Source organism: Poromitra crassiceps (assembly GCF_964638095.1).
Source record: "Poromitra crassiceps genome assembly, chromosome: 5".
Taxonomy (NCBI): Eukaryota; Metazoa; Chordata; class Actinopteri; order Beryciformes; family Melamphaidae; genus Poromitra; species Poromitra crassiceps.
Window position 1 is genome coordinate 38,558,332 of NC_139642.1, and position 72,089 is coordinate 38,630,420.

Consider the following 72,089-nt stretch of genomic DNA (forward strand, 5'->3'; position numbering starts at 1 on the left):
AGATATGGAATTCACTCCCCACCCACCTTGTTGAACTCTCTCCTCAGTCATTTAAAAAATATACAAAAAATATGTTGCTATATAAATAGCCCAACATTATTTGCCACTTGCATTTCTGTCTTTTTTTGTTCTGTTTTTTTGTTAACATTTTTTACTTATTTTGTTTGTTCTAATCTCTGTACTCTGATGTCCTTGTGTGTGTGTGTGTGTGTGTGTGTGTGTGTGTGTGTGTGTGTGTGTGTGTGTGTGTGTGTGTGTGCGTGTTCTGATTTATGTTTTTTATGCTATGCTTTTTTGTGCCTTTAAGATATTTTGGGGGATGCCGCTTTGTCAAGCCCCTTGAGGCCTTTTTGGAATCTCCTTGCATGTTTTCTTTTATTTAAATTGCATTTGATGGTGTCTTTGTATGCCGATTATTTTAATATGTGCTAAATAAATACAAATACAAATACAAAAATACTGTCATTTTAGTCGCAGTTTTTTTTGTCTTTTTATAATGAGGAATTTTTTTATTTTCCCAGTGGCCTCTTGGCCACTGTGCATAGTGGCATCTTTTTTACTCATATGTCATATGCCTTTGAATTTCCTGCATTACGTTAGCCACTTGCTAAAGCTAGTGCGGGTAACGTCATGAATCATTCATTGTCATTATGCCTTTGCATTTCCTGCATTACGTTACCCACACGCTAGCTGACAGAGTAAAAAGATGAGGCCGTTGGGAATATCATAATTTTCCATATTATAAAATGACTAGAAAAAACTCTAAACTAAAATTAAGATGGCATCCACCGAAAAATGAACTTCCATGGCCTCCACCATTTCTGAAAACGTCAACGAAACGTCCCAACTCGTGATCTCTGAGCTTGCTGTAAACACGACCCCATTTGAAGGCAGCATTAGCCTACTTACACATGCTTACTTACTTATTTACATAGTGTGGTATATTGGCCAATGGGGGCCGTGATATTAAACTGCTATTTGGGGTCTGGATTCTATATGACCTCCCTGACCCTGGAGTCCGTTCCTCTGCGTTTGTTTATTACCCATGGGGAGATGGTGACTGTTTATAGGGGCAGTTTGGTCCCTGTGTCAAGGGACACAGTAAAGAGAGAGAGAGAGACACACACAGAAAGACAGAGAGAGAGAGAAAGGAAGAGCGAGACAGAAAGAGAGAGGAAGAGAGAGAGAGAGGAAGAGAGACTGTGCAGAGAGGGAAGGAAATGAAGGGGCGGTACCATGAGCAGGAGCCAGTCCGGAGATGTAATTGGTACCTTTCCTTTTTTAGAAAACATTTCTTACTTACCGAGTTCCAGCAAATGAGTCAAGGCCCAGCATGCTTTACAACTCACTCAGGCACTCTTACAAGGGGTTTTATCATACTCTCCCTTTGTAGTTCTCACTTTGAAGCAGGTTTAAGTTTCTCTTGTGTCTTTGATCCATTTGTGTGTTAATCTATGATGTTGGCTACTGGTTACAAGCATGACAAGCCACAGACATGGGAGATTCTGAGCTGCAAATATTTCCGAGATCATTTGATTTGTCTTTTGTATACGTCTCTGCGAAAACATTTTAAGTGCCTTGTGAGGGGGCGTGTGTGGTCCTTTGTTCCCCTTTCTATCACTCTTTTCTCTCATTTACTCACCTATCCATCTGTTTTCATCCCCTATCACACTTTGTTTAGCTTATAGGTGATAATAACTCAAGAACACCAGGGAGCGCCTTCAAAGAGATGCCCAGTTTGGGAGGGCTTAAAAATAGAGATGAGAGAGGAGGAGAGAGAAAAGAGAAGACAGAAGAAGAGATATGGTCGGCCGACTCAGATGGTGATAACCATCTTGACGGTGATAACCATCTTGGTTCGAACTGCAGGTGTGAAGCGATAGGGACGGCTGTGCAGGCCAGACAGGTGACGAGGGGAAACCTGTCACTTCTCTGCTTCACTTTAGCCCTCCTACAGCGTTGTTACTGCTTTTTCCTGTCCTGTATCAGCATCTTTTGGTCATTGAAAAGCACTTTATAAGTTACATGAATTATTATTATTACATTATTACAGTATAGTGTGGTGAAATCTCTGAGCTAGTCACTTCTATTTCTGGACTTGCATGGCAATCAAAGTTTAATTTACATGGATGTCACACCTAATATGTAAGTCAAATATTTAGGATATTTGTGTGTGAGTGTGTAATAAAGGTCTAACAACATTTCAGCAGCATTATTTTCTACTGTGTGCAACAAATACCTGTTTGGTGTCTTGTTATATTATAATTATTATAGGATATTCTAGTAATCTAAGTAAATTTAAAACATTAAGTAACTAAACTAAAAAACTAATAACCGTAGATATAGTACATAAATTAATAAATAAATAAACAATAAATAAACAAACAAATCAATCAATCAATCAATCAATCAATCAATAAATCAGTGAATCAATAAATCAATAAATCAATCAAATTAAGTATGCAACACCAACTAAAGCTACATTATACCCTCTGCTTCTGGTTCTAAAACAAATAAAATAGGCTAAATCAGTCATTCCTGAGAAATCGCCTCACTCCAAATATCTATCAATTTATTATATATATGGGTAATCTTCCACCAACCTCTACACATCATAATCAACACAAAATATTGTCAAAATATTACAGGAAAACAGTTAAAATGCTATTTTTAAGAAACAAAAACAAACCAACAAATCCTGACATAAAACAACCTCTAATTGAAATGAAATTGAGACTGAAATCACAACGGAAAATAAATCGTAGTAAAACAAAAGCCACAAGCCCAAAACTACTATAACAGGGGGATGTCAGGAAGTCATGTTTGTTGTGTGTGTGTGTGTGTGTGTGTGTGTGTGTGTGTGTGTGTGTGTGTGTGTGTGTGTGTGTGCGTGCGTGCGTGCGTGCGTGCGTGCGTGCGTGCGTGCGTGCGTGTGCATGTGCGTGCGTGCGTGCATGCATGCACAGCACCTGGAGCAACAATGGCTTTGAGCAGCTGTGTGTTTGTGAAGCAGAGCTAACAGCAGCAGGACACCAGGCTGTGTTATTAAGGTCAAAGTCAGCCCCGGCTGATTCCACAGGAATTACACCCGGCCACTTTAACGCTCCACTTTTAACGAGCAGTTGTGGCGAAAGATCAGGGGACGTATAATTGCAAATGTCATAGATGTTCTAATAAGACGGAACCCAAAGTACTATTTCAAGGCAATTAAGTGGCACGATGACCCAACTCGCATTTAACATGATCACTTTTCATTGTTGTCTTGTAAAACTGCAACAAAGACAAAAAGTGTCAGGCAACATGACTCTCAATGGAGCCGCCTTGAAGTGTTTTTACAAAACAGAAGACGAAAAACCAGCACATGGATGCAATTAAAATACCAATTAATGTCAAAATTAAATGACTTATTCTCTCCAATGAAGTGCAACAACAGGACAATTTTCTGGTTACTCATGCCATCGTATAAAACTGGCACGTGCGTTGCGTTAGTGGTAAAACCACACCTGCTTGACCCCGGACTGCAGCGGGCCCTCCGGGTCTTCTCCTCTCCTCTCTTGTGTAACATTCATATGACGATAGTTTGATGGATTTGAACGCGCTTTTTATTCCCTCTGCGATCCTCTCATGGAGAAATATGAGCCGTATCGAAAGAGCGAGCCCGTGTGGACGGAGTGTGTTCGGGGACGGGCCTCTCTCTGCGGCGGCAGGAGGTGTCAGCAGTTTGTTGCAGGCCTATAAAGTGCCCCGAGGGCCCAGGAGGAAGCAGCTGCTGAGAAATGAACATCGGTAAGAAGGACGAGTCTGACTTCCCTCTGGGACCCTGCCATTAACACCGTGATAGATTTATGAGGCCCTTGACATTCACAGCCCTTTGTTTGCTCATTATAGGGAAAGTAAAACAGGTGGAAGTGCTGGCATTGTGAGAAAATGTCACAATCTTGTCTCCTCCAACAAAACTTGTGCTTTGCGTGTTTGGTTTTGATAATGAATTCAGTTTTCTCTCATTCTGCACTTTTAACATCCCCATTACATGGTGGGCCCTGCCAAGGCAACACAGCACATATTGTGCTGCGGCATGGTTCAAAGTCAGGGCTTGGCAGCATATCACTCTGAATGATTTGGAGAGGTGAGAGAACGCGGGATTCAATTATGTCGATCATGTTTCATTTGAATTTGTTTATCGTCTTTCGGAGGGCACTTTGCATACAAGCCCCCCTCTATATGTCGGCTCACCGGGGGGAAATTCCAAAAAGCCCAGCGTAACACGACCAGCTTTGGAACAAGATAGCACAGATCACTGTCACCTTGTTAGCAGGCCTCACGCCTCCCCCCACGCCGCTGCGCGAGCATGCGGCTTATGTAATGCATTTGACGTTGATCTGCTTGAGCCACGGCTGTGTGTCAGTGGGTTCAGTGTTTGCATGTGCATGTGTACAGTATGTGAGTTTAATTTTCCATGTAGTCACTGCCCTTAAGTCTGGGACTTACCAACGGGTCTGGACCTGTTCTGCTCATTCCCAATGCAGCCTCGTGGGCTGCCAGTAATCCCCTGAGTACTGAGGGAGAGGGGTGGGGCTGGGGTTGGGTGGGGGGGTATAGAGATAGTAAAAACAAAAAAACAAGTGCATCCCAACAGGTAGAGGCAGTGCCAGGAATGGGACCGTGCGTCCGGGAATCCTGGAGGTGGCTCACCCAGCTCGGCTTGCTGCTCTTCTCCAGTCGGGCCAGAGTCGTCCAGAGTAAACAGCTATCCGGTGTTTGCCCAGCTATAGACCACACACACCTGGCAAACGCCGCGCTTTTCCACTGCTAGATCACTCGCCTGACACTGGACCGCCATCACTGCCTCCACAACCTGGTCTCACAAGATTTCATGAAATGAGTTGTATGATGTTTTAGAATGCGAAAAACAGTAGGCCCTACATGAAAAGTGAGATAAATAATCGCCAAAGGATTATGAAGGAGACATGATGAGAAACAGGCAGAGGTTTGACATTGAACGAGCATGGAGGTGATGGATAGATGTACGTACATCTGCCTTCAACTCCGGTGGCCTAGGTTCCAAACTCATGCGGCTCTTATTTAAACATGGCTAAAACCTTCACCACAGTTTTAGCTGGCTAACATTAACCCTATGCTAACCTTTTCATGTGATGAACACATGAAAATGGTGTGTCCAGCTTGTGGTTCCGGCATGCAATGGTGGAGGAACATACCCCAGTTCATGAAACTTCACAAGACTGTGCTGACTCCAGCTGACTTAATAAAAACACATACACATGCAAGGATGCACAGACAAGTGTGTGTGCGCACACACACACACACACACACACACACACACACACACACACACACACACACACACACACTCTCTCACACACACACTACACACACACCTCAGACAAGTAGAAACATTCTATGTGGTTGTATTTTACTCACAATAAGTCTTCCACACTCATGTGATAATTTAACATCAATGTTTATTTCAAGTTCTTAAAATATTTACAAAGAGAAGGAGAATTTTCTAAAATAAGTGCAATATGGTATTCCGGGGGGGGGGGGGGGGTACTTGTTGCTTTATTGGTAAAGTTGAAATCATAGAAGCTGAATTAACTCCTTAGAGAGAGCTGAATTGTGCAAAGAGAGCATCACACTACAGACAAAGGTAAAAATGTGCCCTTAGATAAAAGGCAATAAATTGTCACTAATTTACTGAGGCAATACAAACCAGCAAATGTGTGCACAGAGTCTGAATGGTACTCCCCTAAAACCAACACCACAACCACATCCCCTAACCCTAGCCCTCTAAAGACAACAAGCTGGCTGTCAACCCAGGGGGGAGATAAACATGGTGTCACCACTCTTACAACCGCTGATATTACTCATCATGGCTTTGACAGCATGGGAGACTTCATAAGGATAAGCTCAGCTGACATTCACGGACAGAACATTGTAGACATCAGATGGGGGAAACAAAAGTCAACAGAATGCATGTCAACTGATGAACGGTTCAGGGGAAACATGGAGCTACGGTAGCACGGTTGGCCAGCGACAGCAGGCTCTCAGTCTGTGGGAGTTTCCCCTGCTGGCGGCGTGGCCGTCTGCTGTCCTTTATGGCAGAGCTCATCCAGAAAACACCTGGTCCAACCAGGAAAACCCCACCAACGACCTTTTCCCAGACCTGCGCATCATCAGCACCTTTGAGCATGACCTCTTGAGGAAGACGATGTGAGAAACAAAAAATGTCCTGAACGACTGTCAGTTTGGTCCCTCCTGTCCTTTGGCATCCTTTTTGTTTGTTCATAAGAAAACAGTTTTACACTTCTTTACAGATCTGTCCTATAACAAATAAATTAATTCATTTCAAGACAGACATTTCCTGGCTAACACTAGAAAAAAAAGTATATATACAGTACACATAGAAAATATCATCTATATATCTATAAAAAGAAGTCCATGTTCTGGTGGGCTTCATGGCAACATGGAAACCCAGATAAGGGCAGGGCTTGCAGGAGGAAGGGATGTCAGGGCTGGACCATGAAGATACTGATGCTTGTTTCCTCTCCTACATTGCTCTCTTCTGATCTCTCTCACACGCTCCTCTCTGTGGGCTCAGACGCGACTTCTTCCATGCCTGTATATGTCCATAATATGTTTGAGGGGAGGGGACAGGAGCCCCAGAGAGTCGTAGGCCACGTTGTATCCTTAGCTACACTTGCAGGACTTCACGATCATGTTGGACAACTGCTCCACCTGAAAGCAGAAAGATCAACCGTTTCAACCGTCCCTAACTGCTGCCGTCACACAGAATGTCCCGTAAACACTTCACCTCAATATGAATATGACTCTGCTGTGGTGTAGCTACCTTGTGTTGCCTGCCCACATAGTAGAGGATTGGCAGCGGCTCCAAGGTCTGGGGCACGCAGCAGGGCTGAGCAGAGGCTCCTGGGTTGTGGTGCTTGTACAGGGCCAAGATCTGTAAATGATTATTGGAGAGAGAGAGAGAGAGAGAGAGAGAGGAGAGAGAGAGAGAGAGAGAGAGAGTGGAGAGAGAGAGTGGAGAGAGAGAGAGAGAGAGAGAGTCAACTACAGGAACGACCAACAACACTGAATTCCTTCTGTACTAGATACTAGACCCTGTGGGGGAGGCAAATACAGGGAACTCAGAACTTCGAATTTCATCACCGGCATGACTTCTGCCAATTGTAACAGGCAGGGGCTAAATTGCAGAGGGCTAACATGTCTGTTGGCTACGAGAAAGAGAGAGAGAGAAAGGGGATCCAGGTCATGACATGGGTCCTGTTGACTTGCACCGTGCTCTAACAGTGCCACCTAGTAGGGGCATGAATCAGTTGATCAATAAACAAGGAGGATATTTGACTTTTATTAAATATCAAATATCGGCTATTCAGTGACAGTCTCGAGAACACCTGCAACTGAGTGTTATTTTCTTTGCACGTTTATTTTTTATTTGTTATAGTTTCCGCTACTACTGAATAGGTGCAGAGGAGAGTTTTAGAGTCTCAAGGTCTAAATGGCTTTTCCACCCTGCCAAGAATAAAGAATATGAGATTTCTTTTTAAATACTTGTACATTTTGCCATGGAAATGGTCAAATTTAAAGATACTAGCAAAAAATTTGCAATTATGCTGATGCGATATTGGTTGAACCCCAAGAACCAACTAAAAGAGGACACGTTCTCATTCTTTGAGAAGTAACTACTGTAATGGACCATCATTCAATGAATAAACAGTATAATAAAAGAAGGGAGGACACAGCACAGGGGAGCAGGTCAAAACAGCCATTTTGTAAATGGAACAAATTTCTAGTTGCACAGCTGTCCAACTGGCCAAATCACCATACTTATTATGCTTTTATCCTGTTTTACCTGTATCGTATGTGCTTTCCCTTCTTTTTTTCTCAACTACATGTATGATGTTAACTATTGCTGGTTTTATTATCCTAGGATGCCGATCTACACCGGGCAAAGGGACTCCCGATGAAAATTTGCCTTCTGGCTAACTCGGGTACATTGCTAAATGTTGATAAATGTACATTGTCCCTTTACAAATAAATTGATTGATTGATTGATTGATTGATTGATTGATTGATTGATTGATTGATTGATTCAACCATGTATCAAGATGAGGGCTGTGCACCACAGAGAGGCGTGGCACTGTACCTGGGAATATTTGTTTTCAGCATTCCAGATGTAGGTGCAGGACCCCATGCAGTAGTTGGCATGGTAACCCTTTGGTTTGTGTATCCACTTCCAGCCCAGATCTTTCCTGAAGTCGATGTACAGCTTCCGTACGCAGCAACTCTCTGTGCTGCTGCATGGGAGAAAAGGGGAAAGTGTGCTTTAACTGGATGTTTTGAGGAGTGAAATGCCAAAGAAATCTTTCAGCGCATAGCCAATGTTGCAGCAAATACATTATTAAGACCAGTGATCACAATGGAAATAAGTCAGACTTTGTTTTACTCTTCATAACTTAGAGATATGCATGTAGGTTTTAAATCTGGGATATAAAGCTGCATTAGGCAGGATGCTTATGTAAAAATACACTAATCTTAGCCTAAATCTCACAAAGTGTCGCTGCAAGACAGTGAAATCTAAACTGTCTCCTAAACAGTAGAGTTGGTGTGCAGAACTAAGAACTAGGCAACAACGCCCGACTGTTGCGTCGCCCCACGGCGCCCGTGTCGGGGCCAAAAAGTTGTACTTTAAAGACTCAGCCGACGGTCAACTAGCACGTATGTTCTGCACCTGTGTGAGACCTACTGCGGATATACAAACCAGATACATGAAACAAAGCAGCGTTTGCCTACTATTTTCACAACACTCTCGCTACTTCTAATCGAGAATATGTTTGATAAAAAGTTACAAATGGCACTGGCAGTGCCAGCCCTTGCCTGGTCTTTTGCTTGTGGAAGAAGAAAGGAATAGAAAAAGTAAGAAGAAAGAAAAGAAAACAAATCAGGATGATGTGTGATGATACATACAGCGACACTGGGCGACAGGCTCAAGTGGCTTTCCCGAAGGCCATGTCGTAAATATTTGTGTATTGGAATGATCAGATGATGTAAATGAGAAAGATTAGAAAGTTTTGTGACCTCTCTTCTTGTGCACTGCCTCACTTAACCAGTTGACCAGCCAATCAGAGTTATTTCTCTCACCGATGGCCCGACGATGATTACATGTCCAATCAGCCAAAAAAGCTGCCGATGAGGCCACACAGCAAAGACTAGGGCCACAGATGCTCACCGACAGCCCAGACATTGCCGACCGCCGGTTATCGGCTTGGTGTGTCTGGGTTTTTACATGATTTCTCTGTATTGAAATTTAAAAAAATTCAGACAGTTGCTTGCTGCCTTTTGGAGCTGCCAATGTGCAAACTTGGCTAGTGCAGCTTTAAAAAGTCTCCATGAAATGAAACGTGAGATAATAAAGGAGTGCTTACTCTGTGCAGGCCTCCTCTGTTCCCGTGGAGCGTTTCTTGCGCGAGGTGAGATGGCTGCTGTTGTTCTGAGGGATGGACATGGTCAGGATGTAGGGCTTCTGGGCTTTCTTAGACAGGGCCTCTGTGTCTCCCCGCCCAGGCTGCAGCCCAGAGATGCTGAAACTGAACTGACTGTCCACAGTCGACAGGCCGCATTCACAGAACAGCTTGATCTGGAAACCCTGCTCTTCCTCTGGTCAACACAGACACATTCACAAACACAACAGTGAGTAATGTAAGACTGCATCCACGTGAGTATTTGTTTGGAGGTTGCACATGACATTGCACATGAGCATGTCATACAGCTTCTACAGGTCACAGCAATACTAGATAATGTAAAAAAAAACATTGTGTTTTGTATAAGAGTGGTGCTAATTGGCAGTCTATTTAATATGACTTGCCTGTGTAGCTGCCTTTGTTGACTTACTTATTTCAAAAATAAAAGTCCTGTTTTCATGTGGTGTTTCTCTTATTTTTTCCACCCCCTGTATACAATAGTGTAATACTATCAATGCAGTATAGAATACTAATACTAGTATACAATTATATATTATGCTACTAGGCTGTAGGACTATTCCATACACTATGCTATGTTATGCTATGCTAAGCCATTCTATACTATAGTATACTACTGTACAGTACTGTACGTGTACAGTACTATACTATACTAGACTAGACTAGAGGAGACTAGACTAGGCTAGGCTAGACTATAGTTTAGTACTGTATTTGTATATTCTATGCCATAAATATGCTATACTGGTACTAATGCATTGTAATAGATAGATAGATAGATAGATAGATAGATAGATAGATAGATAGATAGATCGAATATTTAATATAACAAAATAGATATTGAAAATAGCCATCAGATCTTCTGTAAGATGATCCTTGTTAGGTCAGAAGATGAGAGTAACTCACCGGTCCCTTTGATCCAGTTCTGCAGGGTCTCTGTCACATCGAAGGACAGCGTTTTGTCTCTCCACTCGTTGGTGATGAAGCGGGAGGCGAGGTAGCGGGACGAGCTGCCCAGGCCCTCGTACAGCTCCACCCGCTGCTCCGTGGCTATCGCCGGGGCCTTGATGACCATCCGCAGCTCAGCACTGGTCAGCAGGTGGTAGTCCCCCACTTTCGCCCGCATATCCGTGATGTTGAACAGCATCTGATGATACTGCTTGGTGCTGTTACCTGCATTACAGAAAAATGGGCAAAGATTTATTTTGAGATTTGGAACTTTTTCAGGCAACTATTTTGGAGTTCAGTCAAGAAAGGAAATTGACGAATGAGGCTCAACCCAGAGGATGACTGAGGTTCTGGATAGTAAGCAGAGCACAATATGCAGGAAGAGAGAAATGTGTAAAATTGTATGTTTGCGCTCATTGTCAATCTTCTCATCTCTGTCAGTTCAATGTCAAGTCTATACATTCCTTCAACTTCCAAGGCTCACTTAATGTCCAAAAGTAATCTGTCTCATTTTAATATTCCTACTTTCCTCTTCTCCCTCACTGCCACATGTCTCATATCAGAAATAGAGACAAGAGAAGGAAGGGAAGACTTACAGATTTAAAAAATATATATATTTTCACATCTTCTGCATCATTTGTAAAACTGTCAGCTGATCATGGTCTCATGCCAATCATGCCTTTTCTGTGTATTAAATTACAAGTTCTGAATAAGTGAACCTTAAACATGCAGATTTATTTCTGTGAATAGAACAGAATACTTTATTATGCCACACGGAATTGTTTTTGCGGTAGGAGGCATTGGCATACACATACTGTATGTATACAACATGACACGGATCAAGACACGGACATTCAAGACATGACATGTACATTGGTTATGAGTCCTGTTTAGAAAGTTGATGCTGGATGGGATAATTGATTTTTGGCATGTATTACACAGAATACGTTTGAACCTTCAGCCAGACGGTAACAGTATACAGAATAGATGCATTTGTGAAGGGATAATCTGAAAAGCACAATGTGAAACATGTGTGCCTGTATCTACTTAGAGCATGGACCTAGTATCTATCTGGACGGCACGGTGGCTCAGTGGTTAACACTGTTGCCTCACAGCAAGAAGGTCCCGGGTTCGAACCCCGGTCCGTCCCAGGTCCTTTCTGTGTGGAGTTTGCATGTTCTCCCCGTGTCCGTGTGGGTTTTCTCCGGGTGCTCCGGTTTCCTCCCACCATCAAGAAAGACATGTATGTTAGGGTTAATACTCCTGTCAGTGCCCCTGACCAAGGTACTGGCAAAAGAACTGGAGTTGGTCCCCGGGCGCTGCACAGTGGCTGCCCACTGCTCCTAGTTCTAGGAAGGTTCCTAGTAGAGGATGGGTCAAATGCAGAGGATGAATTTCCCCAAGGGGATAAATAAAGGATAACTTAACTTAACTTAACTTAACTTAACTTAACTTACTTTATTATCTCTGGGCACAAGAGAGGATCACTTCTGAACTAATGGGAACAATTCGAGGAGAATCTAAGACTAAGTTGTTCTGATTCTGGTCCTGATCCTTTTATTTTAAACCTCAGCCTCAGAGCAAATTCAGTGTGCTCAAAAGCATAAAAGTAGCTTCCTGACTGAAAATAATACATATAACCAGCAACTGGCTGACTATATATTTTATTATACAGCTTTTCTATATTGTACAATCTTAAATAGGTATCAAATAATACATAGGGTCCGACTCCTAAATGGTACAGACGATGTAGGGTTATTTATTTGCAATTACTGATATCACTTTACATTGGCCTCATGCATGTGTATTAAACAAAGAAAAAGTTACATGAAATATAATCTCTATAATAAGTAATGAACTTGGAATGAACAATGTGAACAAACTTAGTACAAACTTCTGCTAGTAGCTACTGATAATAACTACTAACCTAACTACTAACTAGGACTCATGCCTACATATCTGAACATGCATTGTTGCATGCTCAGGTTGTGGCATTTTGACTAGGTGGGTGTTAAATATTCATTATTCAAGTACTGGAACTCTTTTATAAGTCCTTATTTTAGCACAATATACTTTGTGCATAAAGTGTGTTGTTGCACCATGGAACATACGATGTATTACAATGTCCATTACTACTTAGAAAACATTATTGTGCAATTACAATATTGTTTCATTGCTTAATCCACACATATATCAGAGACTGGAGTACGCCCATAAAGTGTTGCACAATTACCTTAACTGAAGCCAAACATCCATTCCAGCTGTTGTAAAGTTCAGCAGAGAGAATGTTTTGTTGTGTTACTGTATTACTGCCCATATTTTCAACATTTATTGTCGAGGCTGCTCATAACATGACAGGAGGAGAGAAAACAGAGCCAAGCTATTGACGACTTGAACGCCGTAAATTTAGCAGCGTTCCATTACCAAGGATGAAGTCCCACAGAGACATGCAGCGATAAGAGCAGCCAGGCAGATAAAGAATGACGCATCATATAGAAAGAGAGAGTGAGAGGCGCTTACTGGGGGTGGGAGGTGGGGGGCGGTGTAACAAGAGACAAGAAAAATGCAAAAAAGAAGAAGAATGCACTGGTACAAGTATAAGACACAGACATGTGAATAGTTTTAGGAGTATGACAGGGAGGTGTGTGTGTGTGTGTGTGTGTGTGTGTGTGTGTGTGTGTGTGTGTGTGTGTGTGTGTGTGTGTGTGTGTGGAGGGGGTTGGCAGGGAAACTGGAGATGTGTGTGTGTGTACCAATGGAGCCTGGGGTCTGGCCCGAGCCCAAACCTCCTACTCTGCCCCAGCCTGCCAAAGCTGGGATCCTCGCCTCTGCTCCGGTAATTACTCTCTGACAGCAGCCGGGCCAGAACCAGGCCTCACATGCTTCTACTGAGTACCTGCTCCGTCCGGGCCGTACCAGGCTCCTCCAGATACGTCATGACTGCCTGTGAATCATTTACTAACATCGCCATCCACGGCCCGCGTTTCACTCCTTATAATAACACCAAACTGAAACTGAAAAGAGCTGGTGTGGAGTGTAAAGGGAAATGAGATGACATTTTGCTGGACCCGCCCAGAGAGCAGACATGAAATGTTTGGTTGAAGGTGCATGAATGGAAATATAGAGAGTGTGTATAGTGTACAGTGAGTGTCAAAGTAGCCTATATGGATTGCCGGGGCCTGGCAGTGATGTACCGCGCAACACCAAGCTCGGAAAAGTCCGCGGCTCGGGCGAGCTAGAGCAAACAAAGGTAAATGTGTTAAGGGTTAGAGAAGTGTTTACGAAACAGGAAATTAAGTCACTTCCCCCAGAGTCGTATTGGTTGCTGTGCAGTCATTACGGTGCTTTTATCATCACTTCTACTTTCCAATTAACACAGCAGGGCAGTGTTCCTGCAGGCAGATGCTTTAGCAGCTCGTGTGATCAAAATACAGCACTTCAGGGTACAAAGTGTGAAACATCTTCTGCACGCTCGGCTGAGTGTGGCTGAAAACAGGCCTTCAAGATAGTGGGGGGAAGATAGCACCCTATAACCCTGCGTGCTATGGGTGTGGGGGGATTTGTGTGTTGAATCAGGGCCTATCCCCAGGTAAGCCGGGGACAGCTGTTGTGACAGGTAGGGAGACAGCTCTGTAATTACCAGTGGGAGGAACCAGATTCCAGCAACAGGCTAAATACCTGCCTCCTCCGTACGCTCGGCTCCACCCTCCCGCGGCGGCCCACTCCTTTTCCCCACCTCACCCTGCATCTCACAGCCTCCGACCCCATCACCTCTCTGCCACATCGTAGCATGGTGGCAGCAGGGTTCATTAAAGGAATACTTCACCCAAAAATGACAATTCGATCATCTACTCACCCTCATGCCAGTTGAAAGTAACACAGGTGATGATTGTCCATATACTCTAACATGCATGGAGGCGGCCAGCACAACTCCATAGTAGCCTAAACCAAAACAACTAAAGTCAGTGGGGGTCAGTTCTTCAGAGTTCCAAAAAGACCTATAACTATAACTGATTGATCTGCAACAAATAATGGTGTACTGTATAGGTCTTTCTATTCACACTGTGATTGTTTGCCTGTTTTTGTTTTGCAACTCATAAGAACAGGTCGCCATCAACTTCAGTTGTTTTGGAGAAGGCTGCAACAAAGTTGTGCTGGCAACCTCTTTGTGTGGTATATGGACTAACACATTTCATCTGTGTTTCATTTGGTATGAGGATGAGTAGATGATCATGATATCATTTTCATTTTTGGGTGAACTACTCTAATCTGCAAGAAAATAAAATCATAACCGATGCTGCACAGAGGCACGGACCTCCCGTTATCTCCTCCACTGGCTCGATTCAAGAGGAGAAAATAGTTCCCTCTGTACAAATGCTGAATTACTTTTGGACCGATCCCATGTTAACTGGCTGGAGGAATTTGGCCTCATCCACAGCACAATTGCGATAATGGAGGCTAAAACTATGAAGTTATAAAATGCTGTGCACACAAATATGCATCCCTGTAGGCTTATCAGGAAAGTGTGAGTCGTCCAATAAAAAGGAACCACAATCTCAAATGACGCTGCTGATGAATTCTAATGAAAACAGAAGCCATCACATTCTGTTCTGAGACTTTGTTCAAACAGAGCTCTTCAGTCTTTCACATTCTGTTTTAATGACTTTGTTCAAACAGAGCTCTTCAGTCTTTCACATTCTGTTTTAATGACTTTGTTCAAACAGAGCTCTTCAGTCTTTCACATTCTGTTTTAATGACTTTGTTCAAACAGAGCTCTTCAGTCTTTCTCAGTGAAGAGCAGGACTCTGGCTGCCTCCCACATTTTTTTTAAATAATTGCAAAACATTTTTCTTTCCTGCCTTGTGTACACATTGGGCTACACACACACACATGCACACACAGACACGTACACACACACACGTACACATACACGTACACACACACGTACTACACACATACACACACACACACACACACACACACACACACACCCACACCCACACACACGTACACACGTACACACGTACACACACACACACACACACACACACACACACACACACACACACACACACACACACATACACACACACACACACACAGACACACACACACACACACACACACACACACACACACACACACACACACGTACACTCATACACTTGGTGTTCCCCCTTTCCATGCGTGTGGGAGATGAGTGTGTTTTAAAGGAACAGTTCGCCCCAAAATGAAAATGATATCATCTAGTCAACCTTATGTCAGTGGAAACACAGGTGAAATGTGTCATATAACAGTCACCGGTGACTTCGGTATGGTCCAACTGAAGTCAATGGTGACTAGCTTTCTTTGGAGTTGTGCTGGCAACCTCCCTGTGTGTTATAATGGATAAATGCATGTGTTGATCGACTGGTATCAGGGTGAGTGGATGATGACATATTTTAAATGTTTGTGTGAAGTGTTGCTTTAAAGAGCCAGGCTGAGGGTTAAGGCAGTGGACGGTGTTCTCTGGCCTTCCACACAAGTAGGAAACACAGGCTCCCCATGGGCACCGCTTGCACCGGACCTGAGTCACTCACCATCTCAGTGGCTATCAGCCTGCCTTCCTTCCTGCCAAGCTGCCCTGTCACAAACACACTGCACACACAGTGATAATAAGCTCAGGAAGCTCACCAGAGAGAGAGAGAGAGGGAGAGGGAGGGGAGAGAGAGGGGGGGGGAGAGAGAGAGGGGGGGGAGAGAGAAAGACAGAGCGGGAAGAGAGAGACAGAGACAGCCAGGGAAGAGCGAGAGGGACGAGAGAGAAAGAGTTGGACAGAGACCCGCAGAGAGAGAGCGTTGGACAGAGACCCACAGAGAAACAGAGAGAGCGTTGGACAGAGACCCACAGAGACAGAGAGTGTTGGACAGAGACCCACAGAGACAGAGAGCATTGGACAGAGACCCACAGAGAGAGAGCGTTGGACAGAGACCCACAGAGAAACAGAGAGAGCGTTGGACAGAGACCCACAGAGAAACAGAGAGAGCGTTGGACAGAGACCCACAGAGACAGAGAGTGTTGGACAGAGACCCACAGAGACAGAGAGCGTTGGACAGAGACCCACAGAGAAACAGAGAGAGCATTGGACAGAGACCCACAGAGACAGAGAGTGTTGGACAGAGACCCACAGAGAAACAGAGAGAGCGTTGGACAGAGACCCACAGAGACAGAGAGTGTTGGACAGAGACCCACAGAGAAACAGAGAGAGCGTTGGACAGAGACCCACAGAGAAACAGAGAGAGAGTGTTGGACAGAGACCCACAGAGACAGAGAGCGTTGGACAGAGACCCACAGAGAAACAGAGAGAGCGTTGGACAGAGACCCACAGAGAAACAGAGAGAGAGTGTTGGACAGAGACCCACAGAGACAGAGAGCGTTGGACAGAGACCCACAGAGACAGAGAGTGTTGGACAGAGACCCACAGAGACAGAGAGCGTTGGACAGTCAGAGACCCACAGAGAAACAGAGAGAGCGTTGGACAGAGACCCACAGAGAAACAGAGAGAGAGTGTTGGACAGAGACCCACAGAGACAGAGAGCATTGGACAGAGACCCACAGAGACAGAGAGCGTTGGACAGAGACCCACAGAGACAGAGAGTGTTGGACAGAGACCCACAGAGAAACAGAGAGAGCGTTGGACAGAGACCCACAGAGACAGAGAGTGTTGGACAGAGACCCACAGAGACAGAGAGTGTTGGACAGAGACCCACAGAGACAGAGAGTGTTGGACAGAGACCCACAGAGACAGAGAGTGTTGGACAGAGACCCACAGAGACAGAGAGTGTTGGACAGAGACCCACAGAGACAGAGAGTGTTGGACAGAGACCCACAGAGACAGAGAGTGTTGGACAGAGACCCACAGAGACAGAGAGTGTTGGACAGAGACCCACAGAGACAGAGAGTGTTGGACAGAGACCCACAGAGACAGAGAGTGTTGGACAGAGACCCACAGAGACAGAGAGTGTTGGACAGAGACCCACAGAGACAGAGAGCGTTGGACAGAGACCCACAGAGAAACAGAGAGAGAGACAGAATGTGGTCAGAGAAAAAGAAAGAGATATGAGGGAGAACAAGTGTCAGGGTAATGCAGGGAGAACCCAATACTCAAGTTACAGGAAAGCCCCAATCCCCAAGGACAGAAGGGGGGGGGGGATGAGGGAATGAGACAGGGTGAGGGTGAAGGAGTGCACTGCATGTCTTCTCTTATCCCATATTCTCTCCATTCCCTCCTGTTCTTTGGCTCCCATCTAAGCAGAACATAAGCAGGTTTCTTTGTTCTCTCTTTGTGTGCAGGCTCCTGAACACGGTCCATCCACTCAAGTCTTTCCTTTGAAGTGGTGGATACAAGGAGGGAGAGATAGTGAGGATGCCTGAAAGAGTGAGCAGAATACTATGGACCTGTACAGAACAGGAGGGAGTGATAGTGAGCATGCCTGAAAGAGTGAGCAGAATGCTATGGGCCTGTACAGAACAGGAGGGAGTGATAGTGAGCATGCCTGAAAGAGTGAGCAGAATACTATGGGCCTGTACAGAACAGGAGGGAGTGATAGTGAGGATGCATGAAAGAGTGAGCAGAATACTATGGGCCTGTACAGAACAGGAGGGAGTGATAGTGAGCATGCCTGAAAGAGTGAGCAGAATACTATGGACCTGTACAGAACAGGAGGGAGTGATAGTGAGGATGCCTGAAAGAGTGAGCAGAATGCTATGGACCTGTACAGAACAGGAGGGAGTGATAGTGAGGAGGGAGTGATAGTGAGGGTGCCTGAAAGAGTGAGCAGAATACTATGGACCTGTACAGAACAGGAGGGAGTGATAGTGAGGATGCCTGAAAGAGTGAGCAGAATACTATGGGCCTGTACAGAACAGGAGAGAGAGATAGTGAGCATGCCTGAAAGAGTGAGCAGAATACTATGGACATGTACAGAACAGGAGGGAGTGATAGTGAGGATGCCTGAAAGAGTGAGCAGAATACTATGGGCCTGTACAGAACAGGAGGGAGTGATAGTGAGGATGCCTGAAAGAGTGAGCAGAATACTATGGACCTGTACAGAACAGGAGGGAGTGATAGTGAGGATGCCTGAAAGAGTGAGCAGAATACTATGGGCCTGTACAGAACAGGAGGGAGTGATAGTGAGGATGCCTGAAAGAGTGAGCAGAATACTATGGACCTGTACAGAACAGGAGGGAGTGATAGTGAGGATGCCTGAAAGAGTGAGCAGAATACTGTGGGCCTGTACAGAACAGGAGGGAGTGATAGTGAGGATGCATGAAAGAGTGAGCAGAATACTGCGCACCTGTACAGAACAGGAGGGAGTGATAGTGAGCATGCCTGAAAGAGTGAGCAGAATACTATGGACCTGTACAGAACAGGAGGGAGTGATAGTGAGGATGCCTGAAAGAGTGAGAATACTGTGGGCCTGTACAGAACAGGAGGGAGTGATAGTGAGGATGCCTGAAAGAGTGAGAATACTGTGGGCCTGTACAGAACAGGAGGGAGTGATAGTGAGGATGCCTAGAAGAGTGAGCAGAATACTGTGGGCCTGTACAGAACAGGAGGGAGTGATAGTGATGATGCCTAGAAGAGTGAGCAGAATACTGTGGGCCTGTACAGAACAGGAGGGAGAGATAGTGAGGATGCCTAGAAGAGTGAGCAGAATACTATGGGCCTGTACAGAACAGGAGGGAGTGATAGTGAGGATGCCTAGAAGAGTGAGCAGAATACTGTGGGCCTGTACAGAACAGGAGGGAGTGATAGTGAGGGTGCCTAGAAGAGTGAGCAGAATACTGTGGGCCTGTACAGAACAGGAGGGAGTGATAGTGAGGGTGCCTAGAAGAGTGAGCAGAATACTGTGGGCCTGTACAGAACAGGAGGGAGTGATAGTGAGGGTGCCTAGAAGAGTGAGCAGAATACTGTGGGCCTGTACAGAACAGGAGGGAGAGATAGTGAGGATGCCTAGAAGAGTGAGCAGAATACTGTGGGCCTGTACAGAACAGGAGGGAGTGATAGTGAGGATGCCTAGAAGAGTGAGCAGAATACTGTGGGCCTGTACAGAACAGGAGGGAGTGATAGTGAGGGTGCCTAGAAGAGTGAGCAGAATACTGTGGGCCTGTACAGAACAGGAGGGAGTGATAGTGAGGGTGCCTAGAAGAGTGAGCAGAATACTGTGGGCCTGTACAGAACAGGAGGGAGAGATAGTGAGGATGCCTGAAAGAGTGAGCAGAATACTGTGGGCCTGTACAGAACAGGAGGGAGAGATAGTGAGGATGCCTAGAAGAGTGAGCAGAATACTGTGGGCCTGTACAGAACAGGAGGGAGTGATAGTGAGGATGCCTAGAAGAGTGAGCAGAATACTGTGGGCCTGTACAGAACAGGAGGGAGTGATAGTGAGCATGCCTGAAAGAGTGAGCAGAATACTATGGGCCTGTACAGAACAATGGAGCAAAGAAACAAAACCCCAAAAATATGTTGATCATAATAGCTTGTTGGGAGTCATTGCGCAATTGCAGCCAAAGAGCACTTGGCTAAACAAACAACAAATGCAAGCTGGCCAAACAAACAGTGGAGCAGTAAAAATGCCATGGATACCATGAGAGCAACGCAGAGCATCAGAACAGATGCAACACAGAGTGCAGTAACGTCTTACGCCTGTGATCTGTGAGCCTCTCAGCTGCCTGAAGATGTTGGGTGGAGATCAGAAGGGCTTTCACATGTTGAGTGAATTTGTGTCAGGAATTGGAGTTGACTCCAGCCATTGGGCAAATGCTGGTTAATTTTGTCTGTAGCCGGTAAGTCGGTCTCCCCTACAAGGTAACCAACCGTCATAAAGAGGTACTTATGAGTTTGCACCCTCTTTGGTTTGGAATACATTCTTGTTCCCATTCAGAAAAGCACCTGTTGATTACTTTCTACCATTTTCTGTTGCCAAGTAGCACTCCTTTGATTGCCCTCCATTAGGAGGCCTTGTTCTATTCTAAAAAGCGAGCTGGCTGCTGAAATAGCAGGCTGGTGAATTGTGTGGTTGTTTGTGGGTGGCCAGTGGACAAGAAAGTTAGTGTGCTGCACTGATTTATCACCAACATAATGCTTTCAGGAGCAATCAGTCAATGTCGTAGTGACACTGTTTTGCATCACCGGTGGACTTCCGGCAACTGTGAATACAAGGACTGAACCATCACCAGGTTTTTCCTTGTGGAAAACAGTTTGATTTATTTTAAAATGGAAACGACTCCAGGATTGCGTGTGTGTGCAATATGCTGTGTGTGGCCCTTGAGCAGTGAGCCTTAACATACATTGGAAATGTGGGGTGATAAATCATCAAGTCACAGTCTTAGTACAGTAGTTAAACCATCAGCAGTTGCCTCCATTCTTGACTACGTGGGCCCAAGCCCATGTCCACCGATTAGAGGTCTGCTACCCGGCGGGCCTGAGACCCGATGTTGGGTATAATTGGCCGTGTAGGGCCTGGTTTTTAAGTAAACAATTTAGGGCACGGATCGGGTAGGGCTTGGTTGTCTCGGGCCTGGGCCGGGCTGCAGACCTCTAGGACCGATGCATATGTTTTTATGAGTGATTAGTCCTGAGCTATTTGGTACTCACCACCTTCCTTCATTGTGAACTTGATGGGCTCCTTGCCGAAGTACTCCTCCTGCTCCTGCTGTGTGGAAGCGGGCTGATGCTGTGCTTGCTGCTCATTCAGCATCTCCTCAGTGCTGTTGTAGAGGGACAGCAGGCTGACGGGGATCTTCTCCCCCTCTCCGGCCTGCTCTGGCTCCGGCTCCTTGGGCAGCCGCAGCTTGCTGAGGATCTGCCCCCTGATGGCCTCGATTCGCTTCTTCTTCACCAGCTCCAAGTCCACCGTCTTACACGTAGACATGGTGCTCACGCTGCCGACCACCACGCACGCAGCCAGCATCGCCAAGCACGCCAGCCTCATGTCGCCGACCTGAATGCCTTCTGCCGCTCTTCTGCACTCGATTTCTCAAGCGAGTCTCCCCTGACCCCTTCCCTCCCCGCCCGCCCGCCTCCGACCCGGGATGCTTAGGGAACAGTGAATCACGCCGTGGAGAGGTGCGACTGACGCAACGTGTTTACGGGACGGCAGAACAATTACAGCAGTGTGGAGAGTCCCGGAGGTTCGGTCGCTCCGAGAGTCTGCCGGTGCCGCTGCTGTCGCCGCTGCTGCTGCGAAAAGCACCTAACACCTCTGCCTTCTTAGCGTAGAAGCAGGAGGGGAGAATCCCAGCAGGCAGACAGATGGAGTGATGAGCCAGCCTCTGACTCAGCCGCAGGTAACACAATGACGTCCCAGACGCTGAAGCGAGCCCAGAACGGAGCTGTCAAATGCAAATACCCCAGAGAACATGCACACACAGACAGCGCCCCCAAGACTCAGAAGAGCATTACAGCAGTCGGTCCAAAACAATCTACCGCAACCCAAAAACCACCTCACAGAGCCGGCGTTACTCAGAGACAAATGTGCTTTCGATGTTATTTCAACCCCCGGTCTAGCAATATGAATTCAATCCTGTGTCCCTGCAGGCATATATATACAGTTCCACGTGTCAGCTCACTGCTGTGTAGTTTCACTTGACAGGACTCCAGAGAGCAGCAGAGTGAGTGTGAAGGGGAACTGCCTGTGGAACACTCGACAAAATGAAGAGTGATGTCGGCAGAGCCCAAGTCACCGCTTCCTTTCCCCCTTGACCCACAAGGTCTCTTTTTTAGATCACCAAGGAATTATTGCTGTCTCTGATTTGGCTAAGTCCTGTCCTGTATGCACATGTGCTGTCCAGTGTCCTCTTCTCAAAGTGTCTTCCTACAGTATATCTCTGCCTCTGAAGTTTGATCAGATGACCTCCGGCTTCCTTCACAGGCCAGATAAATCTCTCGGGGGACTTGGTCCGCTCAGAGTGAATCAGATATCCGTGGTGCAGCGAGAGAAAATACACTATTTCAGACTCTCACTAGCCTTTACACACTCTACAATAGTGTCCAAAACAACAGCAGTCAAGCCAGTAAGCAGAAAGTCTCTACACAAAAAACACATCAGACAAACACTTTTTGGTTCCCTGCTCAGACTACCTCTTTTTTTTTTTTTTAGCAATAACAGCATGTGATCTGTGTAAAGCAGCAGTTCACGTGAAAATGCTGTCAACACCTCAAAATGATACTTACTCTACACACAAAGCAGCTATCCCTATGTAACTATGTCTGTCCTCCGTTAGCACAATGTTTAGCAGCGTTTAGCAGAGCGATGCTGAAAACGAGTGTAGCAAGCAGACCTCAGGTTGACACAGCAGCAGTAACAACAGCAGTAGCAGGAGTAACAGTCCCTCTGAGCTCTTGTGGATCGGACTGCAGTCTCGTCTCTATGCTCTCCTCCCTCTCTCCATCGCATCGGTATCTTCTCCTCCTGGAAGCCCCTGTGCAGTTCCTTCACACCTTTCCTCTTGTGTCTCGTCCCTTCTTCACACTCTCCCTCTATTTAACTCCCTGTCTGCCTCCCTTTCTCTCTCTACCAGCTCCCTCTCTCCTGGTGCTTGTCAGAGCTTGCTAGTGACAAAGTGATTTGTGGGAGCTCTGCACTCAGCTAACTTTTCTCTCTCTCTGTGTTTTTGCACTCCCTCCTCTGTCTCTTTCTCTCCCCCCCCCCCCCTTACTCTTCTTTTTTCTGGTTCCTGTTACTCGTCTAATAGAGCGAGGAGCTCTCCGCCCAGGAAATGAGGGTAACGGCCGCAGTGTAAAACATCTGCTGTTTAACAGAGCTCTGCTGCCTGTTCTCTGTCCACATCAGGAAGCCAGGAGCAGAACACGCTGAATGACTGACTTTAGAGGCAGCGGCTCCCTCACACTCTCTGGCCTGTCTGCCCCAGCGATGACTGACAAGTCAACAAGCCTTGCATGGCACTAGTGTCTCGCCAACTGACCGCCGCATTCACCCGGTGCCAGTGCAGGTGAACGGCTGCCAGGCTAGAGAGCTGAGCCACTGGGGACCGGCTGGTCTAAAAGTAGAACGCTGAATCTCACAGGATGGAGAGCCAACAGGGCTGTGCTCTGCCGGCCCAGGTCTGGGGTTGTATATTTTTCAAAGGGGAGAGTCAAAGCTAAACTCAAACAAACCAGCGAATGTGATAGCTTCGATCACTGTGTCTCTGTCTGAGGGATGACTCTACAAGGAAGTATAGATACTAAAGTGAGGTTTACATCCCCTTAGTACATTTTTAGAAAAGAAGAATGTAGTGAAGAATAAGCTATTCATCAGACACTGACATCAAATCGCTGTGGTTATAAGGAAAGTACAAGACATTTAGAAGACTGAGAAGGAAACACATGACAAAATCCCCTAAAATAACCAGTGCGGATATAAAAGCAGGAAACAATAGGCGCTCAAACAATGACACCATAGGCAGTTGTCCCACAGTGTCAAGTGCTGTTTATGTGATTGCCGTGCATGATAGGAGGGTGATGCAGTGAGGATGTGGCTATCAAATATCAACAACTGTTTAGTTGTTGTCCTGTCATGTAGGCTTGTGAGAGCTTTAATGGGTATGCGATGCCTCCTGGTGGGGAAAAATGGCAAATAATTGACTAGAGCTCAAATGTGTTACTGTAATCATATCCATTACAATGTTTAGTCAAAGTTTGGGGTTGTCATGTCTGTCATTGGCCTCAAGCCATATATTTAAATGTTGTGAACTAATTTCTCTGCTCACCATTTGGTCGTTTTTAACATACTGTATGTGTAATAATTTTTACGATATTGATATAGCCTATATCACAACATGGCTCACACAAAAATCACATGTTAATAATAATCAAATTAATGACATCACGTTGAACTGAATGATAATGTAAAGGTGTGATGTCAAACAAAACTGACATTTTCAAATAGTATTCCTAACATACCTCATTTTTGTCAGTGATTTTAAATAGAATTAGCTTGTTATCTTCAACTGAGACCTCAAAATTGTGTGTCATATCCCCAAATCACCATAACACCACGATATGATTCCACTGAAAGGCGATAAATTATAATATTAAATTAACACCCAGCCCTACAACCATCATGTCTTACCAGTCTGTGATACATACCCTTCACCACAAGGCCTCTGTCTGTCTGTGAGGGCGAGAGTGCAACAGTGTCTGCTTTCCCATCATTTCCTGTGAAGTAACCTGTGTCTCCGCCAGTGATTCTGCAGTGGGTGTCATGCAGGGTCCGAGGGAGCTGTGGTAAAGTCCTGGAGCCAGACGAGCAGGGAGAGCCCTGAGAGAAAAAACTAATTCACAGTCAACCGAGAGAACAAATAGGTTATAAATCATGTCACCGGCTCACCGCTAACAGAGAGGGTCCTCCAAACAGCATACATTTCATAGACAGTCTGTGTCTCGTCATAGACGCTGGGGTAGTTGGCTGGGGGCGTGGTCAGGCTGAGGGTAATAGGGCATTCCTTTATAACAGGGAAATAAGAATCTGAAGGTCCAAAGGTCATGAGCTCGAGCGGTGATGTCGTATTTTCACTCAAAACTCGTAGGCACCTCAGCAGCACCAACCTCAAAAATCCAAGATGACTGCTCGGCGCACCAACAGTAAAATCGTAGTAAATACTGTTTATTAGCACTTCTGTCATGTTTGTGTCTCATTAAATCAGCTCTACACACAGCACTGTCTAACTTCTATCTGTGTGGACATGTTGCTGCAGTGTTTGGGCAAAATGCCACAAAATGCCTTGTAAACAACTGTTATTGCTAACGATGGTTAGCCTGGCTACAAGTTCGCCTGGCACTGAGTCGTTTAAACGGATGTGACGCAATTCAACAGTGAACTTCCCAGATCGTTTCTGCAAATGGAGCGCTAACAAAACGGATGTGATGTCATTCAACCACCACATCCCAGTTTGTTTGCGATAAAGGAACGGGCCATAAATCCCCATTCTATCCATTCAGCATAGCATTTAGCTGCTATCCCAGCCCAGGCAGACAGAATCGGGGATTTAATCCCTGCAGTAGGCTATACGCATATCTGAACAGACGTCTATACCTGCGCTAGAATCCCCAATCCTGTAGTGTAGAACCGAAGCACCGTCCTTTGGTGAGCCCATATGGGGATTTTACTACTATCAATGGATTTTACCCATTGTTTTACCCCACTCACGCCAGCCGTAACATTTTGTGGGCGTTCCCACACAGACCGACTGTCTCTTCTACCTGCCATTGCTGTAGCTTCTCTCAGCAGTCTATTGTGTGGTCCCTTACCCCGAAGTCTCACTCGGACTCCTAACTTTTGGCGAAACTTGGCAGCTCTGGATTATGAAATGCCTAATAGCCTAACCTACAAACTTTTATTATAAAAAAAAATATATATAGGCTACCAACATGACAAATTACTCGGACCCATAAAAATTCATCCTCACCTGACCTCAATATTTTGTGTCTTCAAAACGTCCTCCAGATAGAAAGATCACGAGACCATCACGCCAAATGTTGTTGATATCAACCATATGTAGGCTACCTGATGAAACAGCGCCCTCTAGTTTCGCTGTAGCTGTGACAACCAACCCGTGAGACAACAAGACTGAGAGACAACCAACCTCGGCCACATTATGTTACTCTGGGCCTGGTAAACTAACTTAACATACACTTTCCACCACACCTAAACGCCGATGAAGAAGGGGTCAATCATCATCATCATCATCATCATCACGACCACCACCACCAGGTAGGTAACCAGCCAGCCAGCCCTCAACAGCGTACCGTGTGCGTGACTGCGTGTTTTACGTAGCCTACTTTGTGAATTGGCCGTTTCGATTTGTTTGCCTTTTCCGCGCTGTTTCCAGGTCGACGTCGTAGTAACTGACCAGTAGTTTCGTTTCCCCCACAATTTCTCGGGCATCATTTTAATAGCAACATGGCTACATCATGCAAACCTATCTACAATGATTTAGCGATGGATTATGCTGAACGGTAATGACCAGGGAGGGTAACCAAGGCACCGGCGACGCACAGGACGACGACGACATCAGAAAGAGAGAGAAAGGCACAGAGAGGGGAGAGGGAGAGAGAGAGAGGGAGGGAGGGAGGGAGAGAGAGAGCGAGAGAGAGCTAACGAGACCTCTGAAATCTTGACTGCACGAATAGCCCATTGATGCAAAACATGAATTTGCAGCACAGAGAAGCAGAGGTAGATTAGCCTACCTGTCAGTGCAGAGACATGGCTGCGCAGACAGAGATGTAGCTTTTCGAACTTTTTATGGACATTAAAAAATCATCGGCAGGCAGACTGCTGACTTGTCGATGAAGATCCTCTCAAAGATTAGGAAGTGGTAAGTTTTTCCTCTGAGTTCTTGGTTGTGACACTTTGGGTGGGTTACAAAAACGACTTCCCTTGACCCTGCAGCTGCAACTTCGTCAGGTCTCTACACACTTTACTTTTACAAATAAGTAATCCTTCAATAGCTACATTTGATAAGGCTGGCTTTACACGGTGAAACTTTCACGCAACTTTAGTTGGTTGAAACTGAGGTGAAACTTGCAAATGATTTGCATGGTATTTTGCAATGCACTTGAAACGTATCTTAACTCAGCTGCAACAGTTGCAAAACTCTTAACTTTGTGGAACTATTTTCATGCAACAGCCAATCGCTGATAAGTAGGCTATGAATGCACTGATATGGCTCTCTTGGACAGCCATAATGAAAGAAAGTAGCCAGTGGCCGAAGAAAACCAACACCCTGATACAACACACCCGAATTGATATTATCCAGCTAGAATAATGAGATACAAAGATGTAAGTTATAATGACACTCCCCACTTGATACAGTATAATCCACTGTAGCGATGGAGAGAAAGTAAAAACAATATGACAGATGAAACATTACCAATATAGACCATATAGTGTATGAGACTTGATTATTTTCGAATTGCTTTGTGTAAATGTCAAGTTGCATGACAATTATGTTAATCCAAATTGCAACCTGCAATTATAGTTGCTGTCTAAAGCCAGCCTAAGAATAATATACAAATTATGACAGGATAAACTGTAAGTCTTGATTGGTATTATAGGAGTAGTCAATGATTTTAGCTTGGGAATTATAAAAGATAAAATGATTACATCCATGTGAAGTTGTAGTGAGATGCTGAATTGTTTGTGAAAACTTAACAGCATTTCTCATCTGACAGGTGACAGCTATTAGGCTACCTGCCCAATGGAGAAATATGAAAAGCTGGCTAAAATTGGAGAGGGATCCTATGGCGTAGTATTCAAATGTAGACACAGAGATACTGGCCAGATAGTTGCCATCAAGAAGTTTGTGGAATCTGAAGATGACCCGGTCATTAAGAAGATAGCCTTGAGAGAAATACGGATGCTGAAGGTGAGAAGAGATTAGTATCACCTTAGTGTACTTTAGTCCCAGCAGTATCAAGTTTACTCACATTTAACACCACACACAGACACGTGCACAGACACAGAAGACACGCACGAGTGAGCGCACACGCACACACACACACACACACACACACACACACACACACACACACACACACACACACACACACACACACACACACACACACACACACACACACACACACACACACACACACACACACACACACAGGTGTAATGCAGGTGCAATGCAGTCACACATAAAGACCAAAACACACAATGTAGACTAGAGTGAAAAGACACATTGTAATATTTAGTCTTTGCAACTTGTTAAGAAAACGGCATACAAGCAGAGATATTATTTTGCAGTAGTAGCAGCCTAGTAGTAGTAGTAGTAGTTGCTGTAGTAGTAATAATAGCAGTATTAGTACTGTAGTAGCACTGGTAATAGTAGTAGCAGCAATAGTAGTAGGCCGAGCTATGATTAGTCGATCACAGAAAATTAATTGTGAACTATTTTCCAGTATTTATAATTGATTAATTGTTTAAACTCATTTTTAAGACAAATACTACAATTATCTAGTTCCTGCTTCTTAAATATGAATATTTTCTGGTTTCTTTAGTCTTATATGACAGTAAACTGATTGTCTTTGGTTGTGAACTGTTGGTCAGGATAAAAGACATTTGAGGATGTCATATTTGGGTTTTAAGGGGAAAGTGATCCTCATTTTTTCACCATTTTGTGACATTTTATAGACCAAACGACTAATCGATTCGTCAAGAAAAGAACAGATTAATCGATAATGAAAATAATGTTAGTTGCACCCCCAAATAGTAGTTGCCTAGCATTAGTGGTAGTTTAATCAAGCAAACATTTGACAGAGTGGGGCAGCAGAGCACTGACACCGTGTCCATGTCCTCTTGGTCCTGCAGCAGCTGAAGCATGTGAACCTGGTCAACCTGCTGGAGGTGTTCAGGAGGAAAAGACGGCTGCACCTGGTGTTTGAGTTCTGTGAGCAGACGGTCCTCAACGAGCTGGACAAACATCCTCGGGGGTAGGTCAGGGGCAACACTGTGGTTCTCAACCTTTATACACCAAGTACCACCTCAGAAATGACCACCATTATGAAAGTATGAGAGGGAGGAAGCCCCGCGTACCACCAGTGGTATCCGTACCACAGGTTGAGAACCACTGGTTTCGGGGTTTCAGAGAATGTCTTGTAACTGAAACGTATACTGTAGGTTTGATCCCAAAGCAACCTTTGTTTTTACCAGCTGTGACAGCGGGGCTGGTATTATTTTCACCTTGTGAGTCGATGTGTGTGTGTGTGTGTGTGTGTGTGTGTGTGTGTGTGTGTGTGTGTGTGTGTGTGTGTGTGTGTGTGTGTGTGTGTGTGTGCGTGCGCGCGTGTGTGCGTGCGTGTGTGTGTGTGTGCATGTGTGTGCGTGTGTCTGTCATTGAAAAATGTGGTGCTGGAGACACCTAGCGGGAACTACCACAGAAGCTGTTTTGAGTACTTTGCCAGCTGTCTGTCTGTCTGTTTGTTTGTCAGCACGATGGCATCAAAACCATGAAAGATGCAGTCACAAAACTTTACAGGTGTGTAGTTGACATCACAATGGAGGTCAAATTCGAAAATGGTTGTGATCTGAGCTGCCCCTCCCCCCACACACACATTGCCCCTCCCATTTTACGCCTCTGGTTCACATTCACTTTAATCCGGTGTGGTGTGATCCCATCGCTTGATGGTCACTAGTTTTTTTGCGTACCATTGATTTGTGGTAGACAGACACTGAAGGGCCGCATGCTTACCTGTATTTTGTAAGTTAAAGTAAAAAAAAAGGTGATGTTAGTCCTTCACTGTCCATCTTCTCATCTGTAGTGAGTCGCTATATTGCTGGTCAACAATTTACAGGTCTTTTTTGAGGACTCATCCGTTTTGCACAGAGATTGCCATGTAATCCGATCATAACGTATATATTTTGTATATTTGTCAGACTGCTGGTTAAGACAGTAGGGCAGCAGAGGGCAAACAGGTGAACTACACAGAGGGTGGCAAGACTCTCTGTTTCCAAGAGACTTACAAGAGAGAATGTTGGCAGCGTGAGAGTGAGGGAGGCATGTATCAAAGAAAAGCTTGTCAAAGTCTTAAGGGAATGACAGCATTCTCTGTAGTCCATGCTCCCTCGTATAATCTGTGGCCACAAGACAAAGGAGAGTTTGGTTTGCGTTGTGTGAAATTGCACAGCTAGCGTAGGCCACAATGGCTAGTTGCTGCCTGACTACATGTCCCTTTCCCACAAGGCAGTGCAGCAGAAACTCTAGCTGCTCCTGAAAACAAAGGCGCCGGTTGCCGTTGGAGACAGGCACACGGTTACCCGGGTGATGGGGGCTGTGTAAAGCACCACTCCTTTTTGAAATAGCCAGAATAATAGATGTGAAAACGTGACTATTAAATGGCTTGTGTTTTGTTCCACTTACAACAATCACTATTGCTTTGTCTCTTGTTCCCTGTAGGGTCCCCGAGGCGCAGCTGAAGAGTATAGTTTGGCAAACTCTCCAGGCTGTTAACTTCTGCCACAAACACAATGTCAGTATATCCTTCAAGTATATTTCTGCTGGCAAGAACAGGCTTAATTTAGTAGACTTAAAGGGACAATCCACCGAAAAACAAGGCTGAGTTTGACAGTTATTGAGAGTTGATTTGAGTTAATGTGTGGACCACTGATGTCATTTGTGCATGAATGACATCACTGGTCCACAACTTCACTCAAATCAACTCAATAATTGTCAAACTAAATGAATGCCTGCAAAACTGTTTACAGTTCTCAGATATGTGTGAGATTATGTGCAGAATAAATACGCTTTTTCTTTTTTAACTTGTATGCTGTAGCCACTCCTCATATTGTTTGAAATATGTCTTGTTGCCTCACTAATCTCATGTATAATTGCCTCATTAATATGTCTCGGCATTTGTTCTTCCACTATTGTTCATCCACTTACCTTCTTAAATCTCCATTATTGCCTGCGTTAATGAGATAGACAGTCTCATAATGACACAGACCAGGCTCACCGTCTGTCTGTGTCATGTGTGTTGCAGTGCATCCACCGTGACGTGAAGCCGGAGAACATCCTCCTCACCAAGACCGGCGTCATCAAGCTCTGTGACTTCGGCTTTGCCCGCATTCTGAGTAGGTCATCCAGAGAGCCAGCAATTATGTGCATTTAGTGGCAATGTGCCTCTAATGACTTATTCAACAAGGAACCTATATCAGCTGATGTCTCGGGCCTCCTCACTTTCAATGTTATGTGAAAGCATTGCATAGGAGGAGCAGTCAGCCGGTCAGTGTGTCAGTGTCTCTGTTTACCAGGCCTGCCTTTGGTTTCGGTGTTTTGTTACCATAGATTAACATGTAGTCACTCAGCGCTCCTTGTAATCCCCTTCCCTGTAATGTACTGTACATGCGATTCAGTGTTCAATATTCAGTGTGTGTCCTCCCTTTCCTTACTCTACCCCGTCACTTCATTTGCATCTCTGTCTGTGTCTGTCTGCTTGTATACCTCTCAGCGGGTCCAGGAGATGACTACACAGACTATGTGGCGACGCGGTGGTACCGCTCCCCTGAACTGCTGGTGGGGGATACTCAGTATGGCCCCCCTGTGGACATTTGGGCACTGGGTTGTGTGTTTGCAGAGCTGCTCCACGGGAACCCGCTCTGGCCTGGGAGGTCGGACGTGGACCAGCTCTACCTCATCCGGAAAACGCTAGGTATATTGAGAAGAGCTGAGAAGGGCACTCAAAGCCCCTGGAAACCAAAAATACATATGTTTTGAGCTTGTCACACCACAGAAAAATATGTTATTAACCACCCATCCAAATTTGAAAGACAAAAAACGTCACCAAGTATATAAAAATAGGTTTCGAAATCATGAAAAACTAAGCAATATTCTCTGCTCTGAAACTGTGGAGGCGTGTCTGCTGAAGTGCTCCCAGTGCTCCGCCCCTCCCCCTACAGTGCTGCACCACCTGATACATTCTGATGCCCCTCCCCCTACAGTGCTGCACAACCTGATACATTCTGATGCCCCTCCCCCTACAGTGCTGCACCACCTGATACATTATGATGCCCCTCCCCCTACAGTGCTGCACCACCTGATACATTCTGATGCCCCTCCCCCTACAGTGCTGCACAACCTGATACATTCTGATGCCCCTCCCCCTGCAGTGCTGCACAACCTGATACATTCTGATGCCCCTCCCCCTACAGTGCTGCATAACCTGACACATTCTGATGCCCCTCCCCCTACAGTGCTGCACCACCTGATACATTCTGATGCCCCTCCCCCTACAGTGCTGCACCACCTGATACATTCTGATGCCCCTCCCCCTACAGTGCTGCACCACCTGATACATTCTGATGCCCCTCCCCCTACAGTGCTGCACAACCTGATACATTCTGATGCCCCTCCCCCTACAGTGCTGCACCACCTGATACATTCTGATGCCCCTCCCCTTACAGTGCTGCACCACCTGATACATTCTGATGCCCCTCCCCTTACAGTGCTGCACCACCTGATACATTCTGATGCCCCTCCCCTTACAGTGCTGCACCACCTGATACATTCTGATGCATCTTTTTAATTTGCAGATTCGAGGCACTTCAGCCTGATTGCTTTGCGGAGCTTATTATATAATAAGTCTGGAGCATATTGCACGCCCACTTCAAACCCAACATCAGGAACAGTACAAAAACTTAAATGGCAATATTTAGGATTTGGATTCAAAGTAATGTCTTCAACTTTCAGAGGCTTACTATTATGCACATAAGACCCTAAATTACATAGAATGTTATTGTAGATTTGGGTTTCCAGGGCTTTAAAAGAAAAATCATATTATTAAATTTTTTGGTGTCAGTGACAGAATGCAATCCTTTGATCTGAAACATTTTAATTCCATATCACTGACCTTCAGAAATGCTCAACACAGTGGACAGAATGAAGCGTAAAAACACCTTATTGCTGCTAAATTATGACTCCCCCCCCCCTTTGTGGTTTGTATAAGCAAATCGTATGAGTGACGATTTGGACGACATCTCTCCAGCCACCTTGTTGATCTGTGTTATCTTCCTTTGTGCATGAATGTGAGGCGAGTGGCTACAGCGTTAGAAACTTTCAAACTGCAAGGTTATTGGTTGCGATTGAAGGAGAGATTTTTACACTCAAACACAGTAAAAAAGTGGCAAGTAATGATGTCACTGCAGTTCTGGTCTCGGCTGGTCTTGAAATAAAATCCTGAGTCTGGCTTGCCCGAGACAAGACCGAGGCCGATGAGGGGCGAGTCCGAGACGAGACAGAGACCATCAAAATGTGGTCTTGAGACCGGTCTCGAGACCAAGACCGGTCTCGAGTATTCCAACACTAGTAGCCACTGCCTTGTTACGATATGATACGATATACTTTATTGTCAGTTTACACTGAAATTTGTCTTGCTTTATACTTTCGTTAGTGATCTCCTGCATTCTGTGTGTGAACACACAAACATACGTGCACAGCACTCACACATGCATGCACAAAAAACACTTATTGGAATATTATTTTGGCATTTGTTTTGCCTTTATTTAAATTAAAATTTTAAAAATTAAATTGAGAGAGGGGCATGATATGCGACAAAGGTCCCAGGCCGAACTCAAACCCAGGATGTTTTAGTCATGATATTATTGTGTCTTTAACGTCACCTTGTAACAAATAGTTAACTTCACACACAGGATTTGATGCTCACCTCCAAAAGAATATGCTCTGCATTAAAAGCAATGTTGCTTTTGACCAGCAGATGTCGCAGTGAGGCACAGTGCCTCACTGTTCAATATGACTTTGGTCTCAATGAAAACAAAATAGTATAAGGGAGTTTGAGATTTTTGGGGGGGGTTTACAGTCAACAGGGTGATCTTTTATAAAGACAGCAGATGCTTGTTAAGCTTTGCGGGAAACCCTGAATCTATCTATCTATCTATCTATCTATCTATCTATCTATCTATCTATCTATCTATCTATCTATCTATCTATCTATCTATCTATCTATCTTATCTATAAAATTGAGTATGTGGGCAATGTTTGTTTGTTTGTTTGCTTCAAGTTCTGAGTTCGGCCACAGCTATGCCGTTTTATGTGCGATCGGGCTGAAACCTTCAGGGTGTGTAAAGGGCACCCGTGTGGATTTTTTAATTATTGCAGATGAATTGCCCTAAGGCTGATTGCCCTAATGCTGAGGCTATAGTTCAGTGATGATGTCACGATGGGCTGTACAGGTGACCTGACGGAGCCGGATTTCTTAATTAGGTGATTGCCCAAATTACGATGTCATAGAGCAGGCGAGGCCGCAACACGCAGTGGTCATCAGTGATGTCATAAGAGCAAGTGAGCTACGGGTGAGGCCTAGTCTATTTATTTAAACGAGGCATCTCGTGTGGCCTTCCCTGCAGCTCGGCTGCTGTGTGGCCTTGCCTGCCCTATTGGCGCTCTCCCCCCCATCATCACTGATGATGTCATCAGTGGGATTTATGACATCATTGATGATGTCATCAGTGGGATTTATGACATCACTGATACATCATCAGTGACATCATCACTGAACTATAGCCTTGTGTGTGTGTGTGTGTGTGTGTGTGTGTGTGTGTGTGTGTGTGTATAACATATAAATAGCTTAAAAGTATGATCATTCAGCTCAGCTGTGGGGTATATATGTCTATTATCACGCCCCTTACTCAAAACACATCATGCCATGTTGTATTGCATTCCAGTCTATTGAAATTAGTCTAGAAAGAGGTAACGTTATGGCTGAGTCACTATGCTTATCTCACAATATTCATACAAAACAATAATTTGCGATATGCGGTTCACAATTAGATTCAGCCACAATACCATGTATCAACAAAGTCTGACTGGGCAGAATTATCTTTATTTCAGAACCTCAAATCTTTCTAGCAATGGCATTGTCTTGCTATAATGTAAACAACAATGAAAACATGTCATTACAAAGTGCAGATAATATACGGTAATTTGGATGTAGAGCTTGTGAAATTATGATGGGCAAACCATCTCATTTGTGATTACTACTCCAGCAGAATAAAATGCACACACACACAGTATTTCCACCAATACACACACTGATTGAAATTTTGACACCCAGTGAAGAGTCTGATGATCTTAATTTTGACCTCAGGTGACCTGATCCCTCGTCACCAGCAGGTGTTCCGCTCCAATGTCTTCTTCAGTGGAGTCAATATCCCCGAACCTGACACCACGGTATGAATCCTGTTGCCATGGCGATGTCATATGTACTTAATGGACATGTGATCAAGTGTGGATTATGTTATATTATTCTATTTATCACTTTACCTCTAGGAGCCATTGGAGAAGCGCTTCCATGGAGTGTCTCCTCATGCTCTCCAGGTTATGAAGGTATGTAGAGTATGTTTGTGTGTCCTTGCCTGTGATCAACCCCCAATCGGCTAATATAAACAAAACGGAAAATGAGTGACTGAAGGGCCTTTTTTAAAATAGTTTTAAACAAAGTAATTTTCAAAGTAAAACTCCTATTATCTATTCAATCTACATCGACATCTTATGGACAATTATCTATTTTCTGATTTTGAAGTAGGTTGACCCAATCCCTTAGATGTATGACCACCTGACATATGATGTGAGTTATGCTCGATATTTTGAAAAGCCAACTGTGGATGGCTGTCTGTGTGTGAGCAGTCATGCCTGGTGATGGACCCTTCCCTCAGGCTGTCCTGTGAAGAGCTGCTGGAGCTGCCTTACTTCCAGGAGGAAGGAGGAGCCAACTGGGGGCGCGAGGGCGAGCGCCCCGGAAGACGACATGACAAAGGCTCCAGACGCAGACAACCAGGGGTATGTTATGTATGCAACACGGTGGCCTGATGCTTACAGAAACTGTGCCTATGTGTCCTGTCAATGTGTCCCAGAGTTGGCCACTGTACCCCTAGTCTCGCTTGACCAGACTATCTCCACACCTCCTTTAGCGCTGTACCAGCACTGGAGAGCCTGGCTCAACCCTCTATCATTCTGGTATAGGGAGAGAAAAAAATGCTCTGCCTTGTTTGCATCTCTTTAAACCAATCAGAATCGTCTTGGGCAGCACTAAGCCCAGCGACGGACTTGTTTTGGTGGAACCAAATCGCTAAATCCCTGCAAAAGAAAACGCCACATAAAACAGTAAAAAACGTATGCCAAGCATGTAAAACCTGCCTGCCTCGCAGGTGGTTGTTGTTTCACGTAGTGCCATAGACTTTGAAAACACGGCGATAGCGGAAGTCTGAAACGGACGCCACCATTGGCAGAGCTTACTGTATACCCACAGCCTACTTCCGTTGAGTCAGACGACTCCCTACCCAATAGGGGGTAGAGGGTCTAGTAGATCTAGTGCTACGTCTAGTAGTAGTATCTTTGGTAGTTCCTGTAGTTGACTCTATCTCTCTCTCTCTGTCTCTCTCTCTCTAGCCGCAGTATCTGCCTCAGCTACCAAGCAGCAACATCTCGCCGGCACCAGATGTCAAGAATAAGGTGAAGCATAAATATGACCATCACCTGCCCAACATTTGACTGAGCACGGTTTGGAAGTCTATGTGGAGCAAGTTGAGCAACAGCTCGATGTACAAGATGGACATGTACTGTATTGTGCTTTCTGCTACATTTGGATACATACCAATTTGAAGGTACAAAAATTGTTGGTGTGAGAGTGAGAAAGTGTATTTTTACTGTATGATCAAACAGATATCAACTTTCACTAGCCCACAGACAGAATTGCTTAGATTCATATACAACATGATCCCTAGTAGAGGTGAAATATTTACAGTAGCGCATGTTAGGTAATATCAACATATCATTTTAAAAGAATATCAAGTACATTCTATGATATTAATGTTGAAGAGACACCAAACCAAATGCAATAGATACTGTGTACAGCGCTTTAAAAATATTTCTTGTGAAAATCACTGGTGTGCCATCATCACTTGGATAAAAACCTCTATGGCTTCCTTGTTTTCTGGTGCGACAACAATAAAAAACATTTCCCTGTTCAGGTAAATGCAGACTCTGTAGTATACACATTGCACATTGAGGCTAAAGATATTATTTTATAAGACAACATTGTGTTGTTTTTAAACAATTTATTTTTCAGACATTATATTACAAAAAATATCCAGCCCAATTAAATCATAGGGTAGATATTTTTTGTATTACTGTAGAAGCATAATTTGACTCCTAAATAACAAATCATGAAAAACGTCTTATTAAGATTTAATAAAACTTGCAATTGAAAGCTGATACTCTCCCAATGTAATTTGAGGGTCCTCTAGCATACTGTAGCCTCAGTCTTTGACAGCGATCTCCGAAGTCTAACATGTACATTTACTCTCTTGCTGAGACCCAAAGACAGTGATCCACTGGAACATGCACTGGTGCACGACATCCTGACAGACACAGCTTGACCGATCAGCCGATCTTGAACTCTCATCAAATTACAGCCTTATCTCCTTGTAATACATTACTATGCTAAGAGATGTTGCTTCTTAAAGCCTAAATCAGTGGGTCTCAGCGGGTCAGGCCTTTACAAATGGTCACAAGATGATTTATGGAATCTGAAAAAATATATTTCTTATAGCTATACAAATTACCCCGCCCCCCGCCCCCCTTCTTCATCTTCTTCATCTTCTTCTTTGTGATTAATACTTTTGCTTCTGAAATAGCTATTTGCAACCACACGGCTTATTCCAATAATCAGTCAACTAAAATACTCTAAAAATACCAAAAATTAAAATGGATACACTGCCGTGTAAGGCATGCATTATGGGCATTTGAGTGTAGCATGTAGCTTCAAATTATGTTTCTGACCATCCTTTACAATTTCAAGTGGATTGATTACTTCGTTTGTCATGGTTTTACAGTTAAGTCAAGTCAAGTCAAATTTTATTTATATAGCACCTTTCATACACAAAGGCAATTCAAGGTGCTTAGTGCTTAGTTGGTTGAACTTTTTGTGCAAAGCTTAAAAATTTATAGGTTAATAGCTTTTCCCATAGCCAATTAATACACTGGGTTACAGTGTAAACGATTGTTATAAAACAGATAGAAACCAAAGCATGTGTACAGTACCAACTTTGATTTTGATAGATGATCAAGGGAAAAACGTAAAAAGAAATTGGGGTAGTATTATCGGGAGGCATTTGACCACTATCTATGGCAAGTTAGAGGGTGAATGTGCAAAACCACCCTGAGTTAAAAGCCATTACGTGATGGGCCACATCCGCCCATACCACACCTACTCGTGCCAATCCCAAACAAAACTCAATTTGACGAATACTTCACTCTAAATGATGTGCACAAAATTTTCTGAAATTACATCAACTAGAAAGGAGTGTGCTGTGTGCGCTCCATTCTAGTGTCCCTCGCTACACCCGATGAACTGGCAGTTCTCATTCCTACCGTGCCTCCTCGTCATCATCGTCGTCATCCTCCTCCTCCTCATCAGTCATTTCCACCATGCCTCGTTGGTTTGCCCTCGAGTCAGGGGCGATTCTAGGATCAGACCTTTAGGGGGGCTGAGCCCCTAATGAGAATCAGACATGCATACTGGGTGCCTTGCAAAAGTGTTCGACACCCCCCCCCCCCCCCATCTAAATCACTAATTTCAATGGATTGTGATTAATACATTAATACTTTTCTATATGATATTTTAATTTACAACAATACTACTTTTAATGAATTACTAGTAACATGAGTTTTACACCACAAAATATTTTTTTGAGACAATGAAAAATTGAGTATTCTGTTTGCAAAAGCATCCAAACCCTTTCACTTGGGCAAACCTCAATTAAATTAGGTACACAATGTTACCTTCAGAAGCAACCTAATGAGTTGGGTGGTTTATTGTAGTGTATAATAATAATGGCTCAGAACGAACAATCCCAGATTTCAATATAATACACCTGTTTTAATGGGACCCTCAGTTCGTAAAGGCAAAGACTCAGTCATAATGGCCAGAACAGTTCAACCAAAAAGCTAGGTTGCAGGCCAACAAAAATGTTGAAAACCAGTTGCGCAGTGTAGATCTGGTGGTGCTCTGGTCTTGCAGTGCCTGTTCCACTCATCGACATAATGGTTCCACTCAGCGGGGGGTGGCGATGATCTTGTACCTGCGGGGTACATTGGCAAAGCTGCTGAACTCAGGGCTGAGGTCTATACTGTCTGGGCCTTCAGCGCAGGAGAAGGTGAAGTGCTGCAGCAGTGATACTTGAAAGAGGAAAATCTCCATGCGAGCCAGAGATTCTCCAGCACAGGCTCTCTTTCCTGAGGAGACAGTCACAAAGAAACCACTTCATAAGAAAATGTGTGCTTGAGATCGGTGATTATTGATTGGGTTAATAATTAGCTGTTTTACACACAAAGGGTATCAACAGTGTATTTACCAAAGTAGTACAATGTTCAGCTAAATTGTCGGTGAAATATGAATGTAGTTATGGGAATAGTTATGAATTGCTTTACCTGCAGAGAATGGCAAGAATGCAGGGTTTTTCTTAAAGTTGCCGTTCTGGTTCAGGAAGTGCTGGGGATTGAAGGACCAGGGGGTCGCCCACTGCTTTTTGTCTCTCAGTACAGAGTGCAGCATAGGAATGATCAATGTGTCCTGTTGAGACAAGATATCATATCATATACTATAAAGAAAGATCAAAGGACCCTCTCCAGTCTGTGTGTCACAAACAGACCCGCCAACCAGGTTAACAGTCATTAACAGTCTGTATTATCTGGGCATGTGTGCATTTTGACTACGGCTGTGAATCTTCACTGGCCTCACGATTCGATTACGATTCATCTGTCAAAGATTCGATTCGATTCGACAATGCATCACGATGCATCTCGATACAGCTCAAAGTATTGCAGCTCCAAGTATCAAATCCTCAATTTTCTATATTATTACTGCACATGGCTACTTTTTCATCAATTAATACAAGCAGTCAGATAAATATCAAGTCTCTTTTTTACTTAGAATGTGCTTTAAAATCTGAATGTCAACAGAAATGTAAACATCAAGGATTCAACGATTCATCTGTCAATGATGCGATTCGATTCACACGTCCGCATCGCGATGCATCGATTAAATTATTAATTTTGACACCCCTAATCTTGACTGTATTATGAAAACAAGACATTGATGAAACAGATTACCTCGGGAATTGTATAACCCCTGAAAGAGATGTCCTGGAGTGCGTAGTGAGGGATGCTGAGGGGGATAATATCCATAAAACGCTGCATCTCATGGATGACTGCGTCTGTGAAGGGGAGGGACTTCCTGTCCTCCATAATGGGGCAACGCTCTTGGCCAATCACAGAGTCAATCTCTTTCTGCATTTTCTCTGAGGGAGGAAAGAAGATAAGGAATTATTTAGGAACATATAATAAGTAAAATTGTATTCATAACTGACACTCTTGTCCTGTACAGACAGTTTTTTTGTGATTGTTGCGATCAAAATGCTTGATTTTGCAGCGGCTTTTCTCAAAAGTTGCGATGCAATTCGTGAGGTTTTATGTGATTCTTTTGCGGTAAAATTGCTGGAACCGGCAAAAATCGCAAGTTGAGGAGGAAAACTTGTTTGGTAGTTCAAACTGATAACTAACAAGGCTGCTTTCTTGCTTTATAAACCCATACCTATACCTATAACTTCAAAGGACTTGCAATGTCATGTATTATGTAATAGTTATATCACAAATTATATTGTGATATACCTTTGTTTTTTTGCTTTTTTATAATCCTGATCACCCTTATTGAATTCCTTGACCCAAAAACAATGGATTAGCATACTTAACTAGAGGGCATTCGGTAGAGTGCATATCTCCACCATGCCTTTCTACAAAGTTTTGTGGTGTTACGTGAATCCGTTTGGACTTTAGATGCCTTTTTGTGATTGGCTACCCCCCCCATCATCAAGTCAAGCCAAGTCAAGTTTATTTGTATAGCCCTAATTCACAAGCATGTCCCAGAGTGCTTCACAGAAAATATGTCTAGCTAATTCTAGCTGACACCACAGTAGCAAATTACAGTAGTAATGATAACACATTGAACAATTGATAGAGAAATATAGAAATAGGATAGAGCAGAGGAGAGAGCAGGAGAAGGGGGGGGGGGGGGAGAGCGGGGGGATGTGGGGGAGGAGAGAGAGGGAGGAGGTGGGGAGGGAATATGAAATGTGGGGGAGGACAGGGCAACGAAGGAGAGGTGGGGAAGGAGCAGGGGAAGGGGGAAAGAGAAAGATAATGGGTGCCATGCTTTTGAATAGTGTGGGGGGAGAGTTCAGGAAGGGGAGGAGGTGGGGAGGGAGAGCAGGGGGAGTATGAGAGAGAGTATGTGGAGAGAACAGGGAGAGGAGGGCTAGCTGACACAACAGTAGCAAATTACAGTAATCATCATGCCCCCTTTTGGCCAGTTGGCGTGGAAAGTTAATCGGTTTGTCCTTTGACCATGATGACCAACCTTCCTACAAAGTTGTGTGGTATTACGTGAATACGTTTGTAGGTTAGGCACTATGGTTAGGCACCATTTTGTGATTGGGCACTCCCCCTTTTGGCTAGTGGGCGTGGAAAGTTAATCAGTTCATCCTTGGACCATGACAACCTTTCAGCCAAGTTTTGTGCAAATCCAGGTTGACTGGAAGTTGAGATAGCGGCTATGTATTTTATAGTGGCCATATTGAAAATCCAAAATTACGGCCATGCAAGTGTCTGTGCAAATGCCAACATTGATTTTCAGACTCTCTGTACTCTGACAATAACAAAAAATATAGTTTTACTAATCTTAAAAAAAAAATGAAATGATATTTGTTAACATAGTGAACCTGACTACAGGAGATGTGGGTGGAAAATTAAACAATTCGTCAAAAAAGAGAAAAGTGGACACAGTGTTGGGGCTTCCAAGTCAAATGGACCAGTTCATCTTTCTTCACTGAGATAAATGGGATCCAGTGTGTTTGGTGTGTTCACAGCACTTCAGTGCTCAAAGAATATACAATTTGGTGCCACTATCAGACTCATCATGTCAAAAAACAACTTGAAAGGACAACTGAGAACAGAGAAGATAAATTAATTGTTGGTGGGATTGAGGAAACAGCTGTGAAAGCTACCTTATTACTAGCTAGCTAAGAAACGGGTCAATTTGGAGGTGTTGTTATTTATAGGTTATTATGCAATGCTTTTCTTTGTCTGGACCACATGTGACTCATGAACTAAAATAAGTTGACACCTGTGCTAGAATCTCAACATTACAAGCGGCCAATAATTCGAGCACAAGGGTCAGAGCTGTAGTGCCCTGACAATAGATCTACCAAAATATTCCTGTGACGTTCGAATGATCATTTAAAATAGAGAAGTGCTTGGAAAATAAACGTAAGAGTCTTCGCACAGGAGACCTACCCTGTATGTTGGGGTATTTGATGAGTATACTGAGTGCATATCGGAGAGTTGTGCTGGTGGTTTCTGTTCCTGCCAGGTACAGATTCAACACTGTACACACCAAGTTGTCATAGATGAACTCAGTTGTGGGATTGTCCTTTTCCTAAAATGACAAAATGTTCACAATTGAACAGTTTAGTTCCAAAAATGAGCCATCCACTGCTCGAAACAAGACTTAAGGGCCATATTTTGCCGATCATAGCGCAGGGTCTAAATGCATGGTGCAAGGTGCGTTTGGGGGAGTGTCCAATTTGCAAGTTAAGCAATGCACAATCTGAGCGCAAATGAAGGAGCATGACCCAAATGGGCTGTACTATGCCCCATAACTCATTGAGTGCCAATGACGTCGTTCGGCGTCAAAGTAAATAGTAACGTTGAGTGCCAATGACGTCGATCGGCGTCAAATGCGTTTTTTGACGGTGGGACGTGGATCAAAGCCTCGTGCATCTCCTGTACAAATATTGTAGCTATTGAAGGTGTATAACCTATTTTACGGACTCATTAGGTGGCGACAGTGCTCTCCAGATTAGAGAAAGGTCAGGAAAACAGCAGGAAAAATCCCCGTGATGAAAGAGAAACCGATGCATGCTGCAGCCAGAGCCATATAGATTGCTCTGGCTGGAGCTGACGTTGGCTGCGAACAGCAGTCAATCCGCGCCCACAACTGAGCCCCTCTGTCTCTGTTGCATAGTTTCTCCACACGATTAGCCACCAGAAAAGCAGCACCCGACGCCGAAGGGCCAAACCATTCTCAGCAGTCCGGTTTGGCTTTTCGGTGTCGCGCTGGGAGCCGGCGCACAAAAACGGAGCCCGAAAATAGACGCTGGGTGCGTGAGGCTGTGTGTTAGTGTGGGGAGGAGTTTGCAGCTGAGGGGGGGGAGAGGGGGGTGGGGCACGCAGGGCACCACACAACTACACCACGTCACTACATCAGAAAATATTAGCTTCAGAGTCAGTGAATGTGCTTGAAATGCTTCATTTCACAAAAGGCTGAATATCTCAGCTTCTAATTTGAAACGCCTGTTTTTGCTGAAAACAACCTATCTTCTCCGGCTCATAACTAAAGAACGGAAAATGGTATCAATAAACTTTTTTTTGCTGATGATACAATAGAGTCTCCTCGTTCTTTGTGCGTGTTCGGTGTTTACACAGTAATATCACACAATATTCTGTGGGCCTCGAGAAATCACTGAAAACGCTCTGAAACTCTGGCACTGGGAGCGTCCGTTCTCCAAAAGTGGCTGGCACTCAATGAGTTAATTATTCATAGGTGTGTTTTAGGCATAGCATGAACTCAACCAATCACAGTGTCATCTTTAAAGGGGGACTAACCCCCCAGATATGTATCAGAACAGTGATTTGAAAATACCTATGGAAAAAACCAAGAAATGACATATACTCTTGTCTATACTAGACTCTTTGGCTGTGTTCAAGTCAAGATTTTTTTTCGGAAATCGACGCCATTACAGTTTGCCTACCGCCTCAAAAATAATTTATTTAAGAGGGGCAATATCTTTATAAATATCAACAACTAGCCAACGCTGGTGGTCTGTATGGAAACAGCGTTGCTTAAAATGGTTGAAAGTTATATAAATTTGGTAATTCAGTGGCGAACTAAAAAATTTATTATTTTTTCCATGTGTGTGTATGCAACACGTTCTCACTCCGAGCACGTAGCATATTGACGATAAGAGCAAAGTGATGTGCGGCTTGTTACCGCAGCACACCGCACAATACGACAAACCCCCCGTTCTGGGGTAACACAATGCGAGATTTCTCTACGTCATTCCCTCGTCCAACTTGCCATGAAGTCCCTTTTTCATTTTAGTTTGGGGGCTTTTCGTGATTCTTGTTAAAAGTTGTGCAAAGGTTTTCCTCTCAGCGCAGTGCAGGCTGCGCCTCCTCCCTCCTGCCAGACCCCGGCTGGTGAAACAGCCTGCTGCATGCATGGGGCGCTCTGTAACCTCACGGAGCAACAAACAAACACAGACAGAAATAGCTGGTGTGCGATTTTTCTGCTCAATACAGTCTGAGATTGGGTACAGGATTGAGGGAATCCCGCATCTGTTTGCGAAGGTGCGACTGGACAGGACGCTTTTCACAGACGGGCACAGCGTCAGTAGCTGAGTAGCCTGCTATAGTCGGAGCGAGGCGAGTGTCTCTCAGGGCACAGCTGCAGATCTCTCCTCCTCCTGTCAGCCCATTCAGTTCAGTCTGTCCAAACTCAATACCGATATAATCTCAGTAGGAGGGATGCAGGGAAATATATGATAGTAGCCGATGTGTTTAGAGAAGCTTTGTCACGTTGTCACGTCGTAGTATAGCGTTATATTTTACATGTACGCTAAACTTCGATGAGATTTGTTTGCGGAAATGTCAGACTGTGCTCTCTCTGCTCTCTCTGCTCTGGCCGAGAGAGCACAGAGAGCCCAGCTGCTGCTGCGCGTGCCCCCGGAGCTTGGGGCTCGTGCATGAGGATGATGAGGATACAGTACGACTCTCCCGCCTGACTGGGCTGGAGACAGTGCTTCCAACTCGGACTGATAATATAAACATCATCATTCGAGCTTATCCAGGTAAGATATTAATAAAGTAATGACACATTCAGCGGGAAACTAACTATAATTAAGACATGTGCCAACTTTGACGACGTTTGGTTCAGTATTTTAACACATTCACTGCCAGACGTTTTTTTTTTACTGTAGTTAGCTTCTGCCAGAGGGGTTTTTTGAGGATTCTGGCTCATCTTTCAAGACCCGAGGATTCTTTTCTGCTAAGATTTTGTGAACACACAATATCTCAAAAGAACTACGGTAATAGAATGTGTGCTTTCTCTGTCTAAAAGAGTTAGTTTGTAGAGTTAGTAGTTATGTAAGCATTAGCAGTTGAATACAGCATGGTTTCAGCGTCAGAAAAATTATTCAGAGATAAACGGCTTTTTGTGAAATTCGATAGAACAGTCACTTTAACCATTCATTTTTGGCATCATGAGACGTCAGACATCTAAACAATAGTTTTGAACAGTAATTTCCTCCATAACAGCAGGAAACCCCCCTCTGCTTCCAACTCCTCCCTCCGTGGGCGTTCTTCTTGGCTGCAGCGGCCGTCACAAGCTTGTCACCAGTCTCACTGCTTTGCTGCTGCTGCTGCCTGTCTGCGCGGCCGCTGTTTGAGGAAGTCTGGATGGACTCGCTCGCTTCTTGGAGTTTTGGTTGAGAGAAGCTTTTGCGATTCTGGTCATATTTATGCTGCGTGTTTCAAAGTGTGTTCCACCTGTAATCTATTATGCAAATTTGCAATCCCGCATCGCCAGCAATCAGCGCGAAAACGAAAGCGTTTTCCCCCATCCATTTTCATGAGAATGGCTGCTTTTTGCTTGCCTTCCTCTAGTCAGGAGAGCACTGTCGCCACTTAGTGGGTCTGTGGAATGGGTTGTAAACGTTCGGTGGCTCCAATAATTATATAAGAGATGTAAAAGGGTTAGATGCACATCCCACGGTCAAAAAAAAAAAAATCATTTTTTTGACGTATTAACACGTTGAGTGCCATAGCCGAGATATCTCGTCTTACATAATCCAACGGTTAAGTGCCATAGACGAGCTATCTCGTCTTACATAAACATTTTTTTTTTTTGACGGTGGGACATCAATCAACCCCTTTTACATCTTCGAGATCACTATTGGAGCAAGAGAATGTGTATAATCTATTTTACCGACCACTAAGTGGCGACAGTTCTCTCCAGACAGAGACAGAGAGAAAGCCACAGCCACGGGACCCGTGGACCAAAAGCAGCCGCCTCCCGCGGAAATGGCTTGGCGATTTTACAGTCAGAAACGAACGAGCCTCATTCTCATACTGTAGGCGGGGACGCTTCGCGCTGCTGCGGTGGGGGGTTCCAGAAATGGACTGGGTGAGCAGCATAAAGCCTAGAGTCGCACGGGGCTTAATCGGGGCTCTCAAACCCAAGAGACAGTGAGACCTATCCACACTCGCTGCCAGGGAGAGAGGCTGCTCAACTCGCTGCAAACTCCCAGCAGCAGAGCACTCCGCAGCACAGACGGAGGGAGGAGTTTGGAGACACACACACACTCTCTCTCTCTCTCTCTCTCTCTCTCGAGAGAGAGAGAGAGAGAGAGAGAGAGAGAGAGAGAGGAGAGAGAGAGAGAGAGAGAGAGAGAGCGCACAGAGTGGGAGACAAGGGCACCCATAATCACAGGCACGTGAGGTGGTTCTAAAAATCCATTTATCTCCAAACTCTCTGAAAATCTCTGAAACCATGCTGTACTCAACGGCTAATATCTACATAACTACTAACTCTGCAAACTAACTCTTTTAGACAGAGAAAGCACACATTCTATTAGTTATTTTTAGATGATTGGTGTTCACGAATTCTTAACAGAAAATAATCCTCGGCTCTTGTAAAATGAGCCAGAATCCTCAAAAAAAACCTGGCACAACTTACCTACAGGATTGAAAAAATGGCTGGCACTCAATGTGTTAATACGTCATTGGCAGTCAACCGTTGGATTATTTTTGACGTATTAATACGTCATTGGCAGTGAACGTGTTAAGAGCAAACAGATTTTTTTTTTTACTTCAGTTAGAGCCCTCTGGAGCCTGATACTAAGTGAGGTTTTTCCATCTTGCCTAGTTGTATAGGCTTTGGAGATGCACCAGATGCACCCACCGTGACGTCAGGTTGTACCAAATATCCCATTCATTTGAGGGCACAAAAAAAAGCAGTGTTCCACCCTTAGAGGGCACTTATGCCAGGTATGCTGCTGAAAAATGATACAAATGGTAAAATGGCAACAGTTTGGTGTCAAATGTGGAAATTCTGACCAGAATTCTTCACACATCACCCCCAAAGTCATATATATTGGTTAAAAGCTGAAAAAAAGTGTTTTGGGGGTTAGTTACACTTTAAGTGCCACATGCACTTGCAACTTGACGCATTGCATTGCTATTTTAATGGCAGATCATCAGCTTTGTCTGGACTAATTGCTTTCAGCCAAGTAAGGAACAGACAGTATCAGTAACCTAATGTAGCCGAAAGAGAAATAAACGTCAGACTACCTCAAAACTTAAAAAAAGAAATAAAAAAAAGAAAGTCCAACTCCCTGTGGGCCACATGACCCATAAAGGTGTGAAGAGATTGACCGACCGTCCGACCGACAATACCATCCATAGAGCCCCTGCTGTTGCGGGGCTTAAAATTACACCTGCACTGCCAAACCCATTCATCAATTATTCCCCCACCCCCCTTGAAAATGGATATAGTGTTTTTGGCATGGAACTCTTCAGTTACACCGCACCACTCTGATAAGCTACATCTTAGGTCCACTATATCAAGTAGTAGGTCCACTGTCCACACACTGATCTTCAAGTGCTATCCAACCTGATGGAGTCGGGTGAGGAAGCAGTCGATGTAGTCTCTCGGGGAGCCGTGGTCTATCGTCTCCTGGTGCTCTTGGATCTTCGTCCTGACAAAATCTTTCACCTCCTCAATCTGGGCAAAAATTGTGTGCTGATGGCCTGGCAGACGCTCCATGAGCCAGGGAAAGACATTGTACAACTATGGGAGGGAATCAGGGGGAGACAGAATGAATAGGGGTGTTTGTCAGGATTTAGTAGTACCTAAATGACATACAGAATTTGAAGGTTTTCATTACACAATGCAGCCATTTGGGGGTGGGGGGATACTGGACATCCATTGATCAGTATTTTGGGCTCTTACCTGGCCCCAGGGACTGCTTAGAAATGTCAGGGTTTCACTGATGATCTTCAGAAGACGTAGGAATTTGTCATCATCGTAGTTGAAGCGCTGTCCAAACACCAGGCTGCAGATCACATTGGACACGGTGCAGCTCAAAAAGAAGCTAGGATCAAAGGGTGTGGCTGGAGGAAGAGGGGAAAACACTGAGTGGAGCATCAGTATGACCCATAGTTTTGTCTTACAGCACTGTAAGGAATATACTCTGTGAATCTTGAATAAATCAAAACCTATGGAGAACAGAGCACACACACATACCATCAGTGCTATGTATGCGCGCTACCAGGTGCTTGCCCTCCTCCTGGATCCACTCTTCCATCCCCTTGCGTCCCATCCCGAAGTCTCGAAGAGTTATCAGTGTGAAACGTCGCAGCTGGCGCCAACGATCTCCATTACTGATGCCTAAACCTGAAGAGATGAAACAGAAACCTTTAAATAGCATGCAGAGAATCCAAAGCTTTCCGAGTGTAATAAGAGATCATTATATCATGGCAGCGCAATATAACAAAAACAAACTTTGTGAAGCTACAGAATGGCATAAGACAACCAACTTTTGGAGAACAATCGACTTAAAAGCTTCTACAGTCATGTATGAATGTTAGCTGTCCAGCAAACACTAATCTATAGGAATCATGCTTGGAAGTAGTCTACTTTTACCCCCGCTGCATCGTGACATTGAATGAAACTATGTTTAGGCTTGTTTGAGATACTTCTGGCTCGCCTGGAAAGAAGGTGGGAGCAGCCGACTACAGTCAGCTAACCTCGCGTCACCAGGCTCTTCTCGGCGAGAAAGAGCCTGGCTTCCGTTCACAATTGATTTTGTCACCCTACCTGGTTCCGGCCTAGAGCCCGCCCTAGACAGGAAGGGCAGCGTTTCTAGCTCGTCAACTTTTACGTTAACTTGACAATTTGACACAAGTATCAGAACGGCAAACAACAAAACAAAAGATGGACGTACCGAACAAAGTTTTTGAAGAAGTTCTTTTAGAAACATTGCGGATTCACAATCTCACATCTTCTAAGCCAATACAGAAGCTTTGAATCAGACAATTAATCGAGGAAAGAGACGTCAAGCTAACGGCAACAAAGACGTTTTTTGGCGCACTGCCTTCCGGTGTTCATTCTGGTTCCGTGGTTTACGCCCCATGACAAAAAGCGGGGTGAAAGGTGCCCAGACTAACAGTCAGCCAATCAGAGGCAGAGAGGGGCGGGTCATGCCTTCGCCTAGCCTTCGCCATCATAGGTTGAGGCCACGTCTCGTCATAGACGCTGGTTTAGCTGGCTCAGCTTGGCTGGGGGCGTGGTCAGGGTGGGGTAAAAACCCCCGTTCTATCCATTCAGCAAAGTTAGAATTTAGCTGATAGCCCAGCCCAGGCAGACACGATCGGGGATTTAACCACCGCAGTAAACGCACATCTGAGCAGACGTCTTGTGTTCTGCTCTAGAACCCCCAAACCTGTAGTTTAGAGCCGCAGCACCGTCTTTTGGTGAGTCAGCCCATGAGATATATGGGCGGTTTTACCCCACTCGCGCGCCAGCCGTTTAACATTTTGTGGGCGTTCCCAGACATGCGGACTGTCTATGGGAAAAAAATATCACCTACAGTATCCAGCTTTTTGTGTTGGGACAGGAAGTAGTCCTGCCCTCCTCCCCCCTCAGTCAGTCAAGTTCCCGTCTCAACACAACATTCATCTTTCTGAGCTGTCTGGCTTGAAATGGCATCTAGTCAGAGGCTACAGTTTTTTTTTATGTGATTTTTTAGGTTCTTTTAATGTTCTTTTAATCTTTTATTTACTTATTTTTTATTCTCTTTTAATTTTTTATTATTTTAATTATTTTATCTTATTTTTATTTTATTTTTACTCTGTAAGCACTTTGGGATTTTGTCCAAAATGAAAAGTGCTATACAAATACAATTTATTATTATTATTATTATTACAGTAGATGGTCGAATTAACTAGCTTCCATAAAGTCACCATACACACACACGCACGCACGCACGCACACACATGTAACAGGCGGAATCGACAAATAAATCTGAAGTGATTTCACTGTAGCATTTTGGAGAATTTCAGCTATAAATCCCCCTGCAATCAGCATATAAATGGGAGCTGGGGCTCTGTGTCTCTGCTTCTCTGTCTGTCCCACTGTAGTCTCAACACCAGACCCATGGGAGTTAATACACTGATACACTACGTTACTGCATGCTGCAGATCTCTCTCTGGGTCTGATACACTACGTTACTGCAGGCTGCAGATCTCTCTCTGGGTCTGGGACACTTTCCCTCAGCCAGCTGGGGTAGGAAGTGAACCATTCACTTGGCCAGTGATTGGCCAGTGGTGGATTCAGTCTTCCCCAATCAGTAACGACTTTGTGATCAAGACGACAGGGGAGGCCCAGCCCATTTTTTGAACCACTCTCTCATTGGTGCTACAACCTGTCACTCATTCAGTTTCAACCCCCCTAGACCCACCCTCAAACCCCAGAAGTGGCTGTGAAGTGGCAGACTCATTTATGTAGTATGTGGAGCGCAGTGATTCAACGTAATATTTGATTCTGGGGAGAAACTAGTCCCACTGTGATGTCATCATCAGTGAATTACTCACACATACAAGGCTATAGTTCAGTGATGATCAGTGACTGATGTCATCAGTGATGTCATACATAGGCATTGTGACATCATCAGTGATGTCATAAATTCACACACACACACACACACACACACACACACACGGCTATAGTTCAGTGATGATGTCACTGATGACATCATCAGTGATGTCATAAATTCACTCACACACACAAAGTCACGAGAGAGAGTGAGGGAGAGGGAGAGAGAGGAGAGGGAGGGAGGGAGAGAGAAGAGAGGGGGGAGAGGGAGAGAGAGACTGAGGGAGAGAGAGAGGGAGACATACTACTACTGTAAATATGCTAAATAACAGGCCGTGCAACTGCCAATGGCTGTGAAATAACTAATTTGCCAGGGTATTCCAATATTTCTACAAAAAAAATCTCAATTGTGCACTTTTGCTACTGTGCGCTGGTTACCCCTTCGCGTGCCAGAGGTGGCACCCGTGCCATAGATTGCTGACCCTTGTTCTATATTTTCCCCATGTTAACTTGTTAACTGCACATCATTCCTTGTCAATATTATGCAACTTCCATGACCCATAAAGTGGTGAACAGAGCGACCAACCCCTCCGACTGACCGACAATGGATGGTATTATCCATAGACCGGGGCTAAAAACCACCTTGATTCAGGTGTAATAGTATTTGCCAGGGTTACAGAATTGCATGTACTGTAGGCTATAGCCACCATTGCCTTTATCACCACATTATTCTCAAATTACCATATCCCTTGGTAACTCTGAGCAGGATAGGAACAGGTCCTCTGCCGGAGAACTCATCTCCTTGGTCCACCAGCGCCTCCTTCACAGCATCGTACCCCACCAGAATCACAGTTCGCTGACGGCCCATATACACCGTCATCACAGGGCCATAGCTTTCACTGAGCTGGAGGTTTAGTAGAACAACATGCACTCATTTAAGTCATACCCAGGAACACACAAGGGTAATCAGTCACATTTTAATGCTGGAGGAAAGAGGATTTAATCAATAAAAAGTACAAATAGGAAGGTCAGACAGGTCAGAAACACAAAACAGAGCAGATCCAGGAGCAATAAAAGGCAAAATAAATAATACAGAAACAGGTAGTCACAAAGCAACAAAGCCAGGAAGCAATTAAGAAAACATTCAGGTATACATAAGAGGCAAGTTACTGCTGGGCAACAACTATTCATGACAGACTGTAGCAGGAGTCAATATAATCAAGATAAAATAATTAGTGTGAAGTTGCTGATATATAACAGCACAAGTGATAGTGATATTGCTTTTACACAACAGTTCTTTAAAGCTATCAAGTAATGGTAATTTGAGACAACAGATTATGATTTTTGGCTTTTATTTGTCTCCACCAACAAAAACAGTTCCCCCAAGGATTCCCTGAGTGTCGTCACATAAACTGTTAGGTGCCGTGCACATTGGACCTGTATTTTTCATATCACAACGCTTTGGAAATCATGTCGAGAGTGCTTCAAATGCCAGGTGTGGCCCTTGAAAGAGGAGCGCTCCTAGCGCGCCCTTACCATAGAGAATGAATTGCAGAAAGGCGCTGGTTTCTCAAAAACACAGGTCCAATGGCTTAGAACACCTTTAAAGCTGAGTGACACGTACAATAAAACACTCCAGTGCTGTAAAATAATGGAATGCCTCCTGTCCAATCAAATGACTTAACTAGCTGTTGTATAGACCGTTTCAACTTGACAACAAACATTCCAAATGAACCAAAGTGTATTTCCTGTTGCAGCGTTTGCCAATACAATAGGTGAAATATGTTTGGATCCAAACTGTTGCCTAGCAACAAAATTCCAGTGAAACCATCTATAAAATTTCAGTCCTATACTTGAGACTTTGCAAGGAAAGAGAAATTACAAGTTTTGAAGCATAGTATCACTGACCACTGAGTCCTTAAAGGGACACTCCCCGATTTTCAATGCTGATTTCTTTTGCACATAATCTCACACATAGGCCTATGTGAAAACCGTAAAAAGTTTTGCAGGCATTCATTTAGTTTGACAGTTATTGAGAGTTGATTTGAGTGCAGTTGTGTCTGTGGAGTGTTCCTTTAACTGTCTCTGCTGCCTTATCACAGACTGGCCCACACCACTGTGTACAAGTGTCACTGTCAATCTCAAGCTCTCACCTTCAACAGACTTTTGAACGGAGCTCTTTTGTCCAGCTGCGGCAGGTTTCCTAGGAGAGGAAATCCAGTGGGTCCTGGAGGTAAATTATAGTGTTTCCGGTTCTTCACATTAAACAACCACAGCAGAGCCAAGATGATCCCTGCCAAAATCAGTGTGCCAGAGAACTCCATGTCTACAAGAAAATATCCCACTTTGTCTTATGCCCGATTCCTTTTAGCTGGTCTTTAGCAGATGTTTAGGGAGAGCACCTATGGTACCACCGCTACACACACTTGTTGGAACAGGCTACATATACTGTATGTTATTCTGGCAGATAAGGGAGTGGGCTGGAATGCAGCTGGGTTTAACTGAGGTGACCATGTGACTAGTAGAGGCAGTCCCTTCATGCTTTTTCACCCAACCTTGAAAGCTTTGTTATTATAGAGTCCAGAGAGTATAAAGGAGCACAGGTTTATGTGACCAGCATCACAGCTCAGAGCCTTTTCATTCTCTGACCTGTGTGACGACAAGTCATTTAACATGTGCACAACATTGTATAATAATCCATTCAAAATGTCTAAAGCTTCTAACCCACCTTTTTCAACCCAAAAACATTATGGGCTACTACTAGTGACATGGAAAATGTAGGCCTGTATGGAATGGCTACAAATTAAATTTAAGGAGCTGTAACACAGATATTTTAGATTGATTCACTGGAACTTGTGCAGGATAAGAAAACCAAACAGTGGCTATACATTATTCACATTTACGTACCTATACCTATACATGATTTCACATTTAAAAATATACACACCCATTGTGTTACTCTGTCTTTTGTCACTCCGGTTGCACAGGTACACTCGTGGGAAATTCTTAGGCCAGGAGCCTCCACAGGACATGAATAATATGTGCATTCTAGTGGGTCAGGGGCACACGTGCAGGCTGGTGTTGATATATATAAAAGGCTGTGAAACTTACAATTCATTACAATATAAAATACTGACTGTGACAAAGAAAGAATACTTGTTTTTTTATGTTTCAGCACCTCTCTTAGTCTGGAAATCATGTATTGCCATTTGTATAAAAGCTATATTTATTTATGTTGCATGAGAAAACATTACTAATGAATAGAAGAATCAAGAATGAGTTGAAAATACAAACAAAAATGAAAACATATAGATATAGATATAGATATAGATAACGTTCAAAAGTATTAATGAAAAAAATATGCTTGAATCCTCTGATGCTCCTGTGTGTCACTCACATCAGAGAGCTAACAGCAAACATCAACATTGTATATGCTGTATACAGGCCCAGGTAAATGAGCCTCTGACCCACAAGCCATGGTAGATGCTCTGAATCAGAGGTGGGCAACTGGCGGGCCCCTGACCTCACTCATTGTGGCCCCTGGGTCAAAAAATAAAAATACAAGGTGTACAATGTATTGCTTAATGGCTCATTTATACTCCATTTTCATACGTAAATAGATGCGTCCATTCCAAACGGTGTAATCGTCACTACCCACATACTTCCATGCGTCTTTCACGTTGGTATCATGTTAAGCAATACATTCACCAGTGGGCAGTAGAGAGTCAAATTCATGAGTGTGTGTGTGGTTTTGCTGCGTTTCATGCGTATCCGTAAGCTTTCAGATGACCGACAGAAAACACATGAAATGAATGCAGAGTACGGATAGAAGGCTCTGTCCGTCTCCGTCTTTAACGTAGAGTATAATTGGGCTTTAACATGATACCAATGTGAAAGACTCATGGAAGTATGTGAGCAGTGACAATTACACCGTTTGAAAGGGATGCATTTATTTTCGTATGAAAATGGAGTATAAATGAGCCTTTAGCCCAAAGCTGTGTTTTTATTTTACTGTACATCCCAGAACATGGTGCTAATGGTGTTAGCATTGTCCATCCACATACTGTTTAATCTTAGCATTTGAGCTAACACTATTGTAACAAACTATATCCAGCATGCACTTGCACATGCAACATTACTAATCTGATTAATGACATATTTGGGTGATGTACCCCATCAAATTGCTGTAGTGGGCTGTTTTAAAGCTAGAGCAAAGTTTTGGTGTCATCTGAATGGAAGAATTACTAATTTTGAATATGAAAAATATAAATGTTGGTATAATAAACTTTGATTACCAGTCCTTTTTATCAAATTAGTAGCTATAATTGGGAGTGATGGGGTTAGGCTACTGGTGGAAGTGCACGGTCACAATCTGGCCCTCTGGTAGCGACGACATTTCTTTTGCCCTCTCTATCATCAAAGATGCCCATCCCTGCTCTGGATGGAGCTCCTGGTCTGTTCACCGGGGGGTGGCGATGATCTGGTAACGGTGGGGCACATTGGCGATGCCGCTGTACTCTGGGTTGAGGTCTATGCTGTCAGGGCCTCCAGGGCAGGAGAAGGTGAAGCGCTGAAGCAGTGATACCAGGAAGAGGAAAATCTCCATGCGAGCCAGAGACTCTCCAACACAGGCTCTCTTCCCTGAGGAAACACATTCACAAACATGGGAAAACAGGTGCTTGGGATTGTGTTGCCATCAGCATTGTAGCAATCTGCTCTACATGTGAATAATGGATACATCAGCAAAGAACCAATATCAACTTTATTTCTATTCTCTCACGATGTATATTACCTGCTCTTGATTCTCTGCCCTTATTAACTTAGTTTAGTTGTCTCTTGTGAAAAAGTGATGTGTGAAAATAGTGTCAGCCACCAACAACCATAATACAAGGAGAGGAGGGCTGTGCCAGAGAGACTTGTGTAGGAGCAGACGTGTTTTTGCAATGGCTGTAATAAAGTTCAATAAAAGTCATAGATTACTCAATGCTCCCTCAATAATATATTTATATCCTTTATTTAATTATTAGCAATGGAAAAAGACCACATTGCCCATAATTGAGTAGGAGCCAAAAATAATGAAGGCCACTTGACCACAGTTTTCTCAGAGAAATATCAGTGCATTTAGCCTGCTTATATATTTTGAAACTGAACTTTTAAAAGAGGTGTCTGAGTTTAGTCTTTGTGCTTTACCTGCAGAGAATGGCAGGAATGCAGGATTTTTCTTAAAGTTGCCATTCTGGTCCAGGAAGTGCTGGGGATTGAAGGACCAGGGGGTCGCCCAGTGCTTTCCCTCTCTCAGTACAGAGTGCAGCATGGGAAGGATCAGTGTGTCCTGTTGAAACAAGGTACCATGTCTATAAGATTAAGTAATTGGCAATATAGGCTTATTGTAATTCTCTAAAATGTAATGTCTATTCTACATCTTGTTAAAGCAATTGGATGAAAATCAGAATAAAATAAAATCTAGGGTACCTTTGGAATTGTATAGCCCCTAAAAGAGATGTCCTGGAGTGCACAGCGAGGGATGCCGAAGGGGACAATATCCAGAAAACGCTGCACCTCATGGATGACTGCATCTGTGAAGGGGAGGGACTTCCTGTCCTCCATATTGGGGCAACGCACTTTTCCAATGACGGTATCAATCTCCTGCTGTATTTGACCTGAAGAGGTAAAAATAAAATGGCATTTACACTCAAAACTATTGTTATGCATGTCATTAGGCAAGTGTGTCAAGCAGCTGATTCAAATCCGGACCAGAATAAATTTAGACCACTTTAAAAACTATTTGACTGAGTCTTCTGTTAGGGGGACCCTCAGTACCCTGTATGTTGGGGTATTTGATGAGTATACTGAGTGCATATTGGAGAGTTGTGCTGGTGGTTTCTGTTCCTGCCTGGTACAGATTGAACACTGTAGACACCAAGTTGTCATAGATGAACTCAGTTGTGGGGTTGTCCTTTTCCTAAAATGACAAAATTGGAACAACAGATTAATTTCAAACATGAGGCATCCATTGTTTGTAGATATCTACAATGAGAAAGTGCTTCCTGGCATCAGAGTTAATGTTCTTATGGAAGAGCATTCAGGTTTAAGACTTGCCAACAAACCACTTTTTTTTTTTTTTCTCTGATTCCCTCTGCCGATCTGGGGAGAGCCGTAGACTACCACCATACTTCCTCCAACACGTGCAGTTGCCAGCCGCTTCTTTTCACCTGACAGTGGGGTGGGGAGATCACGAGCAGGACGTAGCATGTGGGAGGATCATGCTATTCCCACCCGTTCCCTTCCGCCCCCAACAGGCGCCCTGACCGACCAGAGATGGTGCTAGTCCTGTATGGACGCCCAACCAAGCCGGAGGTAACACGGGGGCGCGAACCTGCGACCCTCATGTTGGTAGGCACCCATTTTTGAGGATTGAATAATCTCTAGGAATATTCTTTCTTCTTCTGAAAATGTATATTTCCAATTACACCTAAGCTACATCATAGGTCCGGGACTCAAAAAGAACAAATGCTGTTCAATTGTGCTATCCAACCTGATTGAGTCGAGTGAGGAAGCAGTCAATGTAGTCTCTCGGGGAGCTGTGGTCTATCGTCTCCTGGTGCTCTTGGATCTTCATCATGATAAATGCTCTCACCTCCTCCAGCTGGGCAAAAACGGTGTGCTGATGGCCTGGCAGACGCTCCATGATCCAGGGGAAGACATTGTACAGCTATGGGAGGGAATCAGACGTGCAAAGAAGTTGGGATATGACGGCAGGTGCTGGGCCAGACCACCAACTCTAAAGGCCAGCAGGACCCTCCGAGCCGCGCTTGCCATGTATCACAACTCTAGTCCATACATGGGGATGCGCACAAATGCCAAAATACTAATAAAGAACTTAAATGTGGGGAAATGGAAAAATCAATTTAGTCAGTTCCTGCATAATGCCAATGCTCAATTCCCATTTGCAGTTTCAGATTGATTGGCGAACCTGTTGAGGAGGAAAATGGATGGATGGATGCAGACAGACAGAAAGGACAGAGTTTTCTTCATTTAGCAATGATGACCCAGAGGTGAATGAGTCACTCTGACCTCTGTAAAAACACTGAGTGAAGTGGAAAGACTTCTGTAAACGAGTGAGGTCTGGGTACAAGCACATTGGTGGGTGAATGTAGGCACATTGTAAAGCGCTATATAAATGCAGTCCATTTACCATTTACCATCCATTGGTAAATTAATAACTATGTGTGTGATTATCAAGTGTTTTACAAAAGCTTCAGATGTTTAGTCAATCACCACTGAGGATTCGGGCTATCTGTTTTACAATAGTGATTTTGCTAACGTTATTTGTAATTGATTGGACCACGATTTTGGGAACAATTTGCAGTTTCAGTCTTAGGTTTCTCCTTTTCCATTTCTGGCCCTTACCCCTTTTTACCTGGCAAAGGGGACTGCTACCAAATTTTAGAATTGCATTAAGGATGTTGAGGAGGCTGAGGAAGTGCTTGTCGTCGTAGCAGAAGCGTTGGTCAAACACCAGGCAGCAGATCACATTGGACATGGTGCAGCTCAACAAGAAGGTTGGATCAAAGGGTGTGGCTGGAGGAAGAGGGGAAAACACTTAGTGAACTCTCAATGTGACACCTAGTTCTGAGTTACAATAGGTTGTGCAACATGTGGCCTCCGCCAGCGATAGCCATGGCCAGAGGCATTACTTTTTCAGGTTGTCCGTCCGTCCCATCATGCTCAACGCAATATCTCACGAACGCCTTGAGGGAAAGTTCAAGGTCACTGTGACCTCACGACTGCCCGTTCCATGCTCGTTTAACACGATATCTCAGCAACGCCTCGAGGAAATTTCTTTAAATTTGCCTCAAACATCCACTTGGACTTAAGGATGAACGCGATTATATTTTGCGGTCAAACGTCAAAGTTCAAGGTTACTGTGACCTCCCGACCGCCTGTTCCATGCTTGTTAATGCAATATTTCAGGAACGCCTTGAGGGAATTTCTTAAAATTTGGCTGAAACATCCACTTGGACTCAAGGATGAACTGATTCGATTTTGGTGTTCAAAGGTCAAAGTTCAAGGTCACTGTGACCTCACGACCGTCCGTTCCATGCTCGTTCACGTGATATATCAGGAACGCCTTGAGGGACTTTCTTCAAATTTGGCTCAAACATCCCCTTGGACTCAAGGATGAATTGATTAGATTTTTGGTGGTCAAAGTTCAAGGTCACTGTGACCTTACATCCGTCCGTTCCATCAAGGACGGGGTGGGGCTAGGTTAAAAAACAATGCCATATCTAGGGATAGGAAGGTCGTAGAGAGTCAGGGGCCCGAGTGATGAGTAGGGCGAGTGGGGAGGGGATGTGTGGTGGGAGGGGGTTGGGGGGCAAGGAAGGGTGGGGCTTGGGAAAATGGGCCGTAGCATGGATGGACAGACATGGATATAGACTGCAACTTGACTTGTTGGCAGAAGCATAAAACCACAAGGTTATTTCTAGTTTAATATGTTTTGTTCAATCAATAAAATATTTTTATTTGCATGCTTTTGGTGCTTATTTCACACGGCAGGAGGGTTCTTCTCTGAGTAACCCTATCTGCATCCAACCCCCCCCCCCCCCCCCATTTTCCCCCTTTTCTCTCAATCTCTCGTTGTGTTAAATGTGGGAATGTGAACACCTTTTGAGACTGTAACTGTTATGAATGGGTATTCAAATAGACCTGATTTGACAGATTGTGATAATCCTCTGATAAAACAACCCTGTGTAAAATAGGTGAACTTGGATATATAAACAGTGAAAAACCATGCACACCTTTGAATGTTTCTATGCGGGCTACCAGGTGCTTGCCCTCCTCCTGGATCCACTCTTCCATCCCATTGTGTCCCATCCCAAAATCTCGAAGTGTTGCCAGGGTGAAACGTCGCAACTGACGCCATCGCTCTCCATTACTGATGCCCAAACCTGAGGAGGTGGAATATGGAGAATAAATTAGGCATGTTAAACAGCTACAAGCAGCATGCAAGAGAACAAATGTTTTAGATCAGTCAACTAAAACAAAACAAATGATTTCATGACAGTGAGTGACAACATGTAAAGTATCCTGTGTTACCATAGCCCTTGGTAATCTTGAGAAAGAATGGTAGGTGTCCTCTGCCAGTAAAGTCATCTGCCTGGTCCACCAAGGCCTCCTTCACAGAGTCATATCCTACCAGAACCACAACCCGCTGCCAGCCCAGGTACACAGTCATCACAGGTCCATAGCTTTCACTGAGCTGGAACAACACATGCTTTGTTAGAGCAAAAACATCACAATTGAATTGCTCGCATGCAGAGGAAGTTCATTTTTTACTCAAAGTAGGCCTAGCAGCATTGACCATTAGCCTGAAAACAAGAGGCAGTCTGTCTTCACTTATTCTTGTCAGATTGCAGGATACATCGTTGTACCAGCATAGACCTCAAAGTGTAATGTAAATCCCAAGGGAATTAATAAAGTGGTATCTTATCTTTAAAATAAATTAAAAATGTTTACCTTGAGTATACTTTCGAAAGGTGCATTTTTGTCCACCTGTGCCAGGTTTCCTATGAAAGGAAGTCCAGTGGGTCCTGGAGGCAAACGGTACTTTCTGTGGTTCTTCATAGTAAACAGCCACAGCAGAGCCAAGATTAGTCCTGCCAAGATCAATGTGCCACAGATCTCCATAATGCTGTTTACAAGAAAATATCCCACTTTGCTTCTTAGTTGTCTCCTAGCTATTTAATAGATCTTTCTTGTAGCCTATCCACTGCCACTCTGTGGATCAAGGGTCCGTTCAGAAAGTTAAATAAACTAGTCTAACCCTGAACTCTGTTTAACCTGGAGATAGGAAACAAATAGCTGATCTGAGTTACTTCAATCAAATCTGAGTATGGCTGTATTCGGAACTATCTACTACATACTGACTAAAGCAGTATTAGGCCTATATATTGCATACTACTTTTCATAGCATGATAATAGACCAAAATTCTGACAAGCCGTAGGGCTCACATTGGGCTTGGGCCTGAACATGTAGGGCTCGCACCAGGCTAAGGCCTAGATTTGAGGCCGTGCAGGGCTCTACAGTCCTCTGCCTGCTCACGTAAATACACCGCTGAGTGTGTACACAACACACACAAACACATATACGCACGCACGCGCACACACACACACACACACACACACACACACACACACACACACACACACACACACACACACACACACACACACACACACACAGTATACAAGTTCATGTCCAGCTCATGAGCCCTAACCCAAGAGGTTATTTTTGCTGTAATATACAATCTCAAAGAACACCCTACCACCCAAACTCTACTATCCTCCTCTTGTACAAATCTGCTCCATCAGCCCTCCTTTTCAAACCTTGGCTTGCTGTGTGTTGCTGTGCATCCTGCCAGCCAGCAACAGCAGATGAATGCAGAAAAACACACAGTCATTGTGATAGCAGGATTTATTCAGAGCTCACCTTTGGACTGCATCTCAGTATGATACTGAAGGGCTGGGGTGGTTTTATAAAGTAGTGGTAGTGAAATAAAGAATAAATATGATAAGAACATACGCAACCAAATTATCACAGTGGTCAAATAAAAAAAAAGTATAAAATGAATGATAACATGATAAGACGTACAGTAGAACAAACACAATTACTATAAATTCTGAGTAAGATTTCCTCATAATATTGTATTTTGGAATCGTGTTACTGTTCATCCAATTAACCTCAAGCCATCTTGTGGCATGGAAAGAGTGATACAACACAGACAGTGTTCAGATCATGAATGATTCACCTGAGGAGCATGGGCTTAAAGCCAGGAAGAACATCTTAATTAATTTATAGATTAGAAGTATAGATAACCAAACAATTAATTAATAAACTGACACACGGATTCTGACAATGAAATAAAAAGGTCTTTAGAAGAGTTTCTCTCTCTCCTCTAAAAGTCAAATCCCCCACAATCGAACGCATCAAAGTCGGAGTCTGCCTCAAAGTCAAAGCTGTTGAAGTGTGGTGAGACATCGACATCCTGGCTGCAGGCCAAGGAGTTTCCTGCAGGGAGCTCGGAGAAGCCCCCTGTGCTATGAGAAATCTCTGTGTCCCTGCTGGCAAGGGGAGCCGAAGGGGTGCAGGAGTTGAGGTAGCCCAGAGCGGAGGAGGCCGCTGCCCCTCCCATCAGCAGGCACACAGCCCTCACCGCCCGAGCATCACTGCTGTTGCCATGGCGGAGACAATCTGACACCCGATGAGGGGGGGCCACAGATGCACTGCGCTGAGGCCGCCGTCGTGCACTGGCTACAAGACAAAGATTACACACACGACAAACAATCAGAGAACTCTTTGAAACGATTTGTTTTTATTAAAGGAATAATACACCAAATAACTGGGAGGTTGGCCCGTTGATTTACCTGTTGTTAAGTGATGAGAACATGGACACGTACTGTACCTCATTTAAATACCTCACATTCACTCACACATTCGGTCACTCTAGTGCCTTGGTGTCGGACTTGGTATCCAACCTTGCAACCTCAGGTGTTTTGACCCTGAACCACTACACTCTCCAGTTGGTGGGTCACTGCCCAACTCCTGGTTTCCAGCACAACTCCTCCTTACCGTCCCAAATCCAACAAGATGCTCTCTCTACTGCCTCCCCCTGGTCCCCGAACCTGTGAACTGCTTATTTGTGGGCCTTCCCAGACAGGCCAATAGATGTGAGCAGTCTACGTACTGACTGAGTGGGGAACCCTCTGTGTCAAACCTCCACCAAGAACAGGCATGCTTGCTAACATTTGTCCCTGCACCAGCTCTCTGTATTTGGCGCTCTTCCTCCCAGAAGCTCCATCATCCCAATTGGATTTCATATACAGTCAGTAGCCATGGAGACTTGAACTTTCCTAAGAATCCAGATTTGTTGATCCTCCTCAGCCAGTCTTCCTTCTGCTGTCTTCCAGCTGGGTGGGATGGTGCTTTTTCAGATTCTTCAAAAAAAGAATTCCCATAGCCTTTGAAGAAGCCTTGGCCACCTCTTAGCATAGATAAGGTGTACCACTGGGCCCTGTCACCTAGCTTTTCTTGCCTTCTTTATCATCTGCTGAACCAAGGTTGTTGAAAGATTTTGTGGTCTTCATTACTTATCTGGGTTGGCACTAATTTAACTGCTCAGGTGCTGGATCTTCATCATCTTTGTAATGTCATCATTATCATCTTTCTCCGGTTTGGTTTGCTTTGGCAGTGTGCCAAAGTGCTCATTTGCCAACTTGTAGGTAATGGCTGTGAGAGTATCAACTTTCTTTCCTGTTGTTCCTGCCAGTAGGGTCTCAAGGATTCCTGATCCCACTCCTTAGTTTTGCTCATTCTTGGCCACTTGATCCTTACTGCTGTAGGCTGCGTTTGGGCTTCTGCGGTGGCATTGTTCCCTTCTGTGGTTCAGTAGTCTCTCAAGCCAGTCTGTCCCCAGATTATGGGGGTCAACGCGTCTTAAGGTTTTAAGGGACTAGTGGTTCTGGGTTGATGCAGGTGCTGAGAAATTACCAGTACCATGGTGTGCCTCCTGTCAGGTATTCTCCTGCGTCTCACCAAGTGCTATGACTGTGCCTCTCCTGATCAACATTTGGAGCTTGCAAAAATATATGTTTTGCAGGAACTACAGACTCGGAGAAGGTTTTGTTTCCATAGTGATGGAGGTTGGCGATGAGAGACTGTGGCTAAATATCAAATCCAAGAATAACAAGTGGTTCTTAAGTTATCTTTGAGAGAACAATCTTCTAATGAGAGTATAAGCATAGAGCCGCTTCCTTACAGTTTGAGCTGGACTGCTTAGGGATTTTCACACAGATAGCCCCAGACTAACTTAGCCCCGTTTCACACTGGCAACTTTTAGCCCTGTGTTTAGCTGTAAAGTCGGGGTTATCCACGAAAAGTTGGGGATAACCCTGCTCCAGAGCAGGGCCAGGTAGCCGGGGCTGAAGTCAGGGTTAGCTAAGATAGCCCTGGGCTAAGATAGCCCTGGGCTAAGAGTATGCAGTGTGAAAAGCCCTCTTGACGGTATATGTGCGATCAGATGCAAGATGCAACTAATTTCCCAGCTGTTTCAACTGGCTCTGTACTGCTGCTGTCAGACATGACACATCATTTATTTTGTTTATTAAAGGATCCCCATTAGCTGATGCCATGGCAATCTTGGCGTTCATGTATTACAAATAAACTGGGAGTGAAGTCTACACAGTGTGCGGACTCTACTTTTGACCAGTTACTAAAGAGGACCTGATTGCTGACCTGGGTTTTGGCCTCTCTCTCTGAAGGAGCCTCCCCGTTGGGTGACTTGTGACAAGGGCGGGGTGCTGTCGCTAACTCTGGGCGACCCAGGGTCTTTGTCACTGGAGGAATCTGGGAAGGGATCTCTGTCTGTGATGCAAGGAGCAATGCTTCGCTGTCTCTGAAGGGCTACAGGAGATGTGACACCCTGGAGAAGGACACAAATAACTGTTTCATATGGAAAGGAGTTAAAGAGGGTAATAATTGACATACAGTAGAGAAGTCACACACATCATAAAAAAACACTCAAAGGTGATATCCGTAACATACTGTTTCATGAGAAATAGATATGGGATGTACAGCGAGCAGTGATCAGGACCCTGATGCCAAGTGGAGGGGCCTTGCATCACACTGAGTCTCTCAAGACAGTCTATCTCTTCCAGCTTTGAATGCTCCAGAGACAGTCTGTACTTCAGCCCATTAAAATTTGGACATAGGAAGTTGTCATCTTCCAAAGAATGGGGGGGGGGGGACTGACCACAGGCTGTGTGGGTGAATGAACTGTTCATCAGGCGGCAGCCATCTCGCAATTGCGCCACTCTCCGTTCTGTCTCCTCCTCCTTCCCCAATAGCTCTTCATCAGCAAACCGCAAGCCAAAAATGTCATAAGCGGTCACTGGTGAGAACTCCTGAGCTCATGTGCACGCTGGTATTGAGGATGCAGGGGGACACTTCCGACCGGGAGGAAGTTTGATGGTATTCGACCAATCATGACACATGTAAACATAACCGATGCATGTGATTGGGAGTGGATACCCCACCTAATTTCCCGCTTTCCCCCCCACCGGGTGTCATGAATGAACTAAATGAACCATTAAATTTACCAGACATCTTTCGGAAGATTGACTGGACGTGTGCATATCAGCGGTCTGTTATATTAAAAAAATAACAGACTGTAGAATGCTGTGATTGTCCAATCAGAATTGAGCATTCAACAAAGCCATGTGATAAATATGTGTAATATCAATGTTGGGTTGGATGATGCAAGAGCAGGAGCAGATCAGAGTCCAAACACTCACCTCTCTTACTTTCCTGATCAACTTCAGCCACAGACTGTGAAAACATGACATGACAAACATGGCCTTATTTTTTAACCAGATCCAGGCTGCTCAGTCTCATAACACAACACTAGACAATACTGCACACACACACGCACACACACACACACACACACACACACACACACACACACACACACACACACACACACACACACACACACACACACACACACACACTGTGAAAACATGACATGACAAACATGACCTTATTTTTTAACCAGATCCAGGCTGCTCAGTCTCATAACACAACACTAGACAATACTGCACACACACACACACACACACACACACACACACACACACACACGCACGCACGCACGCACACACACACACACACGCACGCACGCACGCACACACACACACACACACACACACACACACACACACACACACACACACACACACACACACACACACACACACACACACACACACACACAGACAGACTCACTCACTCTCTCTCCCTCTGTGTGTGTGTGTGTGTGTGTGTGTGTGTGTGAGTGTGTGTGTGTGTGTGTGTGTGTGTGTGTGTGTGTGTGTGTGTGTGTGTGTGTGTATGTGTGTGTGTGTGTGTGTGTGTGTGTGTGTGTGTGTGTGTGTGTGTGTGTGTGTGTGTGTGTGTGTGTGTGTGTGTGTGTGTGTGACACTCACTTGCAGTCGTCTGGGTTGTCTGTGAGCAGCAGCAGGAACTTGTCCTGGGGCAGGATGAGGGCGAAGCAGCAGTCCCTCCTGCCCCCTGGAGGTAACTTCGGCAGGTCCAGGATCTCTCTTCCCTCTACAATGGACTCGCAGTTGGTCTGTAGCATCACCACCTGGTCTGGGGGAGACTCGGCATCGCGACACACCAACAGGCTGCCCTCCATGGTCAGCAGCAGGTACTTCTCCTTCCACTGCTTAAACATGAAGCCCCCTGCAGTGATAAAGCCCCAGAGAGAGACATGAGTGGTGGGGACAAGCAGAGGTCACAATATGGCCGGAGTTGGTAGCGGTATCCATCAACTGGTTCAAAAAGTGAGCTTGGGAATGGAATGGGAGTGATTTACAATGAGTGTAAGAGTCAATGTAGATTATAATCATGGACTGAGAAAATCTGGGAAGAGTAAGTAAGGATAATATTGTGTTTTCTTTCTTTTTTAGTTTGTGCCAATCAACTATAGGTCTGGTTGCTCCTCTCTTTTACATTCTCCTTGCTGGAATCAGCACACTGTCAGCATAGCTGGAGATATCAGGGCTCGTGCTCCTTCCTTCAGAAGAAGCCATCAGCTGCTGCCATTCATTTTTGTACAGCATGAAAAACAACTTCCACAGTGCCTATACACTGAGTTAGGCGTTACTGTAGGCCTATACACTCTGTTTACTGTAGGCCTATACACTCTGTTTATACTGTAGGCCTATACACTCTGTTTATACTGTAGGCCTATACACTCTGTTTATACTGTAGACCTATACACTCTGTTTATACTGTAGGCCTATACACTCTGTTTATACTGTAGGCCTATACACTCTGTTTACTGTAGGCCTATACACTCTGTTTACTGTAGGCCTATACACTGTAGTACTATACACTCTGTTTACTGTAGGCCTATACACTCTGTTTACTTACTGTAGGCCTATACACTCTGTTTACTGTAGGGCTATACACTGTAGGCCTATACACTTTGTTTACTGTAGGCCTATACACTCTGTTTACTTACTGTAGGCCTATACACTCTGTTTACTGTAGGCCTATACACTTTGTTTACTGTAGGCCTATACACTCTGTTTACTTACTGTAGGCCTATACACTCTGTTTACTGTAGGCCTATACACTTTGTTTACTGTAGGCCTATACACTCTGTTTACTTACTGTAGGCCTATACACTCTGTTTACTGTAGGCCTATACACTGTAGACCTATACACTCTGTTTAATGTAGGCCTATACACTCTGTTTACTCTATACACTCTGCTTACTGTAGGCCTATACACTCTGCTTACTGTAGGCCTGTATACTCTGCTTACTGTAGGCCTATACACTCTGTTTACTGTAGGCCTATACACTCTGCTTACTGCAGGCCTATACACTCTGTTTACTGTAGGCCTATACACTCTGTTTACTGTAGTCCTATACACTCTGCTTACTGTAGGCCTATACACTCTGCTTACTGTAGTCCTATACACTCTGCTTACTGTAGGCCTATACACTCTGCTTACTGTAGGCCTATACACTCTGTTTACTGTAGGCCTATACACTCTGCTTACTGTAGGCCTATACACTCTGCTTACTGTAGGCCTATACACTCTGTTTACTGTAGGCCTATACACTCTGCTTACTGTAGTCCTATACACTCTGCTTACTGTAGGCCTATACACTCTGCTTACTGTAGGCCTATGTAGGCCTATACACTCTGCTTACTGTAGGCCTATACACTCTGCTTACTGTGGGTCTATACACTCTGCTTACTGTAGGCATGTACACTCTGCTTACTGCAGGCCTGTACACTCTGCTTACTGCAGGCCTGTACACTCTGCTTACTGCAGGCCTGTACACTCTGCTTACTGTAGGCCTGTACACTCTGCTTACTGTAGGCCTATACACTCTGCTTACCGTAGGCCTGTACACTCTGCTTACCGTAGGCCTGTACACTCTGCTTACTGTAGGCCTGTACACTCTGCTTACTGTAGGCCTGTACACTCTGCTTACTGTAGGCCTGTACACTCTGGTTACTGCAGGCCTATACACTCTGTTTACTGTCAATCACCTGACAGCCACAGGAAGAACACAAGAAATGGACATAATCAGCACATAATCCATCAAAAACAAGTTGCTTTATCAACTTTACCACATCCATCTCTTTTGATTTAAGGCAGTGATACTCAACTGGCGGCCCGCGCCCCCTGTGCGACTGACACCCCAAAAACCGACAATCCGCTACAGAAAAATGTATATTGATTGTTTATTAACTGGCCCCTGGCCTTCTATCATTTCACGAAAGTGGCCCCCGGGCAAAGCAAGTTGAGTATCCCTGATTTAAGGCATCCTTCTTAGCTTAGACAGCAGGTATGTCATCTCAAACGAGGTTTCACACTGTCAAGTTTGTTTTGTTATAGAAATCACAACAAAGGGAGTAAATGTTAGATAAATGTAATTACATATGGTGTGCATTAGAAAATGATTGGCGGAAATGTAAACTAGATGTAGACAGGTGCTCAGGACAGCAGGTATGAATATTTGCACAACTCTCCCTGCCCTTGCATCCACTTCGCCAGGCCATTTTCTGTAATGAAGAATGCCCTGTTGTTAGTCAAAGTTCCTATTTAAATGATAGAGGAGTGAAAGGATGTGTATAGGCAATCTCTCAAACAGAACCATTAACCCGGACAAACAAAAGCAACAGCTTTGGTTTTTGGATCATGGGGTTTAAGGACACAGGTGATGATGGGGCCGATTGTAAGTGTCCCAGACAGATATCCATGATGTCATCATGATAATAGATGGAGGGGACATGTTGATGGACGGGAAGGTCTGCTCTATTTCCCCACACAGGAGATTAGAGATGAACAGGTGGATTTAGCAAGAGTTAGAGAGAGAGAGAGAGAGAGAGAGAGAGAGAGAGAGAGAGGGTATGTTCAAATGGACTGCCTGCTATCATGGTACGAGGCTCTATACGGTTTCATATTCATAATGGATGATTGTCAAGGCATTTCTGCTTCTATACTCCACACAGCTAAAATGGAAAGAAAGAAAGAAGGAGGACATGAACGAGATTTGAACTATTGACATTGCTAGTAAACAGCATTGGCTTCAATTCCACTGAGCCACCAATCGCCACTATTATAGATTCTTTATCAAAGGAAATCGATGGAGATATATGACAGATGCAGTGTAAGCACAAAGATGTGAAGCGTTGGTTTGGGCCTGTGTCATGGCTTGGCTTCTAAATGAGCATCACGTCATTCTGCAGTAACACATCTGGGAGCTATTACATCTGACAGAGTGACTCTCAGCCGCAAGATAGTAAGTATCTCAGAGTGGGAGTGCTGATCTGAGGCTGTGTTCCTCATAGCTAGATGCTAAATGAACAGTACTATCAGCACTGCTATTCTCAGGAGCTTGATATGACTTTATTTCACCAAAATATCACGTTCAAGTTCAAGTTCATCACTGACATCTACAATATAGATACACTCTGTAACGGTGTCATCATTTTGTGAAGTAAGGACTGAAGTTACCAACTGTCTACTGAAAAGTACCATACTTTGTTTTAATTTTGTGAAATCAATATTTTTTAAGAACACGTGCCACTTTATTAAATGTATTTATTTATTTTGAAAAGGTGCATATCTCATTTTTTAACAAAACTCTTCACATGGACCAAATTGTGATAATTGATCCATCATATCACTTCTTATTATTCCAGACAGATGATAGGTATGTAGGCTGACATCAAACACCAACAACAAAGCTGACTCACAGAGATGTCTGGCAGAAACTGCAATCAAACAGAAGTGGATAGAGGGGGCATTTAAAATAAACCCTACATCAGTAATCTCAAGCAAACCAAATTTCAGAGTCAAAATACAATGCAACATAACACAATGAATTAGAACTGATTTTGACCCCTGCCTAGAACACGCACAAAGATGGATCAAAACAGAAAACTGGTACAGGCCATCATCCATCACATGATAGCAGAGAAGTGCACACAGATGAAGGAATAGCTGCAGTCTTACCATATTTCCTAAGGAAGCCCTGATGTACGCCTGCTGTGCTCATGCCTGCGGTCATCTGAGCAACAGGGAGTGAAATGAGAGGCAGAAGAGCTGAAAAATACGGTGAGAGAGAGCGAGAGAGAGAGAGAGATAATAATCCCCACTATTTAGGCCTTCTTAAACCCATGCTGTTGTGAGTGGAATTGCAGCCGTCCCCACTCATGCACATAAACAGCATATGAGCGGAAGAGGCCAAAATAATCATAACAGCAATGCATAAATCCCACCAGAAAGATCCTAGGATTTGCATGGCGGCCCTTACCAGATGTCACTCTGGACTCTCTCTCCCCTTCTCTCATGAACACACACACACACACACACACACACACACACACACACACACACACACACACACACACACACACACACACACACACACACACACACACACACACACACGTCTCTCTCTCTCTCACACACACACACACACACACACACACACACACACACACACACACACACACACACACACACACACACACACACACACACACACACACACACACACACACACACACACACACACACACACACACACACACACACACACACACACACACACACACACACACACACACACACACACACACACACACACACACACACACACAGGTGGGGGGAAAGCCAAAAGAGTACACACTGCAATCCTTCCTGCAAAATATTGGCATCTCACAATAGCTATCATTAAACTCAAGAGCTACCTAGTGCCCCAGTGTGCTGTCTCCGTGCCCTTTGCATGGCCCCTGAGCCAACTCTTGGATTACCTCCCGCTCCCAGCATGGCAGGGATTGTGATTCTGCACACACAGGAAGCCTGGTGTGGCTCCAGCAAGATTTAATCTGCCTGTAGACCTGAGATACATCCATCCCTCCAACGCCCTCTGACATATTCATTGTTTTTCAATGTCATATGTTGCAGCGGGATTAAAGCCTATATCATTGTGTCTGCCCACTCTTACTTATCACAGTCAGAATAACATTACGTAACGGTGGGGGGTGGGGTGCAATCACATAGGTCACATATTAACAGATGGATGGGTTGTAAGGTTGCATGTGATAGGCAGAGAGACAGACAGAGAGACAACAAGACAGAGAGAGCAGAGAGACGAGACTGAGAGAGAGAGAGAGAGAGAGACACACACACACTTAAAGAGACAGTAGCCCCTTTCACACACAGATCGCGCAAAATTGCAGTTCAGAAGGCCCGCAAAGCCAGCAGCCTCGCCACAGAAATTGCTTTCACACAGAGCCAAGCAGCACGGCCACATTCCCGTCCTGCGGTGTGCTTTCAGGTGACAGCCACCGCTCCCGGATTGAAAGGCGAGCGGAGGCATTTCCACTCAGCTCATCCTAGCCCAAATGAATATTTTCATAGGTTAGTGTAGCCTAGGCTACGAATTCATTCAACAACCAAACATCGCCGATGTATGCCAGCCAACGAGGTGCAGCTGTGCAGGTGCAGGTGCAGAAAACACGAAAGTGTTGTCCACATGCAGCATGGTAACAAGGCTTCCAATATTCATCTGATCGACTTTATGGATGCATCATGCACCATCATGTAGCCTATTAGGTACAAGGCTAATTCTTATCTTTTGGTTCCATTTTTGTGTAAAGCAAATTATTCCCATTAAGTAGCCTAATTAGCGTCCGTACTCAGTTCTGAAAGACGCCGCCCGCATATCAAACAGCTGCAGTCTGCATAACGTTCGTTGGGGGAATAGTATAGGCTATAAATGCACATGACTACTATAACGTTTAGTTTTTGTAAGGGAATGCACATGTGGCTAGCTAGACAGATTGCAGTTCTGGAGCTGGTTTCCAGAGGGAATATCGTCAGACCAACTCGCCACAGACAGCTATAGTCCTCTGAAGCGTATTATTATATCCGTTAATTTTACCTAGGCTACTAATGTCAACATCGTCCGACGCTTTCAAGTGGAGGCGGGTTACCTGTTAACCCGGCACTCTGACTAGGTCGGCTCGCGGGACAAAAGGCGTACAACAATTACCCACCAACGCACGTTCACGACTTTCACATCGGAGGTGCGGATCCTATTTTCCGTGCATTTTGCGGCTTTCAAGGCCGGTGTGAAAGCACCTAATGAGAGAGCAAAGACAAATACAGGGAGACGAGACAAAGAGAGAGCAGAGAGAGAAAG

The 72,089-nt window shown here is 44.4% G+C and overlaps 3 protein-coding genes across 4 annotated transcripts; 1 reads left to right on the plus strand and 2 right to left on the minus strand.

The window, feature by feature from the left end:
• Positions 1–5,477: 5,477 nt before the first annotated feature.
• tgfb1a (transforming growth factor, beta 1a) lies at positions 5,478–21,470 on the minus strand. Its single transcript, XM_083637258.1, has 6 exons — positions 21,100–21,470; positions 10,419–10,685; positions 9,462–9,693; positions 8,183–8,333; positions 6,866–6,976; positions 5,478–6,753 (listed from the first exon to the last, which is right to left on the minus strand). The coding sequence occupies exons 1-6, from the start codon at positions 21,434–21,436 to the stop codon at positions 6,706–6,708; spliced, it is 1,146 nt and encodes a 381-aa protein (XP_083493384.1). The 5' UTR covers positions 21,437–21,470; the 3' UTR covers positions 5,478–6,705.
• Positions 21,471–26,690: 5,220 nt separating this feature from the next.
• LOC310777017 (cyclin-dependent kinase-like 1) lies at positions 26,691–36,541 on the plus strand. Of its 2 annotated transcripts, none has more exons than XM_083637261.1 (10): positions 26,691–26,822; positions 27,679–27,872; positions 28,820–28,941; positions 30,405–30,477; positions 30,988–31,078; positions 31,456–31,656; positions 35,107–35,189; positions 35,289–35,345; positions 35,646–35,798; positions 36,408–36,541. In XM_083637261.1, exons 2-10 carry the CDS (start codon positions 27,705–27,707, stop codon positions 36,507–36,509), a joined length of 1,050 nt encoding a protein of 349 aa, XP_083493387.1. In that variant the 5' UTR covers positions 26,691–26,822; positions 27,679–27,704; the 3' UTR covers positions 36,510–36,541. The 2 variants fall into 2 exon arrangements, with proteins under 2 accessions (XP_083493387.1, XP_083493388.1); XM_083637262.1 differs by lacking the exon at positions 26,691–26,822 and adding an exon at positions 26,843–26,911.
• Positions 36,542–38,886: 2,345 nt separating this feature from the next.
• Positions 38,887–60,477, minus strand: LOC310776458 (cytochrome P450 2F3-like; the record flags this gene model as incomplete). Its single annotated transcript, XM_083636648.1, has 18 exons — positions 38,887–39,254; positions 39,450–39,591; positions 40,131–40,318; positions 42,369–42,510; positions 47,806–47,982; positions 48,145–48,305; positions 48,439–48,588; positions 51,529–51,691; positions 53,343–53,436; positions 55,251–55,428; positions 55,978–56,119; positions 56,260–56,447; positions 56,608–56,749; positions 57,323–57,499; positions 58,208–58,368; positions 59,589–59,738; positions 59,887–60,049; positions 60,307–60,477. The coding sequence occupies 18 exons, from the start codon at positions 60,475–60,477 to the stop codon at positions 39,073–39,075; spliced, it is 2,871 nt and encodes a 956-aa protein (XP_083492774.1). The 3' UTR covers positions 38,887–39,072.
• Between the last annotated feature and the right edge of the window lie 11,612 nt (positions 60,478–72,089).

What these genes read in the sequence shown, in the direction of transcription:
- tgfb1a (XM_083637258.1), bottom strand. Translation starts at nt 21,436, where the DNA reads ATGAGGCTGGCGTGCTTGGCGATGCTGGCTGCGTGCGTGGTGGTCGGC. An exon ending in ACAGAGGAGGCCTGCACAGA is followed by an intron (nt 8,334 to 9,461) that starts GTAAGCACTCCT and finishes TCTCCCATGCAG; the next exon opens with CAGCACAGAGAGTTGCTGCG. An exon ending in CTGAAAACAAATATTCCCAG is followed by an intron (nt 6,977 to 8,182) that starts GTACAGTGCCAC and finishes AATCATTTACAG; the next exon opens with ATCTTGGCCCTGTACAAGCA.
- LOC310777017 (XM_083637261.1), top strand. Translation starts at nt 27,705, where the DNA reads ATGGAGAAATATGAAAAGCTGGCTAAAATTGGAGAGGGATCCTATGGC. An exon ending in GAGAAATACGGATGCTGAAG is followed by an intron (nt 27,873 to 28,819) that starts GTGAGAAGAGAT and finishes TTGGTCCTGCAG; the next exon opens with CAGCTGAAGCATGTGAACCT. An exon ending in CTGGACAAACATCCTCGGGG is followed by an intron (nt 28,942 to 30,404) that starts GTAGGTCAGGGG and finishes TGTTCCCTGTAG; the next exon opens with GGTCCCCGAGGCGCAGCTGA.